Here is a 72,089-nt window from a genome sequence, read left to right as displayed (position 1 = left end):
ACCTCCTCCCTCCTCTCCTCTCCTCCTCCCTCCTTTCCTCCTCCCCATCCTCTCCTCATCCCTCCTCTCCTCCTCCTCCCTCCTTTCCTCCTCCCCATCCTCTCCTTGTCCCTCCTCCTCCTCCCTCCTCTCCTCCTTCCTCCTCTCCTCATCCCTCCTCTTCCTCTCCTCCACCTCCTCCCTCCTCTCCTCCTCCTCCTCCCTCACCTCCTCCTCCTGCTCCTCCCTCTCCTGCTCCTCCCTCCTCTGCTCCTCTCCTCCTCTCTCCACCTCCTCCCTCCTTTTCTCCTCCCCTCCTCCTCATCCCTCCACATCCTCCTCCCTCCTCCCTCCTCTCCTCTTCCCTCATCCTCCTCCCTCCTCTCCTCCCTCCTCCTCTTCCTCCTCCTCCCTTCTCTGCTTCTCCTCCCTCCTCTCCTCCCTCCTCCTCCCCCTCCTCCTCCCTCCTCTCCACCTCCTCTACTCCTCCCTCCTCCACTTCCTCCTCCTTCTCCTCCCGTCTCTCCCCTCCCTCCTTTCCTCCTCCCCTCCTCCTCATCCCTCCTCTCCTCCTCCCTCCTCTGCTCCTCCTCCCATTGATCCTCCTCCCTCTCCTCCTCCTCTCTCCTCCCTCCTCTCCTCCTCCTCCCTCCTTTCCTTCTCCCCTCCTGCTCCTCCCTCCTCTACTGTTCCTCCTCCTCTCCTCCTCCCTGCTCCTCTTCCTCCTCCTCCTCCCTCTCCTCCTCCTCCTCTCCTCATCCCTCCTCTCCTCCTCCTCCCCATCTTCTCTTCCTCCTCTTCTCCTCCTCCCTCTCTTACTCTTCCCTCCTCCCTCCTTTCCTCCTCCTCCTCCTGCATCTCCTCCTCCTCCTCGCTGTCCTCCTCCTCCTCCTCCCTCTCCTCCTCCTCCTCCTCGCTGTCCCCCTCCCTCTCCTCCTCCCTCCTCTCCTCCTCCCTCCTTTCCTCCCTCCTCCTCCTCCTCCTCCCTTCTCTCCTCCTCCTCCTCCCTCATTTCCCCCTCCACTCCTCCTCCCTCCTTTCCTCCACCCCTCCTCCTCCCCCTCTTCCTTCCTCCTCTCTTCCTCCCTCTCCTCCTCCCTGTCCTCCTCCTCCTCCCTGTCCTCCTCCTCCCTCTCCTCCCTACTCACCTCCTCCTCCTCCCTCCTCCTCCCTCCTTTCATCCTCCCCTTCCTCTCCTCCTCCCTCTTCTCCTCCTCCCTCCTCTCCTCACATTGATCCTCCTCCCTCTCCACCTCTCTCCTCCCCCTCCTCTCCTCCTCCTCCTCCCTCCCTCCTCTCCTCAACTCCCTCCTCTCCTCCTCCTCCCTCCTCTCCTCCTCACTCCTCTCCTTGTCACTCCTCCTCCTCCCTTCTCTCCTCCTCCTCCTCCTCCTCCTCTCCTCCCCTCCTCCTCTCTCCTCTCCTCTTCCCTCATCCTCCTCCCTCCTCCTCCCTCCTCCTCCCTCCTCCTCTTCCTCCTCCTCCTCCCTTCTCTCCACCTCCCTCCTCTCCTCCCTCCTCCCTCCTCTCCTCCCCTTCTCCTCCCTCCTCTCCCCCTCTCTCCTTTCCTCCCTCCTCCTCTTCCTCCTCCTCCTCCCTTCTCTCCTCCCTCCTCTCCTCCCCCTCCTCCTCCCTCCTCTCCACCTCCTCTACTCCTCCCTCCTCCACTTCCTCCTCCTTCTCCTCCCTCCTCTCCCCCTCCTCCTCTCCTCCACCTCCCTCTCCTCCTCCCTTCTCTCCTCCTTCTCCCTCCTCTCCTCCTCCTCCTCCTCTCCTCCCCTCCTCTCTCCTCTCCTCTTCCCTCGTCCTCCTCTCCTCCTCCCTCCTCTTCCTCCTCCTTCTCCCTTCTCTCCTTCACCTCCCTCCTCTCCTCTCTCCTCCCCCTCCTCCTCCCTCCTCTCCACCTCATCTACTCCTCCCTCCTCCACTTGCTCCTCCTTCTCCTCCCTCCTCTCACCCTCTCTCCTTTCCTCCCTCCTCCTCTTCCTCCTCCTCCTCCCTTCTCTCCTCCTCCCTCCTCTCCTCCCTCCTCCTCCCTCCTCCCTCCTCTCCTCCCCCTCCTCCTCACTCCCCCTCCTCCCTCACTCCTCTCCACTCCTCCTCCTTCTCCCTCCTCCTCTCCCTCCTCCTTACTCCTCCTCCCTCTCCTCCTCCCTATTCTCCTCTCCTCCCTCCTCCCTTCTTTCCTCCTCCCCATCCTCTCCTCGTCCCTCCTCTCCTCCTCCTCCCTCCTCTCCTCCTCCTCCCTCCTCTCCTCCTCCTCCCATTGATCCTCCTGCCTCTCCTCCTCTCTCCTCCACCCTCCTCTCCTCCTCCTCCTCCCTCCCTCCTCTCCTCCAACTCCCTTCTCCCCTCCTCCTCTTCCCTTTCCTCCTCCTCCTCCCTCCTCTCCTCCTCCCTCCTTTCCTGCTCCTCTCCTCCTCCTCCTCTCCTCCTCCCTCCATTGATCCTCCTCCCTCTCCTCATCCTCTCTCCTCCTCCCTCCTTTCCTCCTCCCCTCCTCCTCCCTCCTTTCCTCCTCCGATCCTGCTCCTCCCTCCTCTACTGCTCCTCCTCCTCTTCCTCCTCCTCCTCCTCCCTCCTCCCTCTCCTCCTCCTCCTCCTCCTCTCCTCATCGCTCCTCTCCTCCTCCCCCTCTCTCTCCTCTCCTCATCCTGCATCTCCTCCTCCTCCTCGCTGTCCACCTCCTCCTCCTCCCTCTCCTCATCCCTACTCTCCTCTCCTCCTCCTCCTCCCTCCCTCCTCTCCTCCAACTCCCTTCTCCCCTCCTCCTCTTCCCTATCCTCCTCCTCCCTCCTCTCCTCCTCCCTCTTCCTCCTCCCTCCTTTCCTCCTCCCCTCCTCCTCCTCCCTCCTCTACTCCTCCTCCTCTTCTCCTTCTTCCATTGATCCTCCTCCCTCTCCTCCTCTCTCCTCTTCCCTCCTCTCCTCCTCCTCCCATTGATCCTCCTCCCTCTCCTCCTCCTCTCTCCTCGTCCCTCCTCTCCTCCTCCTCCCTCCTTTCCTCCTCCCCTCCTCCTCCTCCCTCCTTTCCTCCTCCGATCCTGCTCCTCCCTCCTCTACTGCTCCTCCTCCTCTTCCTCCTCCTCCCTCCTCCTCGCTGTCCTCCTCCTCCTTCTCCTACTCCTCCCTCTCCTCCTCCCTACTCTCCTTTCCTCCTCCTCCCTCCTCTCCGGCTCCCTCTTTTCCTCCTCCCCTCCCTCTCCTCCTCCTCTCTCCTCCTCCCTCCTCTTCCTCCTCCTCCTCCTCCCTCCTCCCCTCCTCCTCCCTCCTTTCCTCCTCTGATCCTGCTCCTCCCTCCTCTACTGCTCCTCCTCCCTCTCCTCCTCCTCCCTCCTCTGCTCCTCCTCCTGCATCTCCTCCTCCTCGCTGTCCTCCTCCTCCTCCTCCCTCTCCTCCTCCCCTTCCTCTTCTCCTCCCTCCTCTCCTCCTCCTCCTCCCTCTCCTCATCCCTACTCTCCTCTCCTCCTCCTCCTCCTCCCTCCTTTCCTCCTCTTCCTCCCTCTCCTCATCCCTCCCCTCTTCCTCCCTCTCCTCCTCCTCGTTGTCCTCCTCCTCCACCTCCCACTCCTCCTCCTCCCTCCTCCTCGCCGTCCTCCTCCTCCTTCTCCTACTCCTCCCTCTCCTCCTCCCTACTCTCCTTTCCTCCTCCTCCCTCCTCTCCGGCTCCCTCTTTTCCTCCTCCCCTCCCTCTCCTCCCTCCTCTCCTCCTCCTCCTCTGTCTCCTCGTCCCTACTCTCCTCTCCTCCCTCCTCTCCGCCTCCCTCCTTTCCTCCTCCCCTTCCTCTAGTCCTCCCTCCTCTCCTCCTCCTTCTCCTCCCTCTCCTCAACCCTACTCTCCTCTCCTCCTCCTCCCTCCTCCTCCCTCCTTTCCTCCTCCCTCCTGCTCCTCCTCCTCCCTTCTCTCCTCCTCCTCCCTCCTTTCCTCCTCCCCTCCTCCTCCTCCCCTCCTCCTCCCTCCCTCTCCTCCTCCTCATTGTCCTCCTCTTCCTCCTCCCTCTTCTGCTCCTCCTCACTGTCCTCCTCCTCCCTCCTACTCCTCCCTCTCCTCCTCCCTACTCTCCTCTCCTCCTCCTCCCTCCTCTCTTCCTCCTTCTCTCCTCCTCCCTCCTCTCCTCCTCCCATTGATCCTCCTCCCTCTCCTCCTCCTCCTCCCTCCCTCCTCTCCTCCAACTCCCTTCTCCCCTCCTCCTCCTCCCTCCAATCCTCATCCCTTCTCTTCCTCTCCTCCACCTCATCTCTCCTCTCCTCTCCTCCTCCCTCTCCTGCTCCTCTTCCCTCCTCTGCTCCTCTCCTCCTCCCTCCCTTCCTCCTCCTCCCTCTCCACCCTCCTCTCCCCCTCCCTCCTCTCCTCCTCCTCCCTCTCCTCCTCCTCCCTTCTCTCTTCCTCCCTACTCTCCTCTCCTCCTCCTCCCTCTCCTCCTCCTTCCTCTGCTCCTCCTCTCCTCCTCCCTCTCCTCCTCCTCTTCCCTTCTCTCCTCCTCCTCCTCCCTCTCCTCCTCCTCCATCTCCTCCTCCCTACTCTCCTCTCCTCCTCCCTCCTTTACTCCTCCCTCCTCTCCTCCTCCTCCTCTTCCCTCTCCTCATCCCTACTCTCCTCCTCCCTCCTCTCTCCCTCCTTTCCTCCTCCCCTCCTCTCCTCCCTCCTCTTCTCCTCCCTCCTCTCCTCCTCCTCCTTCTCCTCCTCCTCCTCCTTCCTCTGCTTCTCCTCCCTCCTCTCCTCCTCCCTCCTTATCCTCCTCCTCCTCTTCCCTTCTCTCCTCCTCCCTCTCCTCCTCCCTCTCCCCTCCTCCTCCCTCTCCTCCTCCTCCCTCTCCACCCTCCTCTCCCCCTCCCTCCTCTCCTCCTCCTCCCTCTCCTCATCACTCCTCTCCTCCTCCCTCCTCTCCTCTCCTCCTCCCTCCTCTCCTCCTGTCCTTCTCTCCTTGTCCTCCTCCTCACTCTCCTTCTCCTCCCTCCTCTCCTCTTCCTACTCCCTCCTCTCCTCCTCCTCCCTCCTCTCCACCTCTCCTCCTCCCTCCTCTCCTGTCCTCCTCTCCTCATCCTCCCTCTCCTCCTCCCTCCTCTCCTCTTCCTCCTCCCTCCTCTCTTCCTCCCTCCGCTCCCCTTCCTCCTCCCCCTTCTTCTCCTCCTCCCTTCTCTCCTCCTTCTCATCCCTCCTCTCCTCCTCCTCCCTCCTTTCCTCCTCCTCCCTCCTCTTCCCCCCTCCTCTCCTCCTCCTCCCTTCTCTCCTCCTCCTCCTCCCTTCTCTCCTCCTGCTCTCTCCTTTCCTCCTCCTCCCTCCTCTCCTCCCTGCTCCCTCTCCTCCTCCTCCCTCTCCTCCTCCTCCTCCTGCTCCTCCCTCCTCTCCTTCTCCCTCCTCTCCTCTTCCTCCTCCCTTCTCTCCTCCTTCTCCTCCCCTCTCATCCTCCCTTCTCACCTCCTCCTCCTCCCTCCTCTTCTCCTCCTCCCTCCTCTCCTCTTCCTCCTCCCTCCTCTTTCTTCCCTTCTCTCCTCCTTCCCCTCCCTCCTCCTCCCTCTCCTCTTCCTCCTCCTCCCTTCTCTCCTCTTTCTCCCTCCTCTCCTCTTTCCTCCTCTGCTCCTCTCCTCCTCCGCCACCCTCCTCTCCTCCTCCTTCTCCTCCTCCTCCCTCCTCTCCACATCCTCCTTATCCTCCCTCCTCTCCTTCTCCTCTCCTCCTCCCTCCACCCTCCTCTCCTCTCCTCCTCCTCCTCCCTCTCCTCCTCCTCCCTCTCCTCCTCCTCCCTCTCCTCCTCTTTACTCTCCTCTCCTCCTCCTCCCTCCTCTCCTCCTCCCTCCTTTCCTCCTCTCCTTCCTCTCCTCCTCCCTCCTCTCCTCCTCCTCCTCCTCCCTCTCCTCATCCCTACTCTCCTCCTCCCTCCTCTCCTCTCTCCTTTCCTCCTCTCCTCCCTCCTCTCCTCCCCCTCCTCCCTCCTCTCCTCCTCCTCCTCCTCCTCCTTCCTCTGCTCCTCCTCCCTCCTCTCCTCCTCCCTCTCCTCGTCCTCCTCCTCTTCCCTTCTCTCCTCCTCCTCCTCCCTCTCCTCCCTGCTCTCCTCTTCCCCCTCCCTCCTCTCCTTCTCCTCCCTTCTCTCCTCCTCTTCCTCCCTCCTCTCCTCCCTGCTCCCTCTCCTCCTCCCTCTCCTCCTCCTCCTCCTGCTCCTCCCTCCTCTCCTTCTCCCTCCTCTCCTCTTCCTCCTCCCTTCTCTCCTTCTCCTCCCCTCTCATCCTCCCTTCTCACCTCCTCCTCCTCCCTCCTCTCCTCCCTCCTCTCCTCTTCCTCCTCCCTCCTCTTTCTTCCCTTCTCTCCTCCTTCTCCTCCCTCTTCTCCTCCTCCCTCTCCTCCTCCTTCTCCCTCCTCTCCTCTTTCCTCCTCTGCTCCTCTCCTCCTCCTCCACCCTCCTATTCTCCTCCCTCCTCTCCTCCTCCTCCTCCTCCACCTCCCTCCTCTCCACGTCCTCCTTATCCTCCCTCCTCTCCTCCTCTCCTCCTCCCTCCTCTCCTCTCCTCCTCCTTCTCCTCCTCCTCCTCCCTCCTCTCCTCCTCCTCCTCTCTCCTCCTCTGCTTCTCCTCTCCTCCTCCCTCCTCCTCCTCCCTCCTCCTCCTCCCTCCTCTCCTCCTCTTCCCTTCTCTCCTCCTTCTCCTCCCTCCTCTCCTCTCCTCTTCCCTACTTTCCTTCTCCTCCTCCCTCCTCTCCTCCTCCTCCCTCCTTTCCTCCTCCCCTCCTCTCTCCACTCCTCCCTCCTCTCGTCCTCCCTCTTTTCCTCCTCGTCCCTTCTCTCCTCCTCCTCCTCCCTCCTCTCCTCCTCCTCCCTTCTCTCCTCCTTCTCCTCCCTCCTCTCCTCTCCTCTTCCCTCCTTTCCTCCTCCTCCTCCCTCCTCTCCTCCTCCTCCCTCCTTTCCTCCTCCCCTCCTCCCTCCTCTCCTCCTCCCTCCTCTCCTCCTCCTCTCTCCTCTCCTCTTCCTCCTCCGTTCTCTCCTTCTTCTCCTCCCCTCTCATCCTCCCTTCTCACCTCCTCCTCCTCCCTCCTCTCCTCCCTCCTCTCCTCTTCCTCCTCCCTCCTCTTTCTTCCCTTCTCTCCTCCTTCTCCTCCCTCTTCTCCTCCTCCCTCTCCTCCCTTCTCTCCTCCTTCTGCCTCCTCTCTTCTTTCCTCCTCTCCTCCTTCTCCTCCCTGTTCTCCTCCTCCGCCCTCTCCTCCTCCAGTCCTTGCATACAAGGACCTCCCACCATGCTGCCTCTTCCTCAAGCAGGGCAGCAAGGCAATCATCAGAAAAATGAGGGCCACACTGCTCTACCCCCACCCCTGCCAGGCCTGCTCACCAGCAGCACTCTGGGGAGCCCTTCCACTGGCCATGATTGGCAGCCTTTGAAAGTCTGCAGCAACTTTTTAGAACAGGCTGCCGGGTCACCATTGGAGCCGATGGTCATTGCAGTCCCACCGCTACCTGCCAACTTCCGCTATCATCATGAGCCGAGATTCATACTGGGTGGGCCTAAACTGGCCAGCCCCGGTAAAATGACGGCGCAGACCCGATAACGGGCGGCGATCAGGTCCGCGCCCACCTGCTCAATAGGCAGAAAATTCTGACCATGATTTCCCTTTCGCAAAACCATGTTGACTTTGCCTGATTGCCCTGAATTTTTCCAAGTACCCTGCTATAATGTCTAATAATAGCTTCTAACATTTTCTCTATGACAGATGTTAAGCTAACTGGCCTGTAGTTTCCTGCTTTCTGTCTACATTTCTTCTTGAATAAAGGAGTTACATTTGCTATTTTTGAATCTAATAGAACCAAATCTAGTGAATTTCAGAAAATTAAAACCAATACATCAACTATCTCACTACATACTTCTTTCAAGCCCCCAGGATGAAGTTCATCAGAATCCAAGGTTTGTCAGCCTCAGTTCCAGCAATTTTCTCAGTACCAGGTGATTGTAATTTTCATGCCCCTTGCATATATGTTGATGAATGACCCAACTTTCTGCCTGCCCCTGCCCACCATCAGTAAGCCCTCAATGATTGCAGCAAGCAACAACAAAAAAACAAAGTTTAATTCAACACAGGCGACATCATCATGACAAAGTCACATAAACACACCACTGTGGCATTGGGTTTAAGTGCCCATCTGTGGTGAGCGCATCCCTAGTATCAGCACACAACTTGGAGGTAGGCTGCTGATATCCATGCCCTGTAGCCTTTGGTGACTGTGGCGGGCATCCTCTCGCTGCCATGGGCTTGGTTGGCCCAGGAGAAGCAGGGGGCTCTTACACTGTTCTGTGGCTGCTGTCATTGTAGGAGGTTGTGTAGAATTGCTGGCAAACTCCTGTCAACCTTGAGGGGAGCCCTGGAGTGTGTCAAATTTCAGCTCTCCAGTCATCTAGGGTGTTTTCCATGGGTTGAGGTGCACCTGGAGGGATGTCGAGGGGCACCTTTCATTTCTTACTGGCCCACTGCAGAAAAGAGCTTATGGTGACTGTGATAGCCTGCAGGTGAGTGCTAACACTAGGCACCCATTGAGGGGTATCTTGGATCTGCCTGTCCATGACAGTCACCAACCTCTCCATGGAAGAAGAAATGTATTTGCTCACCTGAGATATGGCAGAGATCATGGCCTGGCTGGAATCCTCCATTGTCTGTGGATGTCTACTCAGTGCCTCAGGCAGCTCAACCAGATTCTCTCCCATTCACCTCTGCAACTCCAGCAGGCTGAGTGTGGCTCTCATCAGAGGTCTGTCATCAGCCTGGGGCACAAGCCTGGCTTCCAGCTGTCCTCCTACTGTCAGTAGCCTCAGCTACCACAGCCATCTTCATCTGCTGAACAGTGAGGTGCTCATCAGATGTCGTCTACTTACTGAGGTGTCATCTGCGCTACTTCTTGGTCCAGGGGAAGGATGTGATGCTGCACCCTCTGAAACTTGAACACTTGCATCGTCAGAGATGGCATGAGCATTGCTGCTGGTTTTCTTCGACCCATCTTGATAACTGCAAGGGAAAGATGCACTATTAGCTCCTGTGATACTTACCCCATAATGACCGGTTGGCATGTCTGTATGTACTTCCCATGACTACACTCTTATGGGAAGTGCTTGAAGTGGGGAGTGAGATGAAATTGCCTGAAACCAATAGGCATCCAATAATGCTGAAGTAAGCTGTGACCAAGGACAATGATGGAATCGATAGCAAGATACACAATTCAGGGTGGGGAGCAAGGATAATGGCTTGGATTTTCATCCTTGAGGCAGGTAATGAGAATCTGGAACATTCCAGGCTCAGCCTGCCCACCTCAGGAAAAAGTGCCAGAAAATGCAGGATCTCTATTGTTGGGACTGGTGGATGTGGGCTGGTGTCATGCCAGCCGACCCGGGACAAAGTTTGGAGGTGGTCACAGGAGCTGTCAGATGCAGAGGCAGGCTGTTTAAGAGGTCTGCCTCAGCGCTGTGGAACTTTGTCCTAGCCCTCAACCCTGACATCCCCTCACCTTCCAAACATTCATGCCCCCCATGCCAAGCTATGACACGTCCATGCCCATTGGCCAACAATACACAGTAGAAGCAATGAAACCTGTAGTGACAGTAGGATATGTTTTAAAAAAAAACTTTCAAGAAAAGTAATTCATTCACTACTTTTTCCTATGTTGAAAAAAAAACCATTTCACTCTATCTTATGTAAGTGCCAATCATCCAGACCCTTAAAATATCACTAACGAAAATCACAAACCCTTTAAACATTTAAGGTTGTGTAAACAAGTATTGCGAAATTGACAGCAGAGATCAGAAAGTCTGAGCTGTCAATCAAACAATCTTTTCTCTAGGATGCAGTTGTTTCAACAAGCTTGATGGTTGTCTGGCCTCTCAGCCAAGCATACATATTGAAGCTTTTTGGTAATCAGCCAAGTAATCATAAGGACACAATGATAGCCTTTAGATATTATAACTGTTTAAATGGCTCGGGATTTAAATAACTTCACATCATGACATCAGAGCTCATCTGCCCTTCCTGCAGAATGGGCAGACAAGTGACAGATGGAATTTAGTATACAGAAGTGTGAACTGATACACTTAGGCAAAGGCTATATAGACTTAATGGCACAGTTCTAAAAGGTGTACAGGGACAGAGGGTCCTGGGGGTTCTGTGCATAAACCTTTGAAGATGACAAGACAAATTGAGAGCAGTTAGTTGTGCTTCACAAATAGATTATTGAGCACAAAGGCAGGGAAGTTACAATGAACCTATTGTTATGAGCCGCATGAGGATCCGTAAACTAAAAGAACCAAATTTTCAGAGCGACCACCAAAATGAACAAATGAAGAACAGGATTTCACTTCTTGTAACTTTTAAGTTAGCCCAAATCAGATTCAACATAAATTAATAGGAAAATCACAGCCAGTACGAACTGCAAATTACACAGGGAATAGCTGGTACAATAAAGATGGATCTTCCAGGCAGTCCACTCCGCCTGTATGGCACCATTTTGAGCCACACAGTTCTTCCAAGCTTGGATCTTTCTTTAGCAGAATTCCAGTCCCTTTACTCAAAATACTTAACCAATTCCCCACAGGCAGCAGCTTCCACATAAAAACTGTTTTACCGTTGCAATCTATAACACAATAGCGCACTTCTTTCCAGAAACTTCCCAACCCTCAGCTCCCATCAGTTGTCCTAGAATGGAATTATGATTGTTGCCGATTCAGGGCATTCAATCACCTGGAAGTGAAACAAACGGTGGCAGCAGCCCTAAACATGCTTTCTGACTGCTCAAGCATGCAGCTCTCTGACTTGGCTTGTAGCCCGCCTCCTCTAGCTGTACCCTTTCCTCTTTTTCTCTCTGCCACATAACCTCCATATTTTAACTTCCTCCTGTTGCTACTGCTTTCAGGTCAAGGGTCGCCAGGTAACATGGACCAGTAATAAAAACAGAAAACTGAACCGAAGGAAAGGCATATTGGACTGGAAACTTTATGCTTGCATTTCAGATCTTCATCATCTGCAGTATTTGTTTTCATTTACATGGACCAGTATTTCTCATTATCCAAAAATTATAATTGATCCATTGATCTTTTTACAAGCGATTCAAACACTTAAGCGTTATATTCAAACATTTTTAAAAACAATTACTAAATTCCCCAAACATTTTAAAGTAATCACAAACTTTCTTTACTGTTACTGCTTCTGGGTCAAAGGCTGTCACACTATGTAAAATCTTGGTTTGGCCACAACTAGAGCATTGTGTCCAGTCCAGGTCACCACAGTTTAGGAAGGATGTGACGGTCCTTGAGACGTGTAGAGGAGATTTACTGCCAGAATGGTTTCAGGGATGAGAGATTTTAGCTACAATGTTAATTTGGAGAAACTGAGGATGTTCCCCTTGGAGCCAAGGAGGGCTTTGATTGAGATGTATAAGATTATGATAGGTTCAGATAAGATAAATAAGACAAGCTGTTTTGATTAGCTGCTTTTACTTAGATTGGGGGGTCAAAGTTTAACACATGGGATGCAGGGGTGATGTGCAGAGAACTGTAATGACCTGGAATTGTCTGCCTACGAGGGTTGTGGAAGTGGTCACAATGAATGATTTCAAAAGGAAATTGGATAGGAACTTACTGGGATCAGTAAGGAGCGCATGAAGAGATAGGCAGCTAAGCTGGAGTGAGAAGGAAGCCGATTGAGTATTGAATTAGGTTCACATGGGAATTTGGTGCATTGAGGAAAGAAGTGTGCTATACATAAGAATTAGTCGAAGTTAATTAAGAAAGTAATTAAATTAAGCTAATTAAACAACGTAAAACCCATAAAGCAGCAGGGGTTTGGACAGAGAGCCCGTAAAACAATGGAGAGAGCCTGGAGTTTACAGATAAAATCTTTAAGTGATGTCACAGGAGCTCCATAAGTTGATTGGTTTGGTAGGTACAGGCCTTTCCAGACTCAATGTAGAGGAGATGATTGGTGAGTGACAGATGTTTGTCACATGATACCATACTGTATCTTTATATAAAGTTTAAGGTATGTCAGTGCAGCTCGGCCATGTGCAATGTGCATCCTGAGGGATGTGGGAAGTCGTGCAGGCACAAAGTGCCCTTGATGACTACATTTGCAGGAAGTGTCAACAGCTGCGGAAACTTGAGTTCCTGGTTGCGGAACTCGAGCGGAGGTTGGAATCACTGTGGTGCATCTACAAGGCTGAGGATTACGTGATAGCACATTTAGAGAGCTGTTAACACCGCAGCTAAGAAGTTAGAGGCGGAGATAAAATGGGTGACTGCCAGAGTATCTAAGAGAAATAGGTAGGTAGTGCAGGAATCGACTGAGGCTCTCTTGCTCTCCAACTGCTTCTCCATTTTGGATACGTGAGTGAGATGGTTCTCAAAGGACTGTAGCAAGAGCGAAGTTCCTGGCACCATGCTCAGGTGCACAGGAGGGGAGGAGGAAGAGTGGAACTGCTATAGTGGTATGGGGTTTCCATAGTTAGGGAGCAGACCGGCTTTTCTGCAGCTGTAGATGTGGCTCATGGATGGTGTGTTGCCCCCCCTGGTGCCAGGGTCAAGGAGGGCACAAAGTGGTTTCAAGACATTCTTTTGAGGCAGGGTGAACAGCCAAAGGTTGTGGTCCACATCGGGACCAATGACATTGGTAGGGAAAGGGATGAGGTCCTTAAAGTAGGTTTTAGGGAGTTAGGAAGGGAATTTAAAAAGTAGGACCTCAAAAGCAGTAATCTCAGGATTACTCCTAATGCCACATGCAAGAGAATATAAGAATAGGAAGATTGAGCAGTTCAATACATGGCTGGAGAAATGGAGTTGGAGGGAGGGCTTTAGATTTCTGAGACAATGGTACAGGTTCTGGGGTAGGTGAGATCTGTACAAGAAGGACAGGTTACACTTTAACAGGATTAGGACTAATGCTCTTAAGGGGAGATTTGCTAATACATTTGGGGAGGGTTTAAACTAGATTGGCAGAGGAATGGGAACCTGAGGGGAAATTCAGTAAAGCGGGAGGAACTGGCAGTGGGAAGTAGAAAAGTATTAACTAATAAGGAGGATATATCAGAGTAGTATCAAGGTAAATAGAATACTTGGAGAGTTTGATAGAATTAGAGTAGGCAGTAGTAAGTCATAAGATGGGGTCAGAGTAGGCAAGAAAGTAAAAAAGCCTAAATCAGCGTTCATGCGCATGTATGTAAATGCATGGAATGTGGTTAATAAGATTGGTGTACTAGAGGTGCGGGTAGTCAAATGGAATTATGATATTATTCCTACAACAGAGACCTGGCTCAAAGAAGGGCAGGACTGGGCGTTAAATATTTCTGGGTACAAGGTGTCCAGGAGAGACAGGAAAGTGAGAATGTTGGCGGGGTTGGGGGTGGTGGTGGTGGTGGTGGTGGTGGTGGTGGTGGTGGTGGTGGTGGTGGTGGTGGGGGGGGGGGGGGGGGGGGGGGGGGTGGTGATGGTTGTTGGGGAGAGGGTAGAGCATTGATTAAAGATGACATTATGGTGCTGGGGAGGGAGGATATTCCAGAGGGGTCAAGGACAGAATCTCTCTAGCTGGAAGTAAGGAATGAAAAAGGTGCAATAATAATGATATGTGTAGTCTATAGGCCACCAAAAAATCTGCAAAGAAATAAGAGAGGTGCAAGAATTATAGAGTAATTAAAATGGGGGACTTCTATTATCCAAATATAGACTGGGACATGAATAGTGCAAAGGGACAAGAGGAGCGAAAGTCCTGAAATGTGTTCAAGTTAATTTTCTGCAGCAGTGTGTTTTCAATCCAACAAGAGGGACTGCACTGTTGGACCTTGTTCTGGGGAATGCATTGAGGCAAGTGGATCAAATATCAATGGGAGAGCATTTAGGGGACAGTGACCATTGTACTGTAAGGTTTAGGTTGGCCGTGGAAAAGGACAAGGAACAATCCCGAGCAAGGATAATTAATTAATTGGGGAAAAGCCAACGTCGTTGGGATGAGAATACACCTGAGTCATGTGAGTTAGAATCAAATCTTAGCAGAAAAGATGATGGCTGAACAATGGGCCACCTTCAAAGAAATGTATTGTGGGCAATGTCAAGGTATATTCCCTTGAAGAGGAAAGGTAGGACAAATAAATCCAGAGCACCCTGGATGACGAGAGAGACAGAGTTAAAGATGAAAAGGAAGAAGTATGCGTATCGCAGATATCAGGTAGAAAATACAATGGAGAATCAGGCTGAATATGGAAGGGCCAGAGGCAAGTGAAAAGATTGATAAAAGCAAGGAGAGAATATGATAAGACACTGGCAGCTAACATAAAAGGGAGCCCCAAGGTCTTCTATAAGGACATAAATAATAAAAGGGTGGTTTAAAAAAAAGAGTAAGGCAGATCAGGGATTAAAAAGAAGACTTGCACGTGGAGGCAGGAGAAATGGCAGGAGTATAAAACAAATACTTTTCATCTGTTTTTACAAGGGAAGAAGTTACTAACCAGGCTGACGGTGAGAGAGAATGTAACTGGTACAATGGTAGAATTTACAATTGAGAAAGTGGAGATTTTAGAAAGGCTTAAAATAGAGAAAGTATCAGGACGGATGACATGCATCCAAGGGTACTGAGGGAAGTGAGAGTGGAAATTGCAGAGGCATTATTGATAAACTTCCAGTCTTCCTTAGACATAGTGGTGGTGCCAGAGGACTGGAGAATTGCGAATGTTATACCCTTCTTCAAAAAGGGGTACAAGGCCATGGCTGGCAACTGCAGATCAGTCAGTTTGACTTCAGTGTTAGGGAAACTTCTGGAAACCATTGTTCGGGATAAAATCAATAATCACTTAGACAAGTGTAGGATAATTAAGGAAAGCCAGCATGGCTTCATGTTTAACTAACTTGCTGGAGTTTTTTTTGAAGAGATAATAGAGAATATTGATAAGGGCAACACCTCTGATCTTGTGTAAATGGATTTTCAAAAGGCATTTGAGACATTACCACGCAACAGACTTATGAGCAAAATTTTAGCTCATGGAATTAAAAGGGAGAGCAGGCACTTGGCTAAGGAATTGTTTGAGTGACAGGAAACAGAAAAGTGGTTAATGGATGTTTTTCAGATTGAAGAAAGGTTTGTAGTGGAGTTCCCCAGGGATCAGTGTTGGCCCCTTGCTCTTCCGCTTATATTTTAAGACCTAGACTGTGGTGTTCAGGGCAGAATTTCAAAACTTGCTGATATTATGAAGATTGTAAACCTTGTCAGCCGTGATGAGGATAGTCTTGAACTTCAAAAGGAAATAGACATGTTGGTGGATTTGGCAGACATGTGGCAGATGAAGGTCAATGCAGAATAGTGTGAAGTGATTCATTTTGGCAGGAAAAGTATGGAGAGACAGTATAACATAAAGGGAGAAACTATAAAGGAGGTGCAGGAACAAATGGACTGTGGTAAATGTGTACATAAGTCATTGAAGATAGCAGGGTATGTTGACACAGCAGTTAATAAAGCATATAGTATCTTAGGCTTTCTTAATAGGGGCATTGAGTACAAGAATAAGGAGGTCATGTTGAACTTGAATAAGACACTAGTTAGGCTTCATCTGGAGTACTGCATCCAGTTCTGGGCGCCATACTTGAGGAATGAAGGCATTGGAGAAAAGAAGGATGAGAGGAGACTTGACAGAGGTATTCAAGATCCTGAGGGGCATGGACAGAGTAAATAGTGAGAGACTGTTCCCATTCATCAGAGCATCAAGGGCATAGATTCAAAATAATTGGCAAAAGGAGTAAATGTGATGAGGAAATTTTTTTTCACCCAGTGGGTAGTTGGAGTCTGGAATGAACTTCCTGAGAGGGTGGAGGCAGGTTCGATCGAGGTATTCAGAAAGGAATTGGATGGCTACCTGAAAAGAGAGAGTGTGCAAATTTACAGGGTTTAAGGCAGCAGAGTAGAACTTGGTAGAATGCTCTTTCAGAGAGCCAGTGCAGACTCGATGGGCCAAATGGTCTCCTTCTGCACTGTAACGATTCTGTGATTCTGCATGAAATAAACTTACAGGACTAAGGGTCAAGAGCTAGGAAATGGAACTGAATGGATTGTTCTACAGAGAGCCGGCACCGACTTAATGGACAGATTGGCTTCTTTCTTTGCCTTAATGACTCCATGACTCTGAAAAGTGATTGGCTGCAACCCGGATTATCAGCCAAAATGCACAAGAGATGGATACTGGCTATTCAGGTCACATTGGTATGACAGTGATATATCCTTTTTTTAAGGAGCAGGCAGGCAGAAGAAAATATAGATGACTACTACCTGGCCCACCAATACAGAAATACTAGCCAAGTCAGAGCTCTTTTTTTCTCACCTAGGTGCAGAACAGCAAGCAGACCTGACGAGGTTGCTCACGGCATTTAAAGGCTTGTGCAGAAACATGATGTGGTTATGGGAGAGGCCCCTCCCATTAGGCAAAATCCCTACCATCTAGGCCCAGAGAAGCTGGCCCAGGTCCGAGAGGAGATTAACTACCTGCTGGAACAACAAATAATAGAGTCTAACAACAGGAGCTGGAGCTCTCCAGTAATGCTCATGCTGGTTTGCTCCACAAGGTTCTGCATCGACTACCATAAAGTTAATGCAGTGATCCACACCCATTATATCAACGCCCATTATCATGGCTCCATTGTTCACTATCCCATTGTTTCTGATTGTTCTTTCTTGATCTATCACATCTGATTCCAATGCTCCTTACCCTTCAATCCCAATCTGCATCTTTTGATCCAACTGCCCCAATATCACCTCTCCATCACTTCTGAACCCAACATCCAAATTCCATTGCTTCCGATCCTGTTGCTCCCGTTCCTACTCTCCTGATCTCCTCACTCCTAATCCATTGCTTCTGATCCTCCTTTTCCAATTCATTGCATACAATACCATCGCTCAAAATCCTATCACTCCAAAGCACATCACTTCCAATCTCTCTCTCCCGATCTCATCACTCCTGAAAGAATCACTTACGACTGTCCTCTTCTAGTCTATTGCACCCGATCCCATCACACTGGATCAAATCCTTTCAGTTCTCATCCGCCTCTGATCAAACCACTTCTGATCCCATACTCCACATATTTACTGTCCTGAACCCATTTACCATGATCCAGCTGCACCAGGTCCTGTCTCTCCTAATTCCATTGCGCCTTATCCACCCCGATCCCATTTCTCCTGATTGTATTGCTTCTGATCCCATTTTCCTGTTTTCCTCTTGATCCCATCACTCTTAATACCATTGCTTCCAATCCCATCCCACTTGATCTCAAAGCAGCTGATTCCAAGCTGCGATCCCATTGCTTCAGATCTTTCTCTTCTGATTCATTTCATTCAATTCAATTGCACTTGATCCCACCCGTCCCAATCCTATTGCTCCAGACTCTATCTCATCCGAATCCATCACTCTCAATCTCGCCCTCGTACCCAACGTACTTGACCTCAGCATAGCCAATCCCATTACTCCTATTCCATTGTACTGGATTCCATCACTCCAGATCCTATTTCATGCTTCCTATATTCTCTTACATCGCATTCAATCCTTTCGGTCTGGATTCTGTCCCTCCAGATTGCATCTTCTGATCCTCATCTTCCGATCTAGTTCACCTGATCCCAGAGCACTAGATCTGATTTTACCTGATTTCATAGCTCCTGATCCAACCCCTGACTCCATCACTTCCTTTCTTCCTCCTTATCCCATTGCAGGAGGTGTCACCCTTGAACCGAGGGAAAGACGGCGACAATGATGACAATCCCATTGTACTCGATCCAACCGCTTCCAATCACCCTAAAAGAAGTTACATGGTAGGGCAGGGTATACAGAAAGAAATAAATGCGATGTGTAAGAAAGGGACCACAATAACTATTGGTGACTTTAATCTACACATAGATTAGGCAAATCAGGGAGCAGGCTATTTTGGATCTGGTAATGAGAAATGAGACAGGATTAATCAAAAATGTCATAGGAAAGGACCTTCTAGGCAACAGCAATCATTACATGATAGAATTCAATGTCCAGATTTTAGGGAAGAACTGTGAGTCTAATACTAGTGTTTTAAACCTAATGTAGAAATTATGGTTTTATTTAGTGTGTAATGTACCTATAAGAATAATACGTGTCAGGAAAGATCACGTGATATGTAGTAAACAATAGGAGAGTAGTGCGGGGCTACCTCAGCAGATAGAATAGAGATAAAAGTTGCAGTTGAAAGCACGTGTAGTTGCTGCTGAGTACATTGTAAATAAACTTGATGGGTAAAATTTTCCCCTTGTCGGGCAGGCATGATGGGCGAGCCCAGGAGCGGCCGTGCAATGGTCCAGCACCTGCAATCAGGCCCTGACTGCGATTTCACACTGGCTGGCCAATTAACAACCAGCCAGTGTGAAACTTGTGCTGATAACCTCAGTGCTGCCAGGGTGGGGGCAGAAGGAGTGTGAGCGCTAACGTGTGTGCATGTGTGGGGGTGCGCTCAGTGAAAGCTCCCTGAAGGCCCCGGGCTAAAGATTTTTAACCTGACAAATAAATATTTTAAAAATAAGGAAAATGTCCCCACATGTAACTCTGTCACATGAACAGGATCATGTGGAAAATTAGTTTTCAAAATTTTTATTATTTTTCAGTTACTGTTGGAAACCTCATCCCATCTGTGGATGAAGTTTCCCAAAAATGCAAAGGCCACATTCAATTTAATTAATTGATTAATGGGCTTAATAGCCCTCTTAATTGTCGGCTGTCGTGCTGACGACTCTTGCGTGCACCCACCGACCAAAATATCGCACCAGTGCGCGATGCCATCGGGATGCTTGCCTGATGTCATTGCACGCTGTTTCATGCTTAATCATGTTGGGCACGCGCCTGCAAGCCAAGCTGAAAAACCTGCCCCATGGTTCCACTCAAGAAATGTCTGCAGTTCAACTCTATCACTAACAGTACAACTCGGTCACCCTACAACAAACTGGTGATGAGGATAAAACAGGATTGAACAGAAGAAATCAAGTTATAAAAAAATTGTCACTGTACCTCACCCAGTTATTGTAAGTAGCAAGTTCAGTTAGAATTGAAGAGGTTATCCTCTCTCAAGATGCCATAGTTTGGGAGAATTGATCCTTTTGAACCAGCCACAGATGATTGGTCTCAATACATAGAACACTTCATGTTTTTTTTTTCAAGTGAACGAGATTACCGAGGAAGAGAAGAAGTGAGTGACTCTCTTGAGTGCTTGTGGGAGCAAAACCTACGGTTTGATTCGGAATTTGATGGCACCCAGTGCCCCAGATTTGAATAATTTTGTTGAATTGATGGACCTTGTAAAGGGTCACTTTCAACCCAAGTCACGATGCAGAAATTCAGGTTTAATTTGCGAAATAGAGCCCCGGGTGAGACAATTGTATGCAATGTGGTAAATTTGAAGCAGCTAACGGAACATTGTGAGTTCGGTACGACTCTGAACGACATGCTCAGAGATGGTTTACTGTGTGGTTTGTAAGAGGACATTATTCAGAAAAGATTATTGTCCGAAGTGAATCTGAATTTCAAGAAGCTGCTAGAGATTGTACTGGTCATTGAAAGCGCTGTAAGAAATTCACAAGCAATACAGGGTGCACAAAATGACGCCGTGCTCCACATTGGGTAGGAAACCTCAAGCAAAAGTGGCATGATAAAGCTGAGAAGTGGGAAACAGCCCCCCTCTAGCCAAAGAATAAAGAAAAATAACTTAGCAGCGAAATCGAAGAATAATTTTATCGAGGTGGAGAAAATCAGCCTTTTAGTGATTGGTAGTTTAAAAAAATTAAATACTACTATTGTCACAGAAATGGAGTTTTAATGAGGCAGTGTAAGGAAAGATTCGAGCAGGCTTGTAAACAAAAGAAGAACCCCAATGAAATCTACAATGTAGAAGAGCCTGAAACAACAAATTCTGACATTTACTCATTGTTTACTCAAAGTTGGAAAGACAGAACCAATATTTGTCACAGTGAAAGTAAATGGCAAATCTGTTAAAATGGAAATAGACACGGGAGCTTCACCTACTGTAACTGGGGAACATACAGATATTTGAATAATGGTAAACATCAATTAAGTGTAGAGCAACCAGCTGCTAAGATAAAAACATATACGGGTGAAGATATTCAAGTAAAAGGCATAAACGGAGTCATTGTCCATTATGGAAACCAATCAGCAAAGCAACCAGTGTTGGTATTGAGACACAGAGGACCTAGTCTTCTAGGGCTAAATGGCTAAGGGGAATCAACCCTGATTGATCACTGAAATTCCAAAAGGAAGCTGGAAGCATTCCTGTTTTGAAAAAGGATGTGTAAGGACTCAACAACCTGAAGAAATGCAGACTGTCTTAAGCCAAAACCTGGAAGAACAGCAGAAGAAACTTAAAGAGACCCTGTTTGATGACAGAGTTCAAGACAAGATGAGCAACCTTCACAGGGAAAAAGAAAACCTGTTGAAAGACCTTCACACATTACAAGATGCCCTCAAATCAAAGTTTGTACCACTGGAAAAATATGAAGAGAAACAGAAAGAATTCAGCATTTCTCTGAATAAACTGAAGAATAAGTTGGCAGAGAAGACATAATAATGTTCAATTTTCCAGGAAGCAGCAAACAAGTACAAAAAAGAGACAGAAGAGTTGAAGGGTCAGCTAAATGAAGCCAAAGAGGCTTTGGAAGCAAAAGCTGCAAAATTTTCCAAGAAGCAGACAGATAATGAAATTTTGGGAGACTCAGCCACTGAGCTCAAACAAGGTGAGCTTGCATCTCAGAGAAGTCTGGCCAATAGTGAAGTCAAAAAGAAGACTGAGATTAAAGTCTGCGCTAGAAAGATGAAGGCACATAGAAAGAGGCTGGACAAGTTGGGACCCAGTCCTATCTCAAGTACGAGAACAAGTGCTACATGGTTGGTCACAGGAGCCCGTATCTGATGAAATGCAACCGTACTTTAACAGAAGACATGGAATAACTAGCCAGGAAGGCATCCTGTTGTGGGGTGCGCAAGTGATAGTTCCTCCAAAGGGAAGGGAGACACTTTTAATTGAACTACACAGTGCCCGTCCAGGAATTTCCCAAATGAAGATCGTAGCACGCAGCTACCTATAGTGGCCAGTGATGGATGGCGAAACAAAGGGTTTAGTAAAGCACTGTGTGCAATGTCAGCAATTGCAAACAGTTGCCGGTGACAGCTCCATTAGACCCATGGGAATGCCCAGGTAGACTCTGGGTGTGATTACACGTTGACTACATTGGACCTTTCTTGGGAACAATGTTTCTGTTCATTGTCGATGCCCATTCAAAATGATTAGACGTATATGAGTAAAGTCACCAGTGTCGGGCGCTTCAATTGAGAAACTACATCAGAGTTTTGTCATTCATGGACTACCAGAAGTAGTTATTTCCCATAACCGCATGGCATTTATGAGTGCTGAGTTCCAATGGTTTATCAGCATCAACAGTATCACTCTTTAAAACTTCACCGTACCACCCTTCCTCAAATGGACTAGCTAAAAGGGCAGTTCAAACGTTCAAGACAGGCATGAGAAAGCTAACTGGTGATTCCTTGGCAACTAAGCTAGTTTGCTTGCTTTTTCATTACAGGACTATCCCTCACACAACAACAGGTACCACACCTGTGGAGTTATTGTTGAAATGCCATCTCAGGATGAGATTGAGCTTAATAATTCCGAATTTAGAGGGGAAGGTGGAAAGGAGTCAGGAAAGCCAGAGAACTATACATGACTGGCATAGTCACGAGAGGAAATTTACCGTGGGAGAGTCGGTATACATGAAAAACTTCGGGGAAGGACCAAAGTGGTTACCGGGTGAAATAAGTGCGGTGACTGGGCCTCTATCTTACTACGTGGAGGTGGAAGACCAGATCATTTATAAACATGTGGACCATTTAAGGAAGAGAGAGACAAGTCATCAAGATATGCTTCCACCAGTGACCATGAATGGGTCTGCATTTCCTATTGAGGATACTCAACCCAGGACTGACATGTCTGATGTTCCTGTAAGAGTTAAGGATACAGAACTGCAAGTGCCCACCAAAGCACCTGATGTTCAGGCAAAAGGAGGTAAAAGCAAAATACTGCAGATGCTGGAAATCTCAGCAAAGAATAGTTATGAAGTCATATGGACTCGACATGTTGGCTAGGATTTTCTCCTTGGCGACTTGGGGGTGGGGCCCGCTCGCGGAGGGGAAAGTGATGCGGGATGACGTCGGGAGGAATCCCCGATGTCATCCCGGGCCACTTAAATATTTAGAAAGGCGGGCGGACAGTGAAAATAGCTGTCCACCCGCCGACCTGTCAATGGCCAATTGAGGCCATTGACAGGCTGGTTAAGATAATTAAATATCTGCCCATCCAACCTTAAGGTTGGTGGGCAGGCCAGGAGCCCCAGCGGGCTCCAGATTATTCATGAAACTTTATCCACTGGCGGGATGAAGTTTCATGTCCGTTTTTTAAAAATGTAATAAACTTTAAGTGTTTATTATTAACATGTTCAATCTTGTGTGACATTGTCACATGAAGGGGACATGTTAATAATTTTAATATTGTTCTGTTTTTAGACTAATCTTCCTGAGACAGGACTTTGCCTCAGGGAGCAGTGCACTCTTTCGTGCGCAGGCATGAAAGAGCACATTTTGACAGATGGGGATGCCTGCAGCCCCCCCCGCCGCCAAAACCCGGAACAGGAAGCGCATTTTCAGTGGCAGGGGTTGGCTGTCCGCCCACCGCCGAGCCGATGGGGCCCGCTTGCCATCCGAGGGCAAAGTTGTGCCCGTTAACTCTGTCTTTCTCTCCACAGATGCTGACAGACCTGAGTTTTTCCACAATTTTTGTTTTTGTTTCTGAAAAAGAGGTTCCTGACAAAGAATCTGAAATTGTGGAGCTGCGATGTCCTTCAAGTATCTGGAAACCACCTGAAAGACAGAACTTGTAAATTCCTTACCCAGTGTAAATATTATGTTGTCTTAAAAAATGTGTACTTGTAAATATATGTATAGCCGAGTTAAAGGGGGAGGAATGTAGTAATTATGGTGTTATTTAGTGTGTAATGTACCTTTACAAATAATACTTGTTAGGAAAGATCACATGACCTGTAGTAACCAATAAGAGAGTACTGCGGGCTACCTCAGCAGACAGAGTAGAGATGGAGTTGGAGTTGAAAGCAAGCTTGTAGTTGCTGCTGAGTGTATTGTAAATAAACTTAATGTTTGCACTTAAGAAGTGTCTGCAGTTCAACTCTATTACTAATAGTACAACTTGGCCACCCTATAACACCTGAATAAGGGTAATTATATGGGTATAAGAGCACATATGGCTAAAATGAATTGGGAAACTAAGGACAGGACAGTAGTGATGCAGTGGCAGACTTTTAAGGACACATTTAATAACTCTCAGCAAAGATTTATCCCAGTAAGAAAGAAATACTCTTTGAGAAGGGTTCATCGTCCATGGCTGAGTTAAGGATAGCGTCAAATTGAAAGAAATACTGTACAAATCTGCAAAGATTAGGTAGGTCAGAAGATTGGTCAAATTTTAAGAATGAGCAAAGAATGAAAATCAGAAAATAATAAAAAGGCAGAAAGAAGAGTGTGAGAGAAAGCTAGCCAGTAATATAAAAACAGATAATAAGGGTTTGTACAATTATTTGAAAAGGAAAAGAGTAACTAAAGCTATTATTGGTCTCGAAAGCATGAACCTGGGGAGTTGGAAAATGGCAAAGGCATTAGACAGGTATTTTGTGTTGATCTTCACTGTAGAAGACTTAGGAAACTTCCCAAAGATATTTGAAAATCAAGAGGCAAATGGGAGGGAGGAACTCAAAGCAATTACCATCAGTAGGGAAAAGGTGCTTTAAGGAAGTGGCTGCTGAGATAGTAGATGCATTGGTTATAATCTTCCAAAATACCTTAGATTCTGGAAAGGTCTCAGTGGATTGGTAAATAGCTAATATAGCACCATTATTCAAGATGGAGGGAGACAGAAAGCAGGGACGCTGCATTTCCGGTCAGTGAGCAGGGGGCGGGGCCCGCTCACCGACGCGTAAAATAACGCGGGGTGACGTTGGGCATGTGCCCCGACATCACCGCGTGTCATTTAAATTTTCAGTTCAGCGGGTGCGCAGCCAATTCGGTGTGTGCCCGCCGAACTGCCAAAGGCCTATTAAGGCCATTAAAAAAGTAATTAAAATGATTAATGGACCTACTCATCCAACCTTAAGGTTGGCGGGCAGGCGAAGAACCCAGGCCTTCAGAAAAAACATGAAACCTCATCCATGGGCGGGACGAGGTTTTATGAGGGTACTAAACTTGTATAAAATGCTTAAATATAAGAAATTGACATGTCCCAGCTCATGTGATAGTGTCTGTGGAGAGAAAGACAGAGTTAACGTTTCGAGTTCATATGACTCTTCTTCAGAACTAAAGGGAAGTAGAAGTGTAGTGAACTATATACTATTTAAGTTGGGGACGGAGCAGGTGAAGCTGGACAGAAGGTCAGCGATAGGTGGAGGCAAAGGAGAGATTGCAAAAGATGTCATGAACAAAAGGTCAAAGGGGTGTTAATTTTTATTTATTTTTTTCCACTTATTTTTATTATTTTTAAAAATTTATTTCCATTTTATTCATTGTTTAATCCCCAGCTTTTAGCCCATTTTCGATTTTTTTTTCCCAGCACCATCCCCTCCCCCTACCTGACCCCCACTAGGGCCATATGTCACTTGCTCATTTTGTTCTTTCCTGGTCCCGCCATTATCACATTCTGCTTTCTACTCTTAATGTCACCATTAGCACCTCCTTTAGCCAGCACCACCACCATTAACAGCCCTTTGACCTTTTGTTTATGACATCTTTTGCAATCTCTACTTTGCCTCCACCTGGCCTTCTATCCAACTTCACCTGTTCTACCCCCTTTAAACATATGGACTCGAAACATTAACTCTGTCTTTCTCTCCACAGATGCTGTCAGACCTGCTGAGTTTTACCATTCTGGCAAATCTCTTATGCACCTTCTCAAGTGCCCTCACATCCTTCCTAAAGTGTAGTGGCCAGAACTGGAAACAGTACTCCAGTTGGGGCCTAATCAGAGTGTTACGTGAGTTCAGCATAACTTCCCTGCTTTTATACTCAATGACTCTATTTATGAAACTCAAGATCCCATTTTTTTGTTAAGCTCTCCCTCAATATGTCCTGACACTTTCAAATATCGGTGCAAATGGATCCCCAGGCCCCTCTGTTCCTGCACACGCTTTGGGAACTGTGCCTTTTAGGTCAATATTACCTCTCCCTATCCCTTCTGCCAAAAAGTATCCCCTCACACTTCTCTATATTACATTTCTTCTGCCGCTTGTCTCCCCAATGAGAAGACAGCCTCTTTGAAGCCTAGATTTTGAATAAATGCCGATATTACTGAAGATAGGTAATCTGTTCTTACTGCTGTAATTGTTCATTAAAGCTCAAGTAGTGATCATTAATCAAGTTTAACCACTTATCAATTGTGCACACTCTCCTCCAAGACCAGTTAAGATCTCCATTGGTAACATATGAATAAACAAACGTGACTAGATGTTATGGTATAGCAGGGGATATGAAATCAGATTTTAGGACTAATTATTGAACACAATGTTTTGAAACAGAAATTGAAAGACGAAGGAGGAACTAACAAAGGACAAAAAGAAGTAGCCGCCACGAAGAATTCAAACAGCAAGATAGAAGATAGGTATGTATCATTGCAAAAGAACTGATGAACTGTACTCACTGTGGTCAATGACTGAAATAAGGAGATAGGCTGGGGTTTTCCAGTCCCATAGGCGGGACGGAAAATTTGACAGACTGGCAGGACCACTAAATCCCAGCCCAAAGCTTCTCTAATGGAAAATTTAACAATTGTATGTAGTAACTTTCATTTGAGAAGTAGTAGCCTCGATTTAACACTCATTTTGGATTTATCCCATACGTTGAATGAGTCTTTTAAATGATTCAAAAGGGCCAATTTTTACATTCTGATTGCCCTGATACAAGGTGGTGGAAGTGAGAAAATCTATAGAAATCAGAAAACCTTGCTAAATATTTTGAATGGACTGGAAACAAGGGCCTGAACCTCCCATCTAAAAGTTGTTAGTAAATGCCCTGTTTGCTAACTTGCAAGCTTGTCCAGAAAAGCCTGGAAGAAGGCATCAAGTAGCTCTGCATATTAAGTCAATCTCTGATAGCTTCAGGGTGATGGTGGTGTGGTGATAATGTCCCTGGACTAGCTATCTAGAAACCCGAACCAATGTTTAGAGTACATGAGTTCGAATCCCACCATGGTTTATAAACCTGGAATATAAAGCTTAATAATGGTGGCCATGAAAATATCATCAATCGCCATAAAAACCCATTTGGTTCACTAACGCCCTTTGAGGGAGGAAATCTGCTATCCTGGTCTGGCCTATATTTGACTCCAGACCCACAGCAATGTGGTTGACTTTCAAATGGGTTCATAAGCCCATCAGTTCAATAGCAATTAGGGATGGGCAACAAATGCTGGCCTTGACAGTGATGCCCATGAAAGATTAAAGAAAAGTTGATTAAGAACCTTCAAGGACATTTTGTACAGCTGGCATTTAGATTTTCATGAGTATTCGTGCCAGTTGTTATTTGCCCTCAGTTCTATTTGTCGACAGCAAACAGTTTATCACTGTAGGGAGCTTCCAAGTTGATGTATTTGGAGGAAGAGGGGGAGGCACAGAGCAATGCATAATGTCAGCATCCCAAGATGGCCTGCTTTACCCATATTCACGCTTGTACCTGCTGAACCGTTATATTGGAAGGCTCTTCAGAATTTTCCCAATCAGTGAATGTCAAGCTTTAGCTGATATTGTATGTAAGCATGCTAGGGAGATCAGGAACCAGTATTGCCTGTGTGGGCACATTCAGCAAAATGTCACCAATCACATCGGGGCATCCTGAAATAGCCACAGGAATTATTTGTTAAGCTGCCCTTTTGGATCCTGGATCAACAGATGGGCAGAAGCCAAGCTTTGTCTGCCATCTGATGCAAGGGCATGCAGTATAATGTCTGCACACGTGCAGGGCCAACAATCGTCTGCTGAGACCTAGAACCTATCTGTTCCTTCTTGCAGACATGGTGCAGTACTGACCTATGGGATGATAAAGGGAGGAAAAACGACAATTGTCTATAGATTCATACTAACACCTTGGGTCACTTTTCCTTCACCTTGACCCCTTTTCAGTCCCTGCTAGGTCAGTCTCAGTTGTTGATGGATTGAGAAACTTTTTAAAGCTCTACAGATGTTTTTTAAAACTTCTGCCCCCTCCTTGTGATACTCCCTTTTAATAGCCCTCATCCTTTCAAATGTGACTTGTGCACATTTTCCCTCTCCTACGAGTGGACTCGTCCCCACACCAACTTATATTTGCACCTAAAATTATGAATGATGATGCAAATGAATTTTGATAAGTTTCTGGGTATAGTAGGTATTAAAGGAGCACAAACAAAATTAGAACCTGAGCTGTGCTGGGACGAATGTTCTGGTGAGTCATACAACTAGGGCAGCAGACAGGGCTTTAAACTCAATAGTGGAGGAAAGGATCAAGTTTGGGAAGATGTGATAAATTAAATAGAGAAGACAAGGCAAAAGAGCAAGGTAGGAATAGGGGAAATGATGATCAGAGCGTGGTGGGAAGGGGCAGAGTGTACAAACCTAAGAGTACTCCAGCAAATAAGGCTAGAAGTTACAAAAGAAGGAAAAAGACAGAACTGCACATAGCATTTGTAACAAAGCAGATGAATTGACAGAACAAATAGGAATAAATATAAAATGATCTGATAGCCTTTACAGAGACATGGCTGCAGGATGACAAAGACTGGGACCTGAATATTCAAGGGTACATGACATTTAGGAAGGACAGGAAGCTAGGAAAAGGTGGAGAGATAACCCTGTTAATTAAAAATGACATTAGTACAATGCGGAGAGATGCCCTTAGTTCTGGAGATCAAGTTGCAGAATTAGTTTGGTTACAGATGAGAAATAGTAGAGGTAAGAAGTCACTTGTAAGAGTGGTTCATAGGCCCCCTAACAGTAACCACGCTATAGAACGATGTATACAGGAAGAAATAATGGGAGCTTGTGAGAAAGGTACAGCGATAATCATGGATGATTTTAATCTAAGCCTAGATTGGAAAAATCAGATTAGCAAAGATAGCCTGGATGATGAGTTCATCGAGTGTTTTTGGGACAGTTTCTAAGAGCAGCATATTCTAGCTCCAGTCAGAAAGCAGGCTGTACTAGATCTGGTATTGTGCAATGAGACAGCTTTAATTAATGACCTAGGTAGCAGTGATGATAATTTCACATTCAGTTTGACGGAGTGAGGAGTGGAGCAAAGACTAATAATTTAAATTTAAATAAGGATAATTATGAGGGACTGAAGTGAACTGGGAAATTAGGTTAAGGGAGAGGTCAGTAGAGATGCAGAGGCAGATATTTAAGGAGATATTTCAGAATACTCAGAAAAGATACATTCCAGTGAGAAAGAAAAATTCTAAGGGAAGAACGAGACATCCATGGCTAACTAAAGAAGTTCATAGTGTCACAGTATCTTTATAGTCCAGAAGGAGGCCATTTGGCCCACTGAGTCTAAACTGGCTCTCTGAAAGCGCATTCTACCAAGTCCCACTCCGCTGCCTTATCCCTGTAACCTTGCACATTCTCTCTCATCAGGTGGCAATCCAATTGCCTTTTGAATATCTCGATCAAACCTGCCTCCACCATCCTTTCAGGAAGTTTGTTCCAGACTCCAAACACCCACTGGGTGAAAACAATTTCCTCACATCATATTTACTCCTTTTGCTAATTATTTTGAATCTATGCCCTCTAGTTATTGATGTTCTCTTGTGTGGGGACAATTCCTCACTGTTTACCCTGTCTGTACTCCTCAGAATCTTGAATACTATCAAGTCTTCTCTCAGCCACCTTTTCTCCAGGGAAAACAGTCCCAACTTCTCCTTTCTATCCTTATAGCTACAGTTCTTCATCCCAGGAATCATTCTTGTGAATCTCCTCTCTACTCTCCTTCACATCCTTCCTTAAGGAACTGGATGCAGTAAAGCAGGTGAGGCCCAACTAGTGTCTTATACAAATTCAACATGACCTCTTTACTCTTGTACTCAATGCCCCTGTTGGTAAAGCCTAAGATACTTTATGCTTTGTTAACTGCTCTCTCAACATGGCCTGCCATCTTCAATTACCTATGTACAGTAACACCGAGGTCCCTCAGTTCCTGCACCTCCTTTAGAGGCTCTCCCTTTATTTTATACTGTCACGCCATATCTTTCCTGCCAAAACAAATCACCTCACACTTCTCTGCATTAAACTTCATCTGCCACTCATTTGCCCAATCAACCAACATGTCTATGTCCTTTTGAAGTTCAAGACTATCCCCTTCACAGTTGTCAACATTTTCAATCTTCGTATCATCTGCAAATTTTGAAATTATGCCCTGCACACCATAGTCTAGGTCATTAATATATGTGAGGAAGAACAAGGGTCCCAACACTGACTCCTGAGAAACTCCACTACAGGCCTTCCTCCATTCTGAAAAACAACCATTTATCACTACTCTCTATTTCCTGTCACTTAGCCAATTTCTTATCCAAGTGCCTATTTTCCCTTTTATTCTATGAGCTAGGATTTTGCACATCAGTCTGTTGTGTGACTCAACTGCCTTTTGAAAATCCATACACACCACATCAAGTTAAAGATAGTATCAAATTAAAAGAAAAAAGCTTATAATTCTGCAAAGATGAGCAGAAATCGAAGATGGGGTAGAATATAAAGAACAGCAAAGAATGATTAAAAGATTAGTAAGGAGGGAGAAATTAGAGTACTGTAGAAAGCTAGCTAGTTAAAGAAAGTCTGTTCTGTTTTAACAAAGTAATAGAGTCGAGTGTGGCTGGGTACGTCAGGCAGGAGTGCAGGGTGGGTGAGCACTCAGCCATCCCCACTTTTTAGATGAGTGCCTCTTGGTTCTCCTGGAGGAGATGGCTGCCAGGAGGGACACCCTTGTCCCCAGGGATCAAAGGAGAAGGCCACTGCGCCTCACAAAGAGGGCATTGGAGGAGGTGGCAGTGCTGGTTAGCAGCCAAGATGTGATATGGTTTACATGGGTGCAGTGTCGGAAAAGGTTCAATGACCTGCTGCGCTCAGGAAGGATGAGTACTGTGTTGACGTGGGCCAGTGTTAGCGTGTGGCCAACCCCCGTGGACCTCAGGGGTGCTGGAGTCTGAGTGCCAATTGTCAATGATGCCGGAGGTGGCCAAGGGGGTGAGCCCTGGCTGCTTGGACTGAGTGCCTTGCGGTTCGAGGGCCACAACTTGGGTGCGCTCTGCAAGGTTTTCCTCAGCTGCGGTTGGCCAGGCTGCAATAGCGCTGCAGGTAGAGAGTGGAATAATCAATGCTCCTCTGCCCTTTCAGGAGAAGACAAGCCATAACCAAGCAGAGAAAGGTCATGTATAGACAGAGGTCCGCCCAACCTGATGCTGCTGACCTGGTTTGAGCAGGAAGCCCTTGAGCTAGAGAGCTCCACGTGCAACCGGGCATGGAGAGGTGGGGGTGCCAGATGAAGTTAAGAGTGCAGTGCACAGAGGTGAGTGTTTCAGATTCTGCAACTGTTCTAGTGTAGTCTCCTCATTGATGGGAGCCTCGAACCTAGAGTCCCCATTGATAATTGAAAGACAAGGGCACCATGATGTAGATCTCCATTGTCTCACCAGGGTGCCTGGCATACACAGTGACAGTGTGATGACTTCAACTAATGACATGTCCTTGTTCTCCCTTTTAGATTTGCCTGCACACTGTCGCTCCTTGGACCCTGAAGTAGCCCTGATGCCGGAGGACCACTGGGCTTCATTTGCACCTGTGTCACACCCGCTCTGAACCAGGCAGTGCAGACACCAGCACCTTACTGGGCATTAGATCAGTGGCTAGAATGTCGGTGCTCATAGGTGAGCGCACTTCACACCTGCTTGAGGTGCAGACGAAGGCAGAGAGTGCCCAGGGCTCCTGCTGTCGGAGAACTGCTGGGAACCAGGACGATGTTGAGTCGAAGGCAAATGATGAGCCTCTGGTGCCGTCCATAGGGCGGCAGTTGGTGTATGTCCCGCAGGATGTGCGGGAGGATCTGGCGGAGATCCATGTGGGTCCGCATGCCATGTCTCTATTTTGGAGGAATCCTTGCATAGCATGAATACTGTATTGACCCTCATGGCCGTGCACACTGCTATTGAGAGCCTGGTGATTCTCATGGAGCGGCAGTTCCAGGGACTGAATTAGGGTTCCTGGGGTTGTGCTTGGATCTGCAAGCCCTCACATAGGAAATGACTTCAGGTGGTCAGTGCAAGTGGGAGATGAATGAGGCACTCAGTATCCCAGCTAGGTGTCCAAATATCAATGCTGAGCAGGGAGGTCCAGAATGACCTCACATTGGTGCACGAGCTGCTTATCATTTCTGCGGGCTCCTCTCAGGGCGCTCCAGATGACGGCAGCAGCTCCTCTGCCAGTGATCATGGCATCTGATGAGGCTGTGATTACTGGGGAAATGCCAGCTGTGGCACCGGCTGCTCCCTCCCAGGCAGGTCAACCACAGGCAATACTAGCCAGAGGACAACCACCAAGGTCATCAAGGACAACTAAACAACAGAGCCAGCAGACTGTCTCCAATGCCAGTGCCAGCGAGGGGGGAGCACCTAGATGTAACCCTCGCAAACTTAAGTTAAAGACACCATGAGCACAAGAGGGACAGTTCAAGGAGGATTTTCTGTTCATTTATGTTTGGTTTAAATGTCTACTGGTGTTGACATCAACACCAGTAATGGTAATGCCATTATGCATTCAATCTGACAGTAACATTAAATTTGCTTTGGTTCTGATGGCCTTAGTATGTTTCATCTTTTTTTTTCTCATGTCGGGTACGCCTGTATGTAATGCTGGACGTGAGTGGCTCGATATGTTATTCCACAAGCATTGAGTGGACTTTGGGTGCAAATGAAAGGTAATTTCAGACATCGAGTAGGGGAGAGACCTCATCGTGAGTGAGAGAAAGCCACAGGGAGTGTGGGTATTGGCAATATGGGAATTCGGTGCATAGGGCAAGAAGTGCTCTTTACATTTTTCTTTGCTATCTAACTTCTTAAATCTTCAGAGAGTGGTCTTGCCGGACAGTAGAGGCGACAAGGGAAAGGAATCACTGCTAACTATTGGATAAGTTCGGGTAGGAACTTACTGCTTTTATCGCTTATAGTTTCAGGTGTTTTTGTGGTTTATAGTTTGTATATTCTATAGTAACAAGGATCAGGAAAAAAGGGCTCTAAAGTAATTGATTTTAAAGACAAAGCCATGGCAGGAGAGCTCAAAGCCATGGTGTGCTCCTCGTGCTCCATGTGGGAAGCCGGGAACATTTCCAGTGCCGGGGACCAGCATGTGTGCAGGAAGTGTGTCCAGCTGCAGCTCCTGGAAGCTCGGGTTTCAGAGCTAGAATGGCAGCTGGGGACACTGTGGAGCATCTGCAAGTCTGAGACCATTGCGGACAACACGTTGAGAGAGGTGGTCACATCGCAGCTGAAGGGACTTAAGGAAGAAAGGGAATGAGTGACCACCAGGTAGTCCAAGAGAAAGAGGCAGTTAGTTCAGGAGTCTGCTGGGGTCCCACTCGCAAATCGGTATTCCATTTTGGAGGCTGCTGAGGACCCTGGTTCCTCCAGTAAATGCAGACAGAGCCAAGCTTCTGGCACCACAAGCAGCATGTCTATACAGGATGGGAGGAAACGATGAAAAGCAATAGTAACAGGGGATTCTATAGTCAGGGGAACAGATAGGCGCGACTGTGGCCATCAATGTGACTCCAGGATAATATGTTGCCTCCCTGGTGCCAGGGTCCGGGATGTCACTGAACGGCAGTACGGCATCCTGAAGGGGGAGGATGATAAGGCAGAGGTCATGGTACATGTTGGTACCAATGACATAGGCAGAAAAAGGGTTGAGGTCTTTCATCAAGAACTTAGGGAGATAGGCAGTAGACTAAAAAGCAAGACCTCTCGGGTTGTCATTTCTGGATTACTCCCAGTGCCACGTGTTAGCAAGCTCAGAAATAGGAGAATAGCGCAGATGAATACGTGGCTTTAAAGTTGGTGCAGGAGGGAGGCTTTTAGATTCCTGGATCACTGGGGCCATTTTTGGGGAAGGTGGGATCTGTACAAGCGGGACGGTCTACATCTGAACCAGAGTAAGACTAACATCCTTGCAGGCGGATTTGCTAGTGCTGTTGGGAGGAGTTTAAACTAATTCGGCAGATGGAGGGGACAGAAATGTTAGCAGAATAGGGACACATCATAATACAGTAAAACATTCAAGTCAGAGGGAGGACAGCTGCATTAAATTTCAAGGAAGTAAGGCAAGGCTGGATGGCCTCTACTTTAATGCCAGGAGTATTACAGGCAAAACGGATGAGTTAAGGGTAAGGATTGACACATGGAATTGTGATATAGTAGCCATCACTGAGACGTGGTTGAGGGAGGGGCAGGATTGGCAGCTCAACATTCCGGGCTATCGAGACAGGAGGAGGTAAAAGAGGAGGAGGCATTGTGTTATTAGTTAAGGAGTCAGTCACTGCAATCAGGAGAGATGATATCTTGGCGGGGGCATTGAATGAAGCTTTGTGGGCAGAGCTTAGGAATAAAAAAAAGGGCAGCCACATTGTTAGGTTTTTATTATAGACCCCCAGATAGTCAGCGGGAAGGTGAGGAGCAAATATGTGCACAATTTGTGGAGGTGTGTAAAAGCAATAACAATAGGGTAATTATATTAGGTGATTTCAACTTTCGCAACATTAATTGGGATAGACATAGTGTTAAGAGCTTGGATGGAGTGGATTTCTTGAAATGTGTACAGTTCTTTTTAGGTCAATAGAGGATCCAACAAGGGACGACGCTGGACCTAATTCTGGGGAATGAAGCCGGACAGGGGGCTGAGGGTGTGGTGGGCGAGCATTTAGTGATAGCGACCACAAAATGATACAGTTTAAGTTTGTTATGGACAAAGAAATCGACAAGTTGCAAAAAATGTTTTGGATTGGGGGAGAGTGGATTTTAGTAAAATAAGGCAGGATCTGGCCAAGGTAGACTGGGAACAGCTACTTGTGGGGAAATTTAGAGGAGCAGTAGGGGGCGTTCAGAAAGGAAATGGGGAGGGTACAGGCTCAATGTGTTCCTTCTAGGATGATAGGAAGGAGTAACAAGCCCAGAGAACCATGGATGACCAAATATATTCAGGTTACGATGAAAAGGAAAAGAGAGGCTTTTAGCAGGTACAAGGGAAGCAAATCAGCAGAGGCATTAGTGGAGTACAGAAAGTGAAGGGTGGAGCTTAAGAAAGCAATTAGGAGAGCAAAGAGGGAATAAGAGAAAGCTCTGGTTGGTAAAAGTAGGAAAAATCGCAAGATATTCTATAAGTATATCAATGGGAAGAGGATAAGCAGGGAAAGAGTAGGTCCCATTAGGGACCAAGGGGGCAATGTATGGGTAGAGCCAGGGGACATCAGTAGAGTGTTGAACGAATACTTCTGATCCGTCTTCACCCAAGAGAATGAGGATGAAGGTATCGAACTCAGGGAGAGAGAATGCGAGATACTTGAGCAAATTGATATCAGGAGTGACAAGGTATTGGAGGCATTGGCAGGCTTAAAAGTGGACAAATCTCCAGGTCCGGATGATTTGTGTCCCAGGCTGCTGACAGAGGCAAGGGAGGGGATCGCAGGGGCTCGGACCCAAATTTTTAATTCCTCTCTGGCCACGGGGGAGGTGCCAGAGGACTGGAGAACAGCTAATGTGGTTCTGCTATTTAAAAAGGATTGTAGAGATAAGCCAGGGAATTACAGACCAGTGAGTCTCACATCAATGTTAGGGAAACTATTGGAGAAAATTCTGAAGGAGAGAATCTATCTCCACTTGGAGAGGCAAGGTTTGATCAGGGATAGTCAGCATGGCTTTGTCAGAGGGAGGTCATGCCTAACAAATTTGATTGAATTTTTTGAGGAGGTGACCAGGCGTGTAGATGAGGATAGTGCAATTGATGTAGTTTGTATGGATTTCAACAAAGCCTTTGACAAGATCCCACGTGGGAGACTTATAAAGAACGCATGGGATACAGGGTAATTTGATCAAGTGGATTCAATATTGGCTTAGTTGTAGGAGACAGAGGGTGATGACAGAAGGATGCTTTAGTGACTGGAAGCCTGTGTCCAGTGGTGCACCACAGGGATCTGCTGGGTTCCTTATTATTCGTCATTTATATAAACAACATAGATGACTATGTGGGGGTAGGATTAGTAAGTTTGTGGATGACATAAAGATTGGCCAGGTGGTTAACAGTGAGGTTGAGTGTCTTGGGCTACAGGAATTTACAGGTGCGATGGTCAAATGGGCAGATAAGTGGCAGATGGAATTTAACCCTGAAAAGTGTGAGGTGATACACTTTGGAAGGAGTAATTTGACAAGGAAATATTCAATGAACGGCATAACACTAGGAAGTTCTGAGGAACAAAGGGACCTTGGTGTGTGTGTCCATAGATCTCTGAAGGCAGAGGGGCATGTTAGTGGGATGGTGAAATAGGCATATGGGACGCTTGCCTTTATCAATCGAGGCATGGATTACAAAAGTAGGGAGGTCATGTTGTAGTTGTATAGACCTTGGTGTGAGGCCACAGCTGGAATACTGTGTGCAGTTCTGGTCGCCACAAGATAGAAAGGATGTGATTGCACTGGAAGGGGGGTGCAGAGGAGATTCACCAGGATGTTGCCTGGGATGAAACATTTAAGTTATGAAGAGAGGTTGGATAGACTTGGGTTGTTTTTGTTGGAGCAGAGAAGACTGAGGGGGCAACCCGATCGAGGTGTACAAGATTATGAGGGGAATGGACAGGGTGGATAGTGAGCAGCTGTTCCCCTTAGTTGAAGGGTCAGTCATGAGGGGACATAATTTCAAGGTGAGGGGCAGGAGGTTTAGGGGCAATGTGAGGAAAAACCTTTTTACCCAGAGGGTGGTGACGGTCTGGAATGCACTGCCTAGGAGGGTGGTGGAGGCAGTTTGCCTCATGTCCTTTAAAAAGTACCTGGATGAGCACTTGGCACGTCATAACATTCAAGGCAATGGGCCAAGTGCTGGTAAATGGGATTAGGTAGGTAGGTCAGGTGTTTCTCGCGTGTCAGTGCAGACTCGATGGGCCGAAGGGCCTCTTCTTTATTCTGTGATCTGGGATGGACAGGGTATCCCTGGCTTCAGGTGGAAGCAGATCTTTGGTAGCCTAGCTGAAGGAGCATTGGAAGAAGGCGCCCCTGGTGTCCCTGCCTCCCTGAAGGTTACCGAGGTCTGCCTCCAAGCACTCAGCATTCCCCTGAACATGCTGCTCTTCTGACTCACTATTGGATTCATCACCTGTAGCCTGTGCAGCTGCGTTAAGATCCTCTTCCTCCAGTGAGTCCCCTCTTGCCAGTGCCAGATTGTGGAGAGCGCAGCATGCAACCACTATCAGTGACATCTGCTCTGGGGTTATTGTAGTGCACCCCCTGAATGGTTCAGGCATCAGAAGCACATCTTGAGAAGACCTATGGTTTTCTCTACCACTGGCCTTGTGGAGGCATGACTCCTATTGTAACATTGCTCTGGCTCTGTTCTTGGGTGACGGAGAGACGTCATAAGCCACCTTTTAAATAGACAGCCCTTGTCACCCAACAGCCATCCACCCAGTTGGGCTGGAGCACTAAAGAGCCTCGGTACCTGGGAGTGTCTCAGGATGTATGCGTCATGGGAGCTGCCAGGGTACCTTGCACAGAGTTGCAGAATCTGCATCCTGTGATCGGTCACGCACTGTCTGGACGTTCATGGAGTGGAATCCCTTCCTGTTAACTAAGGCACCCGATTGACCCACTGGCGCATTGCTGGCCACATCTGTGCAGTCAATTGCATACTGGACACGGGGGAACCAACAATTACTGCAAAGCCTCTGGCTCGCTCAGCCTGGCTGGCCTCATCCAGAATAAAGAAGTTAGGTCAGTACCGGCCTAAATAGAACTTCTTTCACCAGCTTCACACAACTGTGGACAGCTGACTGGGAGGCTCCACAAAGATCCCCCAATGACCCCTGGAAACAGCTGGATGCCTAGAAGTTGAGGGCCACTGTGACTTTCAGAGCTGCTGGCATGGGGTGTCCACCCACACAGTCAGAGCCGATCTCAGGCCCAATCACCTGCCAGATGGATTCTCTTGAGTGGCGGAGCCTCCTTCGGCATTGCACCTCAGACATATTGAGGCAGCTGCACCACCGCCTGTAAACCATGGCAGCAGGATAGTGGCATCTTCTGTGGCCCCTTCCACCTTGGACCACCTGCTGGCCCTGTACTGCTTGTGCCTGCACCTGTCCTCCCACTGGAAGCTGCTTAGTGACACCTGGCCTCCTCTCCCTTCTCTCTTCCTCCTCAGAAGAGGTTCCACCAGCGAATACCACAACTCCCATTACCAGGGTAACAGAAGGCTGTCTGATACCTGGAAGAGTCCACATGGTCTGAATTCTCTGGGGGCCTTGGAGACACCAATAAGTTCTGAAATGAAGCCTGGGAATGCTAACAACGAAGCCCCCAAACAGAGATGAATCTGCCAAGTATCAATAAGCAACCAGCGGCAAACTATCTCCAAAACTCCTCACTCCTCACACTGGCAATGCTGCTGACCCTTTTTACCCCACCCTTGGATGAGGTTTAACAAATTGGCGGCTGCCCACCTGCTCGTTTTGCCTGTGTGATGAGCACGAAATTGGACTGGCAATGTAAAATACAGCTTCACTGCCTTTTTAATGGCCTTAACTGGCTTTGTAATTGATGGCGGGCGCAGCTTCGTTTCCCATGTGCACCCTCCAACCGAAATAGCACGAGTGCACGATAACATCGGGGCGCTCACCCGATGTCATCATGTGCTATTTTACACTTGACTGGGTCAGATGCACACCTGCCTGCTCAGCGAAAAATTCTGCCCCTAGATTCAGGAAAAGTCCCATTAGTTGGAAAACAGCGAATGTAACTCCTCTGTTCAAGAAAGAAAGGAGACAGAAAGCAGAAAATTACACGCCAGTTAGCTTAACATTTGTCATGGGGGAAAATGCTAGAATCAATTAAGAAAGAGGTTATAGTGGGGCACTTAGAATATCTCAATGCAGTCAAGCACAGTCAACATGGTTTTGTGAAAGGGAATTCATGTTTGACTAATTTATAACAAGTAACGTGGATAAAAGGGAACCTGTAGCTGTGCTCTACTTAGATTTCTAGAAGGCATTTAACAAGGCTCCACATCAAAGGTTACTGCACAAAATAAGAGCTCGTGGTGTAGGGAGTAACATGGATGGATAGGGAATTGGTTAGCTAACAGGAAGCAGAGGTGAATGGGTCTTTATCAGGTCGGCAAGATGTGAAGTGTGGAGTGCCACAAGGTTCAGTTCTGGGGCCTCAACTATTTACAATTTATATCAATGGCTTGGATGAAGGGGCTGAGTGTATAGCTGCTGAAGTCACTGAAGAAACAAAGATAGAGCCATAGAGGTCTACAGCACAGAATAAGGCCCTTCGGCCCATCGAGTCTGCTCTAGTCAAACAAGTACCTAACTATTCTAATCCCATTTTCAAGCACCAGGCCCATAGCCTTATATGCCATGGCATCGCAAGTGCACATCCAAATACTTCTTAAATCTTATGAGGGTTTCTGCCTCTACTATCCTTTCAGGCAGTGAGTTCCAGATTCCCACCACCCTCTTGGTGAAAAAGATTATTCCTCACATCCCCTCTAAACCTCCTGCCCCTTACCTTAAATCTATGCCCTCTGGTTATTGATCCCTCCACCAAGGGAAAAAGTTCCTTCCTGTCTGTCCTCATAAGTTTATACACCTCAGTCATGTCCCTCCTCAGTCTCCAAGGAAATAACCCCAGTCTATCCAATCTCTCCTCATAACTAAAACTCTCCAGCCCAGGCAACATCCTGGTAAATCTCTGCACTCTGTCTAGAGCAATCACATCCTTCCTATAATGTGGATTCCAGAACTGCACGCAATACTCTGGCTGTGGCCTAACCAACATTTTATACAGTTTCAGCATAACCTCCCTGCTCTTATATTCTATGCCTTGTCTAGTAAAGGCAAGTATTCCATATGCCTTCTTAACCACCATTATCTACCTGTACCGCTACCTTAAGGGACCGGTGGACACACACACCAAGGTCCCTCTGATCCTCGGTACTTCCCAGGGTCTTCCCATTCATTGTGTATTCCTATGCCTTGTTTGTCCTGCCCAAATGCATCATCTCACACTTATCCCAATTAAATTCCATTTACCACTGATCAGCCCATCTGATCAGCCTGTCTATATCCTCTTGTAGTCTAAGGCTATCCTCCTCACTATTTACCACCCCACCAATTTTTATGTCACCTGCGAACCTACTGATCAACTCTCCTATATTCAAGTCTAAATCATTTATATATACCACAAACAGCAAGGGATCCAACACCGATCCCTTTGGAACCCCACTGGACACAGGCATCCAGTCACAAAAACACCCCTCGACCATCACCCTCTGCTTCCTGCCGCACAGCCAATTCTGAATCCAAATTGCCTTGGATCACATGGGCTCTTACCTTCGTTATCAGTCCCCCATGTGAGATCTTATCAATAGCCTTGCTGAAGTCCAAGTAGACTACGTCAAATAAATAGATAGGAAACTAAGTTTTGAACAGGACTTAGGAGCCTGCAAAGGGACAGATAAGTGAATGGGCAAAAATTTGGCAGGTGGAGTATAATGTGGGAAAATGTGAATTTGTCCAGTTGGGCAGGAAAAATAAAAAAGCAGCATATTATTTAAATGGAAAGGGATTGCAGAAGTCTGAGATACAGAGGGATCTGGGTATCCTGGTACATGAATCAGGAAAAGTTATTATGCAGGTACAGCAAGTGATTAAGAAGGCAAATGGAATATTGTTGTTTATTTCCAGGGAAATGGAATATAAGAATGAGGGAGTTTTGCCGCAGTTGTGCAGACTGTTGGTGAGGCTACACCTGGAGTGCTGTGTACAATTTCACTCTCCTTAATTAAGAAAGGATACAAATGTGTTAGAATCAGTTCAGAGAAGGTTCACTCTATTGATACCTGGGACTGTGCGGGGGTCGGGGGGGGGGGAGTTATTTTATGAGGAAAGGTTGGACAGGCAGGGCCTGTATCCATTGAAACTTAGAAGATTGAAAGCTGATTTTATTGAAACGTGTAAGATCCTGAGGGACTTGACAGAGTGGATGCAGGAGAGACTAGAACTAGGGGACAGTTTAAAAATAAGGGATCTCCTAATTAAGACAGAGATGAGGAGAAATTCTTTCTCTCAGAGGGTTGTGAATCTTTGGAACTGTCTTCCCCAGAGAGCGGTGGAGGCTGGGTCAATGAATATTTTTAAGGCAGATGTCGATAGATGCTTCACTAACAAGGGAGTTGAAGGCTATACAGGGTAGGCGAATTGTGAAGTTGAGGCAACAGTTAGATCAGCCATAATCTTATTGAATGGCAGAGCAGGCTGAAGGGGCCAAATAGCCCACTCCTGCTCCAAATTCATATGTTCTCATGTAAGCCCCTGGTTATTAACTGATACTTGCTCCTGATGTTAGTCATAAATTTCCTTTCTTCTGTTTTATTTCAACTTTTATTCCCTTTCCACAGCCAGGGCTTAGCTTCGAATGCTTTACCTTTTCCCTTCAAAGGAATATTCCTAGATTGCATTTGAACTATCTCTTCCCTGAATGTTCTCAATTGCTCCATTACTGCTTTATTCTGCAATCGCCTTTTCCAACCTACCTGAACTAGGTCCCTTTGTAATTCACTAAAATTAGCCCTTCCCATGTTGAGCGGTTTTACCATTGATACTTTCTGGTCTCTTTCCATAATTACTCTAAACTGTATTATGTACTTGTCAATGTTAGCTTGATGATCTCCTACTGTAACATGTTCCTCTTGCCCTACTTCATTCCTAGAATCAGATCCAAAATTGCATCCCTGCCAAAATGAGATCAGCCCTGATCATAGTGAATGGCGGGGCAGGCTCAAGGGGCTGAATTGCCTACTCCTGCTCCTAGTTCTTACGTTCTTATGTGCCTTTCTTGTTGGACTGAAGACATATTCATCATAATGTACAAATTGCTCTTACATACTCTTTTTGTTACTCTTTTTGTTAAATGTCTTTAAAGTTTGCGACAAATTTACTTGTCTGTCTCCTTATTGTTTGCAGCTCTGTAAGCTCCCAGCTTGTCCATCAATGGAAGCTAAATAGATTCAGTTCTAGAACCATCTAGAGTATCCTTCTATTAGAACTGCAACTTCAGGCAGAAACTTCCAGTAGTAGCGAGGTTATCAGCAGTGGGATGGGAAGTGAACAACACTTCAGCTTGTCGATAGGATGCCTGCCAATGCAGCGGCCAGACAATTAGGTATTCAGGCGCGAGGTGTGTGGCAAACCACGTGGTGGGACAGACAGAAAGTCAACGCCCCCACCATACCTCACAGGGTCAAAGATCTGGGCACCTGGCCAGGTGTTCATTCCCTGCAAGCCAATAACATTAATCTCGCTTATTGAGAGGACGTTTGGGATTGACAACTGTTGCCACCCTCCTCTCCACCTGCCATCCTTGGGTCCCTAGAGCTGTTGCCATCCATACAAAATCTCCAAGCACAGTCAAAGAGTGGCCCCAAAGTTCAGCCACCTTTCAGGTTATCCTCTCGGCCATCTGGGAGCAGTGGAGCCCCTGTTTCCCAGGAATGGCAGCAGGAGGGCCCTCCCTCCTGTGTTGAGCACGTTTGAACAATAGGGAGCACTATACTTTGCACCAACCGCACCTCAGTCTCCATCCACCTTGCCATAGTCAACTCCATCCTTGTGGTTCATTGCAGAGAATTCTTCTTGTTGACACGGCCATGTCCATGTACACTCGCACAGTGACCCTGGAACTGGAAGCCATCACCCTGCAACCTTCCTCAATCACCTCTGACTTTCCCTTCATCGCCTTCGACCCTCACTGCACCACCCCCTGCCTTCAGTGAGCTTCAACCCACTTCCATCACCATTAACCCTCAAGCTTCCCCCCAGCACACTGGATCAGCCCACCATTACCGTCGACCTGCTATCCATTATCCTCAACCCTCTCTCTATCATCCTTCACAGAATCACAAAATTTTTACAGCGCAGAAGGAGGCCTATTCTCCCACCTTCTCCCCTTAGCTCTACACGTTGTTTCTTTTCAAATAATCATCTAATTTCCTCTTGAATGCCTCGATTGAACTTTTCTCCACCACGCTTTCGCACTAAAAAGCAAGATCCTAATTGCACAAAGTAGACATGTCCCCTACAAAAATAAGAATGGTACTGCCAAATCTAAACCCCCCCTGGATGTCTAGAGGAACACAGGGGAAGATCAAACAGAAAAAGAAAGCGTACGATAGACACAAAGAACTAAGCACTGCAGATAGCCTAGACGAATATAGGAAGTGCAGGATCGAAGTAAAAAAGGAAATCAAAGAGAGGGCATGAAAAAAGATTAGCAAGTAAAGTTAAAGATAACCCAAAGATGTTTTACCAACACATTAATGGTTTGTTAAGGAAAAAGTGGGACCTATCAGAGATGAAGATGGAAACTTGTGTGTAGATGCAGAGGCTGTGGGAAGGGTTTTGAATGAATATTTTATCTCAGTGTTTGCAAAGGAAAGGGAGGATGTAGATATAGTAGTCCAGGAGGAACACTGTGAGATATTGGACAGGATAGTCATAAAGAGAGAGGAAGTACTCGAAGTGTTGAAATCCTTAAAAGTTGATAAGTCACCAGGGCCAGATGGATTGTTTCCGAGGCAGCTGAAGGAAGTCAGGGAGGAGATAGCAGATGCTCTGAGGATGATTTTCCAATCTTCACTAGATACAGGGGAAGTACTGGAGGACTGGAGAAATGCAAACTTAGTTCCATTGTTTAAAAAGGGATCAAAATAAATGCCAAACAATTATAGGCTAGTTAGTCTTACTTCGGTGGTGAGCAAATTAGTAGAATCAATCCTGAGAGATGGGATTAACTGTCATGTGGATAGGCATGGACTAGTCAGGGATGGTCAGCATGGATTTGTTAAAGGAAGGTTTTGCTTCACAAATTTGATTGAATTCTTTGAGGAAGTGACAAGAAGGATTGATGAAGCTTGTGCAGTGGATATTGTGTATATGGATTTTAGCAAGGCCTTTGACAAGGACCCACATGGCAGATTGGTTAGGAAAGTAAAATCCCATGGGATTCAGGGTAATGTGGCAAACTGGATTAAAGGTTGGCTTTGTAACAGGAAACAAAGGGTAATGGTCAATGGTTGCTCTTGCGAATGGAAAGTTGTCTCAAGTGGTGTTCCACAAGGCTCAGTGTTGGGATCCTTGCTGTTTGTGTTATATATTAATGCTTTGGACGTGAACGTGGGGGGCACAATTGGGAAATTTGCAGATGACACAAAGATTGGCCAAGTAGTGGGTAGTATAGATGATAGCCACAATCTCCAAAATGATATAGATGGGTTGGCGGTAAAGTGGCAGATGGATTTTAACATAGAGAAGTGTGAGGTCATACATTTAGGGAAGTCAAACAGTTACAGGGATTACACAATAAATGGGAATATACAAAGAGGGTTAGATGAAGAGAGAGATCTTGGCGTACAAGTACACAGGTCCCTGAAGGCAGCAGTTCAAGTAGACAAGGTTGTAAAGAAGGCGTATGGAATGCTTTCCTTCATTGGCAGCGATATAGAATACAAAAGTAAGGAAATAATGTTGGAATTGTATAAAACACTGGTGAGGCCACAACTGGAGTATTGTGTTCTGGTCACCACATTACAGGAAGGACGTAATAGCTCTGGAGAGAGTGCAGAGGAGGTTTACAAGAATGTTGCCAGGGTTAGAAAAGTGTAGCTACGAGGAGAGGTTGGATAGGTTGGGGTTATTTTCCTTAGAACAAAGAAGGCTGAGAGGTGACTTGACTGAGGTGTACAAAATTATGAGGGGAAGAGATAGAGTGGACAGGATAAAATTGTTTCCCTTGGTGGAGAAATCTAGAACCAGAGGACATAGATTCAAGATAAGTGGCAGAAGGTTTAGGGGGGACATGAGGAAGAACTTTTTTATGCAGAGGGTAGTGGGTGTCTGGAATTTGCTGCCCAAGTTAGTGGTAGAGGCAGAAACTCTAAACTCTTTTTAAAAAGTACCTGGATCTGCACCTTAAGCATGTAAGCGGCAGGGCTATGGGCCAGGTGCAGGAAGGTGGGATTAGAAAGGGCACCTAGGTGTCCTCGGGCTGGCATGGACAAGATGGGCCGAATGGCCTCCTTCTGTGCTGTAACTTTTCTATGGTTCTAAGTGTATTCCAGACCCTAACCACCCAGTGTGTAATAAAGTTTTTTCTTATATCGCTTTTGCTTCTTTTGCCAATTACCTTTAATCTGTGCCTTCTGGTTCTTGATCCTTCCACCAACAGGAACAGTTTCTCCTTATCTACCCTGTCCAGGCCCCTCATGATTTTGAATACCTCCATCAAATTTCCTCTCAAATTTTCTCCAAGAAAAAGAGTCCCAACTTCTCCAATCTAGCTTCATAAATGAAGTTTCTCATCCCTGGAATCATTCTCGCAAACCTCTTCTGCACTCTCTCCAATGCCTTCACATCCTTCCTAAAATGTGGTGCCCAGTACTCCAGCTAACTAGTGTCTTATGCAAGCTCAAATAACCTCCTTGGTCTTGTACTCTATTCCCCTATTAATTAAGCCCAGGATACCATATTCTTTGTTAACTGTTCTCTCAGTCTGATCTACCAAATTTAATGACTTATGCATGTATGCACCCAGGTTCCTCTGGTCCTGCACCCCCTTTAGGATTGTACTCTTTATTTTAGACTGGCTCTCCATGTTCTTCCTACCAAAATGTATCACCTCACATTTCTTTGCATTGTACTTCATCTGCCACCTATTCACCCATTCTACCAACTTGTCAATGTCTTTTCGGAATTCTACACTCTCCTCACAGTTTACAATGTTTCCAAGTTTGGTATCATTCCCAAATTTTGAAATTATTCCCTTTACACCAAGGTCTAGATGTATCAGGAAAAGCAAGGGTCTCAATACCAACTGCTGGGGAACTCCACTACAAGACTTCCTCCAGCCTGAAAAACATCCATTGACCATTAATTTTTGTTTCATGTCACTCAGTCAATTTTGTAGCCACGTTGACTGTCCCTTTTATTCCATAAGCTGTAACTTTTCTCACAAGTCTGTTGTGCGGCACTGTATCAAATGCCTTTTGGAAATCCATGTACGCCACACCACATTGCCCTCATCAACCCTTTCTGTTATCTCTTCAAAAAAATCCAGCAAGCTACTTAAACATGATTTTACCTTACAAAATCCGTGCTGGATTTCAACATTGACCTCCATAACCCTTGATCTCCCCACAGTCATGCCTGACCATATTTTGATACTGACCTCCCTGTAGAGTCCAGCATCCTTTCTCTGCCCCCTCCCTCCTTCAGTCACCCATGCCCTGTTTCCCTTTGATTGCCACCACCCAATCTCAATAATCAATGCCTCCTCTCCAGCAGTTGAATAAAACTCCTCAAAGAGGAAAAAGCAGCTCCTACTCACTCTAAATCAACCAGGAAGACTGTCTCGCCTACTGCACCCCTGTGTAAGCAGTTGCAAATATATTTCTCATTTGCTGATAACTAAATTAGAAAGGTACACTTAATTATGGTGTTGGCATGCAAATATATTGAGGAGAGGTTCCCAGTGCTTGCCATCGGGAAGCTCAATGTGCCAACAATCTACTGTCAAATTAATTCCATAGTTTCATCCTGCTTACAGGAAATTATCATTTAGTCTCCCGCACAATTATTTTCTGCTTCCGGAGCTTCACAGGATGCCACCCTTCATCATTAATCAATACTTCCAGACTCTCTCCTCTTTTTCTTTCTCTATCATTCTTGACAATTGATAACCAGGAATATTAAAAGCCCATTCCTAATCCTGCTTGAGCCATGCCCCTGTTAATACCATTCCCACCTGCAACTCACCAATCTTACTAGTTATGCTATGGACATTGGCATACATACAGTATAATTTCACTTTTGTTATTTTCCTCAATCTGGTTTCTGTAATTTTTGAGGTATTTCTTCTAATGTTACTGCTGTTTTTATCTCTCTGTCCTTTTTTCTGCTATTTTCTGGTTACCCTTCCCTGCCAGGTTAGTTTAAATCTTCCCCAGTATTTCTAGTTAACCTCTCAGGGTGAACATTGACCGGCTCTGTTCAACTGCAACCTGTCCTTTCTCAAATGCCTCATCACCCATGACTAATCCCGATGTCTCAAGAATCTGAAATCCTCCCATCTGCACCACTTCTCCAGCCATGCATCCTAAATAGTCAAGTGGTTATGGTACTGGGTTTGTAAACCCAAGATCAAGAGTTCAATTCTCACAATGGCAAACTATGAAACAATGTAACTTCATCTGAAACAGATGGAAACGGGTTTGTACTAGAATGAGTTACAGCAACTTGTCTTTGGCTTGGCCTAAATAGCCAAGTGGTTATGGTACTGGGTTTGTAACCCCAAGATCAAGAGTTCAATTCTCACAATGGCAAACTATGAAACAATGTAACTTCATCTGAAACAGATGGAAACGGGTTTGTACTAGAATGAGTTACAGCAACTTGTCTTTGGCTTGGCCTAAATAGCCAAGTGGTTATGGTATTGGGTTTGTAACCCCCAGATCAAGTGTTCAAATCTCACAATGGCAAACTATGGAACAATGTGACTTCATCTGAAACAGATGGAAACAGGTTTGTACTCGAAAGAGTATCAAGAGTTCAAATCTCACGATGGCAAACTATGAAATAATGTAACTTTATCTGAATAGGAATAGATGGAAATGTGTTTGTACTCCAAAGAGTTACTTTTAATATCTTCCTGGATTTAACTGAAATTTAGTTTAAATTCTAAAGTCCCCAGCCTTAAGCAGGGTTTTAACGAGCTCTCCACTGGGTGAGCAGTTGGGCTTAGTTAATTAAAGAAGCAGCTGAAACTGGTTCCTCTGTGACTGGGTCGGCTTGCCTTTGTCTTAGGAGCGGATGAAGCCAGCCAACTTAGTGTGATTTAGCACTTAAGTGCAACTTAGAAAAGAATGTTGGGAGCTGAGTGACTAAGGGAGTTAGAGGAGGAAGGGAAAGAGGTGCTCTTTGCTTTTGGCATTTGATAACACAAGAGGAGTGGCAGCCTTAAAGAGCGAGGGGAACCAAGTCTGAGACCAGAGCAGGACCGGACACCAGTGTGAGAGGAGTGGTGGCGGCCTTGGTAAATAGGACCTGGTGAGTATTTCTACTGTACAGTCTTTAAAGTAAAAATTGGTCTTGGATGAAGTATTCTTTAGAGGATAAGAAGTAAGGTTCCTAGAATATATTTAATATTCTTAAACCAGAGGAAGTGAAAGTAAGGGGAGTAATTTAAGGGCAAGTCGTGGCAGGGCAGCTCGGCCATGTGGAATGCTTTTCCTGTGAGATGTGGGAAATCAGGAACTCTTCCAGGGCAACCACATGTACAGGAAGTGTCTCCAGCTGCAACTACTCGAAATCTGTGTTTCGGAACTGGAGCTGTGGTTGGAGTCACTGTGGAGCATCCATAAGACTGAAATCTTCATGGACAGCACATAGTGAGTTGGTCACACCGCAAGTGGCAGAAAGTAAATGGGTGACTGCCAGACAGGGTAAAAGCACTAGGCAGGTAGTGCAGGAGTCCACTGGGTCCATCTCCCCCTCTAACAGATTTTCCATTTTGGATATTGCTGGGGGAGATGGTGTAGGAGGAAGCGATTTAGATTCCTGAGACATTGGGATTCTGGGGAAGATGGGACCTGTACAAGCTGAATGGGTTGCACCCCAACAAGATTGGGATCAATATCCTTGTAAGGGTATTCGCTAGTGCTCTGGGGGAGGGTTTAAATTAAAGTGGCTGGAGGATGGGAACCTGAGCCAGAGATGCAAGAGCCAAGTCCGTGGCACCACAAGTGGCGGAAGGGGGGAGAAAAAAGAGTGGGAGAGTAATAGTGTTAGGGGATTCAATCATAAGGGGAACAGATGGATGTTTCTACGGCTGCAGATGTGACACTAGGATGGTATATTGCCTCCCTGGTGCCAGGGTCAAGGATGTCACTGAGCGGCTGCAGGACATTCTGAAGGGGGAGAGTGAACAGCCAGAGATCATTGTCCATATGGGTGACAATGACATAGGTACAAAAGAGGGATGAGGTCCTGAAAGCAGAATATAGAATATAACATAGAATAGAAAATTAAAAAATCAGGATCTCAAAGGTAATACGCTCAGGATTACTCTCCGTGCCACATGCTAGCAAGATCAGAAATAGGAGAATAGACCAGGTGAATGTGATGTGTGGCTGGAGAGATGGTGTAGGCGGGAGGGATTTAAATTCCTGAGGCATTGGGATTCTGGGGAAGATGGGACCTGTACAAGCTGAATGGGTTGTACCCTAGCAAGACTGGGATCAATATCCTTGTAAGGGTATTCGCTAGTGCTTTGGGGGAGGGTTTAAATTAGAGTGGCTGGAGGATGGGAACCTGAGCCGGAGATGCAAGGGAGGAAAACAAAGATAGAAATGAAAGACAGAAAAGTGGAAGGCAGAGGAAACAAGGGCCAGCAGCAAATACGACCATAGTGCAAAAGAAGATGTGCAAAAATATTAAAAAGACAAGTCTAAAGGCACTGTATCTGAATGTACGGAACATTCGCAATAAAGTAGATGAATTAATATCTGTTAATAAATGTTAACAGGTACGATATGATTGCGATTATGGAGACATGGCTGCAGAGTGACCGAGGCTGTGAACTAAATATCCAAGAGTATTCGATATTTAGGAAAGACAGGCAAATAGGAAAAGGAGATGGGGTGGCATTGTTAGTTAAGGATGAAATCAGTGCAATAGTGAGAAAAGATATTGGTTCAGAAAATCTAGATGTAGAATCAGTCTCAGTTGAGCCAAGAAGCAACAACTGATGGAGAACATTGATGGGAGTTGTCTATAGGCCTCCAAACAGTAGTGGTAAAGTAGGGGATGGCACTAAACAGAAAATTAGAAATGCAAGTAACAAAGGTGCTACAGTAATCATGGGTTACTTTAATCTACAAATAGACTGAGTAAACCAAATTAGCAATAACACTGTGGCAGATGAATTCCTGGAGTACGTACAAGACAGTTTCTTATACCAGTACATTGAGGAGCCAACTAGGGAACAGGCTATCCTAGATTTGGCATTATTCAATGAGAAGGGGTTAATTAATAATCTTGTGTGGGATCCTTTAGGGAACAATGGCTATAACATGTTAGAATTCTTCACTGGGACGGAAAGCAAAGTCGTTCAATCCAAAACTATGGCCCTGTTAGGGGAAAATTAAAAATGCTAAAAGAGAACACTAAGAATTTACTGAAGAACACTTAAAATCTCCAGGCAGACATGGCTGCTAAGCATTTTAAGAGTTGACGATTACCAGATGAACATTGCACAGCTTTGAGAGTCAGACTAGAGACACAACACATAGGGAAGGGGCAAGTGGTTTTAGCTTAGATATGGGAAGACATACAATGGACAAAGAGGGGGCTTTGATGAAACACAAACAGTCTTGAGCTATGAGAACCAAAGTCTTTGCATATGTGTTTTAATTTTGATTGGATAAAATAATTTTGTATACATCCTTTAGAATAATTGGTTAGCAAAATCACATGTTTACGTACTCAGTGCATAAGAACGGTGTGTCAGTTACCAATTGGATGTATTCAAATGTACTCAAATGTATTATGATAAGAAAAAGTACAAAAGTAATGAAATGTAATCAGTCTGGGAGCTGGGTCTTCATTCTTAGGAATGATTGTGGCTCCCTTGCATATGCTTGAATAAAATCAGTTAAAGGAAGCCTGAGTGGTTGCTGTGTGATCGGGGATTATAACTTCTCTTCTTCAACTGGCCTATGCGGTAGTTGCAGGATTGGAGGGGGGACCTTCTTCAGCCCTAAATCTAAACAAAGAAAACTACGAAGGTACGAGTGGTGAGTTGGCTATGTTAGATTGGGGAACTTCATCAAAAGGCATGACAGTCGATAGATAATGGTTAATAGTAAAGGAACAAATGTATATATTCCTTTCTAGCGCAAAATCACAATAGAAAAAGTGGCCAACTATGGCTAACAAAAGAAATTAAGGATAATATTAGATCCAAAGAGGAATCATATAAAATTTCTAGAAAAAGTAGCAAGCCTGAGGATTGGGAGCAGTTTAGAATTCAGGAAAGGAGGATAAGAGATTGATTAAGAAGGGAAAAATAGAATATGAGAGCAAGCTTGCAGACTGTAAAACCATAGAACCATGGAAATTTTACGGTGCAGAAAGAGACCATTCAGCTCATCTGGTGCTGGCCAGAAAAAGAAACTAGCAGCTCATTTTAATCCTACTTTCCAGCACCTGGTCTGTAGCCTTGCAGGTTACAGCACTTCAGATGCAGATCCAAGTACCTTTTTAAATGAGTTGAGCATTTCAGTCTCAACCATCGATTTAGGCAGTGAATTCCAGATGTCCATCACCCTTCTAGATGAAAAACCTTTTCCTCATGCCCCCTCTAATCCTTCTGCCAATCACCTTAAATCTGTGCCCCCTGGTAATTGACCCCTCAGCTCGGGGAAACAAGTCTTTACTGTCTACACTATCTAGGCCTTTCATAAAAGCTTCTGTAGGTGGGTAAAAAGAAAAAAAAGATTAGTGAAGACAAATGAAGTTCGCCTACAGTCCAAAACAGGATAATTTATAATAGAGAACAAGGAAATGGCAGAGCAATTAAAGAACTACTTTAGTTCTGACTTCACAGAGGAAGGCATAAATAACTTAACAGAAATGCTAAGGAACCAAGGTTCTAGTAAGAAGGAGGAATTGAAGGAAATTAGTATCACTAACAAAATTGCACTGGAGAAAATAATGAGACTGGAAGCTGATAAATCCCCAGGGCTTGATACTCTACATCCCAGGGTACTAAAGGAGGTGGCCATGGAAATAGTGGATGCATTGGTTATCAACTTTCAAACTTCTGTAGTTTCTGGAACAGTCCCGGATTGGAGGATGGCAAATGTAACCCCACTACTTAAAAAAGGAGGGAGGGAGAAAACAGGGAATTACAGACTGGTTTGCCAAACATCAGTGGTAGGGAAAATGCTAGAGCCTATTATAAAAGATGTGATAACAGGACACTTAGAAAATATCATTGGGATTAGACAAAGTCAACATAGATTTTGAAAGGGAAATCATGTTTGACAAACCTACTGGAGTTTTTTGAAGATGTAACTAGCAGAATAGATAAGGGAGAACTACTGCATGTGGTGTATTTTGATTTTTAGAAAGCTTTTGATAAAGTCCCACGTAAGAGGTTAGTGTGCAAAATGAAAGCACATGGGATTAGGTTTAATATTGGCATGGATTGAGAATTGGTTAACAGACAGGAAACAGAGAGTAGGAATACATGAGTCTTCTTCAGAGTGGCAGGGAAGTGGGGTACCATAGGGATCAGTGCTTGGGCCCCAGCTATTCACAATGTATATCAATGATTTGGATGAGCGAACCATATGTAATATTTCCAAGTTTGTTGACGACACAAAACTAGGTGGGAATGTGAGTGGTGAGGATGATGTTAAGAGGCTTCAAGGCAATTTAGGCAAGTTGAGTGAGTGGGCAAATACATGACAGATGCAGTATAATGTGGATGTGTGAAATTAACTACTTTGTCAGGAAAAACAGAATGGCAGAGTATCATGTAAGTGGTGATAGATTGGGAAATGTTGATGTACAAAGGGACTTGGGTGCTCTTGTACATCAGTCACTGAAAGCAAGCATGCAGGTGCAGCAAGCAGTTAGGAAAGCAAATGGTTTGTTGGCCTTCATTGCAAGAGGATTTGAGTACAGGGGCAAGGATGTCTTACTGCAGCTGTACAGGACCTTGGTGAGACCACACCTAGAGTATTGTGTGCAGTTTTGGCCTCCTTACCGAAGAAACTATATGCTTGCCATAGAGGCAGTGCACCAGAGGTTCACCACACTGATTCCTGGGATGGTAGGATTGTCATCAGAGGAGAGATTGGGTTGACTAGGCTTGCATTCACAGGAGTTCAGAAGAATGAGAGAGGATCTTATTGCAACATATAAAATTCTGAGTGGGACAGCCTGCATGCAGGGATGATGTTTCCTGTGGCTGGGGGTCTCTAGAACAATCTGAAATTATGGGGTAGGCCATTTAGGACTGAGGTGAGGAGAAATTTCTTCACTAATAGGGTAGCAAACCTGTGGAATTCTGTACCACAGAAGGCTGTGGAGGCCAAGTCACTGAATATATTTAAGAAGGAAAGGGATTTCTGGACTCTAAAGATGCCAAGGGGTATGGGGAGAGAACGGGAGTATGGCGTTGAGATAGAGGATCAGCCAAGATCATATTGAATGTTGGAGCAGGCTCAAAGGGCTGAATGACCTACTCCTGCTCCTATTTTATTTGTTTCTATGTTTCCTGTCTCTATACTCATTGGCACTGGGAGTAATCCTGAGATTATAATCCTGAGGTGCTGTTTTTTAGCCAATTGTCTAGTTCCTGAAAGCCTACCAGAAGGACCTTATTAGTTTTTCTACATGGACCACAACTTATGGCTGTTCTTTTCCTTTTGCAGAATGTCCCCCATTCAGTGATGCTTTTTACTTTGGCACCCAGATAGGCACAGTATCAATTTGGAATCAGTTTACAGAAACATCTATGGGCACAGATGAATGCACCTGACCCTCTTAGGATGCTTTTACTCCAATGACTTCTTCATTTTTGGCACATGCTGAATCTTCTCTCTGTTTATCAAGTTCATAGTTCCCACCTCTGCGACTCTTTGGGGAGATTCAGGTGGTTCTGGAGCGGGCGCGTAGCCTGTGCTCAGCTGTGCGCCGCCATTTTGCGTGGGTGGGCCAATTAAGACCCACCCAACATGATGTGCATCCGGAAGCTACCTGTGTGGGCTGGGGGAGGAGGGAGAGTTGGGGCCTGCACTCTTTCGTGCATGTGAAATTGAAAAACTTGAAAAAAAGAATTAAGAAAATAATTTATTACATTTATAAACCCTTCATGAAACCTCATGCTGCCTGTGGATGAGGTTCCACGAAAAATGCGAAGTCCGCCTGGGCTCTTCACCTGCCCGTCAACCTTAGGGTTGGACGGGCAGCCCTGTTAATTATTTAAATTGGTATTTAAATAGCCTTAATAGGCCTTTGACAGTTCAGCTGGTGCGCAGCCAACTCGACGTCCGACGTCACTGTGCGTCATTTTACACATCGGTGAGCGAGGCCCACCCCCACACGCCAAACATAAGATTCAGGCCTTTGTTTCTGCACAATCAGGCCCTGTGAACTCTGGCTTTTTAACCATTTCTGACAGTCAGACTACACTGACTGTTCAGAGGCACTACAGCCGACTGGTTAGTTTGGAGACTGTGTGATTAGTGTTTGCACCGTTCTAATTGGAATGTTGAAGTGATACGGCATTTAACAAAGAGATAAAAACAAAAAACTGCGGATGCTGGAAATCCAAAACAAAAACAGAATTACTTGGAAAAACACAGCAGATCTGGCAGCATCGGCGGAGAAGAAAAGAGTTGACGTTTTGAGCCCTCCTGACCCTTCAACAGAACTAGGTGAATCCAAGGAAATATAGGTGAAATATAAGCTGGTTTAAGGTGTGTGTGTGTGTGGTGGGGTGGGGGGTGTGGGGCGTTGGGGGAGAGAAGTGGAGGGGGGTGGTGTGGTTGTAGGGACAAGCAAGCAGTGATAGAAGCAGATCATCAAAAGATATCACAGACAAAAGAACACATAGGTGTTGAAGTTGGTGATATTATCTAAACAAATGTGCTAATTAAAAATGGATGGTAGGGCACTCAAGGTATAGCTCTAGTGGGGGTGGGGGGAGCATAAAAGATTTAAAAATATTTAAAAATGATGGAAATAGGTGGGAAAAGAAAAATCTGTATAATTTATTGAAAAAGCAAAAGGAAGGGGGAAGAAACAGAAAGGGGGTGGATGGAGGAGGGGGTTCAAGACCTAAAGTTGTTGAATTCAGTATTCAGTCCGGAAGGCTGTAAAGTGCCTAGTCGGAAGATGAGGTGCTGTTCCTCCACTTTGCGTTGGGCTTCACTGGAACAATGAAGCAAGCCAAGGACAGATATGTGGGCAAGAGAGCAGGGTGGAGTGTTAAAATGGCAAGCGACAGGGAGGTTTGGGTCATTCTTGCGGACAAACCGCAGGTGTTCTGCAAAGCGATCGCCTAGTTTACGTTTGGTCTCTCCAATGTAGAGGAGACCGCATTGGGAGCAACGAATACAGTAGACTGAGTTAGGAGAAATGCAAGTGAAATGCTGCTTCACTTGAAAGGGGTTTTTGGGCCCTTGGATGGTGAGGAGAGAGGAAGTGAAGGGGCAGATGTTACATCTTTTGCGTGGGCATGGGAAGGTGCCATAGGTGGGGGTTGAGGAGTAGGGGTTGATGGAGGAGTGGTCCAGGGTGTCCCGGTGGGAATGATCCCTGTGGAATGCCAACAGGGGAGGTGAAGGGAAGATGTGTTTGGTGGTGGCATCACGCTGCAGTTGGCGGAAATGGCGGAGGATGATCCTTTGAATGTGGAGGCTGGTGGGGTGATAAGTGAGGACAAGGGGAACCCTATCATGTTTCTGGGAGGGAGGAGAAGGTGTGAGGGCGGATGCGCAGGAGATGGGCCGGACACAGTTGAGGGCCCTGTCAACGACCGTGTTTGGAAAACCTCGGTTAAGGAAGAAGGAGGACATGTCAGAGGAACGGTTTTTGAAGGTAACATCATCGGAACAAATGCGATGGAGCCGAAGGAACTGAGAGAATGGGATGGAGTCCTTACAGGAAGCGGGGTGTGAGGAGCTGTAGTCCAGGTAGCTGTGGGAGTCGGTAGTCTCGTAATGGATAACGGTGGACAGTCTATCACCAGTGATTGAGACAGAGAGGTCAAGGAAGGGAAGGGAAGTGTCAGAGATGGACCACGTGAAAATGATGGAGGGGTGGAGATTGGAAGCAAAATTAATACATTTTTCCAAGTCCTGATGAGAGCATGAAGCAGCACCGAAGTAATCATCGATGTACCGGAGAAAGAGTTGTGGAAGGGGTCCAGAGTAGGACTGGAACAAGGAATGTTCCACATACCCCATAAAGAGACAGGCATAGCTGGGGCCCATGCGGGTGCCCATAGCCACACCTTTTATTTGGAGGAAGTGAGAGGAGTTGAAGGAGAAATTGTTCAGTGTGAGAACAAGTTCAGCCAGACGGAGGAGAGTAGTGGTGGATGGGGATTGTTCGGGCCTCTGTTTGTGGAAGAAGCTAAGGGCCCTCAGACCATCCTGGTGGGGGATGGAGATGTAGAGGGATTGGACGTCTATGGTGAAGAGGAAGCGGTTGGGGCCAGGGAACTGGAAATTGTTGATGTGACATAAGGTGTCAGAGGAATCACGGATGTAGGTGGGAAGGGACTGGACAAGGGGAGAGAGAAGGGAGTCAAGATAACGAGAAATGAGTTCTGTGGGGCAGGAGCAAGCTGACACGCTCGGTCTACTGGGACAGTTCTGTTTGTGGATTTTGGGTAGGAGGTAGAAGCGGGCCGTCCGAGGTTGGGCGACTATCAGGCTGGAAGCTGTGGGAGGAAGATCCCCAGAGGAGATGAGGTCAGTGACAGTCCTGGAAACAATGGCTTGATGTTCAGTGGTGGGGTGATGGTCCAGGGAGAGGTAGCAGGAAGTGTCTGCGAGTTGATGCTTAGCCTCCGCGAGGTAGAGGTCAGTGCGCCAGACAACAACAGCAGCACCCTTATCAGCGGGCTTAATGACAATGTCGGGGTTGGACCTGAGAGAACGGAGTGCAGTAAGTTCAGAGAGAGAGAGATTAGAATGGGTGAGAGGAGCAGAGAAATTCAGACAACTAATGTCGCACCGACAGTTCTCAATGAAAAGATCAAGAGAAGGTAAGAATCCAGAGGGAGGGGTCCAGGTGGAGGGAGAATATTGGAGGTGGGTAAAAGGATTCGTTGAACGGGGAGAGGACTCCTGCCCAAAGACGTGAGCCCGGAGACGAAGACGGCGGAAGAGTAGTTCAGCATCGTGCCGAGCCAGAAATTCATTGAGGTGAGGGCGTAAGGGTATGAAACTAAGTCCTTTGCTGAGCACTGAACGTTCAACATCGGAGAAGGGAAGGTCAGGGGGTATAGTGAATACACGGCTGGGGCTGGGATTGGAAGATGAGGTGGGGACGGAGGACAGGCAGGGGTGGAGGGTCTTAGATGGGTGGTTGGTGTCGATGAGTTGTTGGAGCTTACGTTCCTTAGCACTTGAGAGAAAGAGAAAAAGTTTCTTGTTGAGGCGTCGGATGAGACGAATAAAATGAAACTGGGGGCACGCGCAGCTTTGAAAAAGGGTACGGCGGTGCTGCTGGAGGGAGAGGTCGCGTGTGTTCATATGGTGGCGCATGGCACTGAGTGTGGATCTCAGAATGTGATGGGAACAGCAGTCCGAGAAAAGTTTTATGTCCCGGAGATACCTGTAAGATACCTCACTTTTCACCCCATCAGCCTCCGCATTCAATGGATCATCCTCCGCCATTTCCGCCAACTCCAGCATGATGCCACCACCAAACACCCTGTCGGCATTCCGTAGGGATCGTTCCCTCCGGGACACCCTGGTCCACTCCTCCATCACCCCCTACTCCTCAACCCCCACCTATGGCACCTCCCCATGCCCACGCAAAAGATGTAACACCTGCCCCTTCGCTTCCTTTCTCCTCACCATCCAAGGACCCAAACACTCCTTTCAAGTGAAGCAGCATTTCACTTGCATTTCCCCCAACTTAGTCTACTGTATTCGTTGCTCCCAATGTACATTGGAGAGACCAAACGTAAACTGGGCGACCGCTTTGCAGAACACCTGCAGTCTGTCCGCAAGAATGACCCAAACCTCCCTGTCATTTGCCATTTTAACACTCCACCCTAATCTCTTGCCCACATGTCTGTCCTTGGCTTGCTGCATTGTTCCAGTGAAGCCCAACGCAAAGTGGAGGAACAGCACCTCATCTTCTGACTAGGCACTTTACAGCCTTCCGGACTGAATATTGAATTCAACAACTTTAGGTCTTGAACTCCCTCCTCCATCCCCACCCCCTTTCTATTTCTTCCCCCTTCCTTTTGTTTTTCCCAATAAATTATATAGATTTTTCTTTTCCCACCTATTTCCATCATTTTTAAATATTTTTAAATCTTTTATGCTCTCCCCACCATCCATTCTTAATTAGCACATTCGTTTAGATAATATCACCAACCTCTGTGTTCTCTTGTCTGTGACATCTTTTGATGATCTGCTTCTATCACTGCTTGCTTGTCCCTACAACCACACCACCCCCCCTCCACTTCTCTCCCCCAACCCAACTCCCCCACCCACAAATACACACACCTTAAACCAGCTTATATTTCACCCCTTCCTTGGATTCACCTAGTTCTCTTGAAGGGTCATGAGGACTCGAAACGTCAACTCTTTTCTTCTCTGCCAATGCTGCCAGACCTGCTGAGTTTTTCCAGGTAATTCTGTTTTTGTTTCAGCATTTAACAAAGATATGTGAAGGCCCTTAATCATTTAACTGGTGAGAATTGGTTTGAGTTAGTTTCCATGCTATGTGAGGTTAGCAAAGTTCATAGCTCCTTTTGTTCTGAAACATGCAGTGTGAAACTTGCAACTAAAGTTATTACAATGAATTATTTAAAGTTTTATATTATTAAAGGTAACATGCAAAACTGAATCAAAGGTTTAGGATTAATTAACAGAGAAACATAACTGATATAAAATCAAACTAATTCCTCTTAGCTAACGTGTTAGTTAATGTGTCGGATTAAGAGTGAAGTAAAACTAATTCTAATCAGTGACTCCAGCCCCCCTTTTATCTTTAGCTTGAACAACTCATGGCACTTCCTGCACACGTGGTTATCTAGGATGCATGAAGTGTCTTGTAGATTTCACACAGAGTAGGACATGCATATAACAAAGATAAAAACAAAAAAACTGTGGATGCTGGAAATCCAAAACAAAAACAAAAACAGAATTACCTGGAAAAACTCAGCAGGTCTGGCAGCATCGGCAGAGAAGAAAAGAGTTGACGTTTCGAGTCCTCATGACCTTTCGACAGAACTTGAATTCGAGTCCAAGAAAGAGTTGAAATATAAGCTGGTTTAAGGTGTGTGTGTGTGGGGGGCGGAGAGAGAGAGAGAGAGAGGTGGAGGGGTGGGGGGTGTGGTTGTAGGGACAAACAAGCAGTGATAGAAGCAGATCATCAAAAGATGTCAACAACAATGGTACAGAAGAACACATAGGTGTTAAAGTTAAAGTTGGTGATATTATCTAAACGAATGTGCTAATTAAGAATGGATGGTAGGGCACTCAAGGTATAGCTCTAGTGGGGGTGTTTTTTTTAAAATAATGGAAATAGGTGGGAAAAGGAAAATCTTTATAATTTATTGGAAAAAAAAGGAAGGGGGAAACAGAAAGGGGTTGGGGATGGGGGAGGGAGCTCACGACCTAAAGTTGTTGAATTCAATATTCAGTCCGGAAGGCTTTACAGTCGGAAGATGAGGTGTTGTTCCTCCAGTTTGCGTTGGGCTTCACTGGAACAATGCAGCAAGCCAAGGACAGACATGTGGGCAAGAGAGCAGGGTGGAGTGTTAAAATGGCAAGCGACAGGGAGGTTTGGGTCATTCTTGCGGACAGACCGCAGATGTTCTGCAAAGCGGTCGCCCAGTTTACGTTTGGTCTCTCCAATGTAGAGGAGACCACATTGGGAGCAACGAATGCAGTAGACTAAGTTGGGGGAAATGCAAGTGAAATGCTGCTTCACTTGAAAGGAGTGTTTGGGTCCTTGGACGGTGAGGAGAGAGGAAGTGAAGGGGCAGGTGTTGCATCTTTTGCATGGGCATAGGGTGGTGCCATAGGAGGGGGTTGAGGAGTGGACCAGGGTGTCCCGGAGGGAGCGATCCCTACGGAATGCCGATGGGGGGGTGAAGGGAAGATATGTTTGGTGGTGGCATCATGTTGGAGTTGGCGGAAATGGCGGAGGATGATCCTTTGAATGCGGAGGCTGGTGGGGTGATAAGTGAGGACAAGGGACACCCTATCATGTTTCTGGGAGGGAGGAGAAGGCATGAGGGCGGATGCGTGGGAGATGGGCCGGACACGGTTGAGGGCCCTGTCAACGACTGTGGGTGGAAAACTTCGGTTAAGGAAGAAGGAGGACATGTCAGAGGAACTGTTTTTGAAGGTAGCATCATCAACACCCCATGCCCACGCAAAAGATGCAACACCTGCCCCTTCACTTCCTCTCTCCTCACCGTCCAAGGACCCAAACACTCCTTTCAAGTGAAGCAGCATTTCACTTGCATTTCCCCCAACTTAGTCTACTGTATTCGTTGCTCCCAATGTACATTGGAGAGACCAAACGTAAACTGGGCGACCGCTTTGCAGAACACCTGCGGTCTGTCCGCAAGAATGACCCAAACCTCCCTGTCACTTGCCATTTTAACACTCCACCCTGATCTCTTGCCCACATGTCTGTCCTTGGCTTGCTGCATTGTTCCAGTGAAGCCCAACGCAAAGTGGAGGAACAGCACCTCATCTTCCGACTAGGCACTTTACAGCCTTCCGGACTGAATATTGAATTCAACAACTTTAGGTCTTGAACTCCCTCCTCCATCCCCACCCCCTTTCTATTTCTTCCCCCTTCCTTTTGTTTTTCCCAATAAATTATATAGATTTTTCTTTTCCCACCTATTTCCATCATTTTTAAATATTTTTAAATCTTTTATGTTCTCCCCACCATCCATTCTTAATTAGCACATTCGTTTAGATAATATCACCAACCTCTGTGTTCTCTTGTCTGTGACATCTTTTGATGATCTGCTTCTATCACTGCTTGCTTGTCCCTACAACCACACCACCCCCCTCCACTTCTCTCCCCCAACCCAACTCCCCCACCCACAAATACACACACCTTAAACCAGCTTATATTTCACCCCTTCCTTGGATTCACCTAGTTCTCTTGAAGGGTCATGAGGACTCGAAACGTCAACTCTTTTCTTCTCTGCCAATGCTGCCAGACCTGCTGAGTTTTTCCAGGTAATTCTGTTTTTGTTTCAGCATTTAACAAAGATATGTGAAGGCCCTTAATCATTTAACTGGTGAGAATTGGTTTGAGTTAGTTTCCATGCTATGTGAGGTTAGCAAAGTTCATAGCTCCTTTTGTTCTGAAACATGCAGTGTGAAACTTGCAACTAAAGTTATTACAATGAATTATTTAAAGTTTTATATTATTAAAGGTAACATGCACAACTGAATCAAAGGTTTAGGATTAATTAACAGAGAAACATAACTGATATAAAATCAAACTAATTCCTCTTAGCTAACGTGTTAGTTAATGTGTCGGATTAAGAGTGAAGTAAAACTAATTCTAATCAGTGACTCCAGCCCCCCTTTTATCTTTAGCTTGAACAACTCATGGCACTTCCTGCACACGTGGTTATCTAGGATGCATGAAGTGTCTTGTAGATTTCACACAGAGTAGGACATGCATATAACAAAGATAAAAACAAAAAAACTGCGGATGCTGGAAATCCAAAACAAAAACAAAAACAGAATTACCTGGAAAAACTCAGCAGGTCTGGCAGCATCGGCAGAGAAGAAAAGAGTTGACGTTTCGAGTCCTCATGACCTTTCGACAGAACTTGAATTCGAGTCCAAGAAAGAGTTGAAATATAAGCTGGTTTAAGGTGTGTGTGTGGGGGGCGGAGAGAGAGAGAGAGGGGTGGAGGGGTGGGGGGTGTGGTTGTAGGGACAAACAAGCAGTGATAGAAGCAGATCATCAAAAGATGTCAACAACAATGGTACAGAAGAACACATAGGTGTTAAAGTTAAAGTTGGTGATATTATCTAAACGAATATGCTAATTAAGAATGGATGGTAGGGCACTCAAGGTATAGCTCTAGTGGGGGTGTTTTTTTTTAAATAATGGAAATAGGTGGGAAAAGGAAAATCTTTATAATTTATTGGAAAAAAAAGGAAGGGGAAACCAGAAAGGGGTTGGGGATGGGGGAGGGAGCTCACGACCTAAAGTTGTTGAATTCAATATTCAGTCCGGAAGGCTTTACAGTCGGAAGATGAGGTGTTGTTCCTCCAGTTTGCGTTGGGCTTCACTGGAACAATGCAGCAAGCCAAGGACAGACATGTGGGCAAGAGAGCAGGGTGGAGTGTTAAAATGGCAAGCGACAGGGAGGTTTGGGTCATTCTTGCGGACAGACCGCAGGTGTTCTGCAAAGCGGTCGCCCAGTTTACGTTTGGTCTCTCCAATGTAGAGGAGATCACATTGGGAGCAACGAATGCAGTAGACTAAGTTGGGGGAAATGCAAGTGAAATGCTGCTTCACTTGAAAGGAGTGTTTGGGTCCTTGGACGGTGAGGAGAGAGGAAGTGAAGGGGCAGGTGTTGCATCTTTTGCGTGGGCATGGGGTGTTGATGATGCTACCTTCAAAAACAGTTCCTCTGACATGTCCTCCTTCTTCCTTAACCGAGGTTTTCCACCCACGGTCGTTGACAGGGCCCTCAACCGTGTCCGGCCCATCTCCCACGCATCCGCCCTCATGCCTTCTCCTCCCTCCCAGAAACATGATAGGGTGTCCCTTGTCCTCACTTATCACCCCACCAGCCTCCGCATTCAAAGGATCATCCTCCGCCATTTCCGCCAACTCCAACATGATGCCACCACCAAATATATCTTCCCTTCACCCCCCCTATCGGCATTCCGTAGGGATCGCTCCCTCCGGGACACCCTGGTCCACTCCTCAACCCCCTCCTATGGCACCACGCTATGCCCATGCAAAAGATGCAACACCTGCCCCTTCACTTCCTATCTCCTCACCGTCCAAGGACCCAAACACTCCTTTCAAGTGAAGCAGCATTTCACTTGCATTTCCCCCAACTTAGTCTACTGCATTCGTTGCTCCCAATGTGGTCTCCTCTACATTGGAGAGACCAAACGTAAACTGGGCGACCGCTTTGCAGAACACCTGCGGTCTGTCCGCAAGAATGACCCAAACCTCCCTGTCGCTTGCCATTTTAACACTCCACCTTGCTCTCTTGCCCACATGTCTGTCCTTGGCTTGCTGCATTGTTCCAGTGAAGCCCAACACAAACTGGAGGAACAACACCTCATCTTCCGACTAGGCACTTTACAGCCTTCCGGACTGAATATTGAATTCAACAACTTTAGGTCGTGAGCTCCCTCCCCCATCCCCACCCCCTTTCTGTTTCCCCCTTCCTTTTTTTTCCAATAAATTATAAAGATTTTCCTTTTCCTACCTATTTCCATTATTTTTAAAAAAAAACACCCCCACTAGAGCTATACCTTGAGTGCCCTACCATCCATTCTTAATTAGCACATTCGTTTAGATAATATCACCAACTTTAACTTTAACACCTATGTGTTCTTCTGTACCATTGTTGTTGACATCTTTTGATGATCTGCTTCTATCACTGCTTGTTTGTCCCTACAACCACACCCCCCCACTCCCTCCACCTCTCTCTCTCTCTCCGCCCCCCACACACACACCTTAAACCAGCTTATATTTCAACTCTTTCTTGGACTCGAACTTAAGTTCTGTCGAAGGGTCATGAGGACTCGAAACGTCAACTCTTTTCTTCTCCGCCGATGCTGCCAGACCTGCTGAATTTTTCCAGGTAATTCTGTTTTTGTTTTTGTTATGCGTATAACAAATCCCACTGATCTCCATTCACCCCTGAATTTCTTTAAATATATTCATTGGCCAGCATTTATTGCCCATCCCTAATTGCCCTTTTTTAAGGGTCAACCATGTTGCTTTGGATCTGCAGTCACATGTAGGCCAGACCAGTTAAGGATGGCAGATATCATTAGTGAACTGGATGATTTTGCATGACCATGGTTTCATGATCAACACAGAATCACACATAATCACAGAATCACAGTGCAGAAGAAGTCCTTTGGCCCATTGAATCTGCATCGACACGTGAGAAACACCTGACCTAACTACCTAATCCATTTACCAGCACTTGGCCCATAGCCTTGAATGATATGATGTGCCAAGTGCTCATCCAGGTACTTTTTAAAGGAAGTGAGGCAACCCGCCTCCACTACCCTCCCAGGCAGTGCATTCCAGATCGTCACCACCCTCTGGGTAAAAAAGCTTTTCCTCACATCTCCCTAAACCTCCTGCCCCTCACCTTGAACTTATGCCCCCTTGTGACAGACCCTTCAACGAAGGGGAACAGCTGCTCACTATCCACCCAGTCCATGCCCCTCATAATCTTGTACACCTCCATCAGGTCGCCCCTCAGTCTTCTCTGCTCCAATGAAAACAACCCATTAGACTTTTAATTCCCGATTTTTTATTGAATTCAAATTCCACCATCTGCCATGGTGGGATTCGAACATAGGTCCCCAGATTATGACAATACCACTACACCACATGTAGATCCTGACCAGTAATACGCTTAACACTGATGTTTAACAATCTAACACCCAACAGAAAATCTCAGTAAAGAGGATTTTAGTTAAAAACCACATCCACAGAGTTTTGGGGAAATAGCTGCACTATCTTTTGTGCGATAAAGTGATTGCTGCTTTCACTCCTGAATGAATTGGCTCCAATTTTAAGAGTTTGCTCCATTGTTCTTTGCACTATCAAATCCTTTTATCATTTTAAGTATTTCAATTAGACCACCCTTCAACCATTAGATTCGAGAAGTACAAGTCAAATTTATGTAACCGGTCTTCATAAATGTAGCCCTTTAATCCCCAGTATCATTCTGCACCCCCTCCAACGCCAATGTATCCTTCCTAAGGTGTGGTATGCAGAGCTGAATGCAATATTCCAGATGATGCCTGGTCAAGTTCTGTATAACTGAAACACAACTTTCCTCTCTTTAAGTACAGATCCCAAGACAAAGGTCAACATCCCATTTTTGATTACTTTATGTACCCTTCCACTAATCTTTAGTGATCTGTGGCCCTGGGCACCAAAATTATCTTTGATCTTCCACATTTTGCCATTTCTCATCATTGACAAAATGTTCTGATTTGTCATCCTTGGATCCAAAGTGGATGATCTCACACTTCCACATTGATCCCAGTCTGCCTCGGTTAGCCCTCTCATTTAATCTGACCTCAATTACAATCAGTTAGATCTCACTGATAATGAATTGATGTTTGGAATTCATAATTAACTTGTTTGTATACTGAATTTTAATTGCAAATGAGAGGGAAGAATCTAATTTCAGAATTAAGGTCTGTGCAAGCTGATGAACACCCAGATTGTTGAATCATATAAAGCAAGTAAAACAATGTGCAATTTGAATGTGACTTCTTTCAGTGACTGACTAATAAATCAGATGTTTTCTGCCAACAGCATTGCTGATGTTTACAGTTTTGTTGGTAGTTCAACAGATGAACCCACAATAACACTGGGGGTAAGTTTTCACATCTCTAATAGTTCACATATTGTCATGTATTCTTCAAAGGAGAACTGTAGTGAAAGGGCATGAAATGATATAATGCTACAGTCCATAGCATGTAAAAAATTATCTTATATCTGGTACAAATATATACACCACAAAGAGAATCAACATCCCTCCTTTCACCTCCACCTTCCATTGTATTAAGTCCTCAGATTCACACCTACGCATACCACTAACAGCAACAAGTAGGGAGTTCACAGGTTTCTCAATTCAAACAGTCCAGAGGGCAAGTCATCCACCCTTCTGTTTTTTCCATCTTCCTCCAAGGCATTACTTATGGTAAGAGAAGTTACTGTTTTACTTTTTGTAGAAAGGCTTGCCTCAGATGTAGTACTTATTTAGGTGAATATCTTACAGGACAAAACATTTATTTCTTCCTCTATATAGATTCAACAATTTGGGCCTCACAACACGGAGCCATTGAAATAACTGGTTAAAATCCTACCAGGCAGGATCTAAAAGGAATAAATGTGATGCCACAACCAAACACATCTTCCCCGCCCCTCCAATTTCAACATTCCAGAGGACTGTTCACTTGTGACACACTGGTCCACTCCTCAGTCACCTACAACAACCCTTCCCTTTCCAGTGCCACCTTTCTTCGCAAGTGCAGGAGATGCAACACCTGCCCATTTACCTCCTTCCTTCTCACCATCCAAAGTCTCAAACACTCCTTCCAAGTGAAACGGCAATTTATGTGTACTACTTCCCGTTTAATACACTGTATTAGCTGCTCACTATGTAGTCTCCTCTAAATTGGGAAGACCAAACACAAACTGGGGGCTGAATAATGTGCTCCAAAAACTCTGTCCCTGTGGCGATGTAATATCCATTGCAGTGATGTCAAGTCATGTTCCCTATGTCATTACACCTGAAAGCTATGGTATAGTTGGCAGGCGGCTCTCGGAATTAGGAGCCCACCCACTATGTTCAAATTGTCAATTAATGGGTGCTTGATCTCATTCGCAGTCCAACTGACTGCAGTAATACATGCTGAATACAATAATACATTCAGAGTGTGGGAAACTAGTTTTTTCCATGGTTGCATGTCAGGGCAATTTTAGAGGTTGCAGTTGGGTTCAGCAGCCCAGTTTGCTGAAAGTTGCGTGTGTAGTTATCCTTGGAAGCTGCGTATTCAAGTGACATTTATAGTTGTTTTAGTTCTGATAGTTGCCTGCAGAATTGGGCACTTAGCGCCCCATCTGTACTTCAGTCTGTGTGCTGTGATGAACATGGGGATAGCGGTCTCTGTGGGAGGAGAAGAGGAGGAGATTGGGAAGGATAGAAAGAAGGCCAGATAGTCAGGGGCAGTATGCACTGAAGGTGCATGAGAGTGTCCGACCTGCACAGGCCCAAAGAATTGCTGAGGCCAGAATGGAACAAAGCCTTATCCTCGGCGTCGAGTATGTAGAGTAAGAATGTCAAACATCTGAGACACAGTGCCAGAGGAGACTCAGACTCTCAAAATCACATTAACCTCTCTATGCAAGATGCTGGCTAAGGCCATCGCTTCCACCTGCATGGGGTTGGGGGGGGTCAACACCAGTTGGCATGAAGGTTACTGTGGCACTAAATTTTTTTTTACAACTGGAATCCTTTCGGTCTGCGTTTGGAGACCACAGCGGAATAACACAGCCTGCTGCCCACCACTGCATAAAGGTCTTCATCAATGCAATGTTCTGAAGTTTATTACATTCGCCATGGACTGCCACAGACAATTTGAACAATCCAGAAGGTTTGTGGCATTGGCAGGTTTCCCCAACGTTCAAAGAGTAATAGACTACAGGCACGTCGCCATAGTGGCTCCAGCTGGCCAACCCTGCACGGGAAGGGCTATCAACCTGTAAATATATGTAAGAATAGGACTACCATTGGAGAATTATGTGGGCCTGCGCTCGGTACCTGGGCAACAACCACGACTCCTACATACTCAGCAACTCCCAGGAGCCGGATATGTTTACTGAACTTGATACCCTGGATGGATGGCTGCTGGGTGACGAGCTACCCTTTGAAGAAATGGCTCTTGATGCCAGTGAGGGTTCCTAGGACAAACACATAGAGGAGGAACAATGACAGATTGGCACAACCAGAGCCATCGTAAAGCAGTCAGTTGGGGTCTTTAAAGATGAGGTTTAAAGGCCTGGATACATCAGGAGGAACACTGCAGTACACTCCATCCAGAGTGTCACTGATTGTTGATTTGTACAATTGCTCTGCACAATCTAGCACTTCAAATAGAAAATGCCTTGGAGGGCAGGGCACAATTTCAAAGTTTGCAAATGATACAAAACTTGGAAGCATTGTCAGCTGTAAGGCACCATGGTGCAGGAAACTATTCAAGTGGGAGGAGCAAAAAGGAATGCAATGGTAGAAGGGAATAGTATAGTCAGAGGGATTGACACCATTATCTGTGTTGCCTGCTGGGTGTCAGGGTTCAGGACATATGCTCGGATCTGGAGAGGAAATTGCAGTAGGAGAGGGAAAACTCAGTCGTCGTGATCCATGTAGGTACCAACGACATAGGCAGGACAAAGAAGGAGGTTCTGCATAGTCAGTATGAGGACCTAAGCACCAGATGAGGAAGCAGAACCTCAAAAGTCATAATCTCTGGATAATTACCTGAGCCATGTGCAAATTGGCATAGAACAAATCAGATTAGGGAGATGAATGCGTGACTGAAAGACTGATGTGGGAGAAGTGGGTTCTGGTTCATGAGGCACTGGCACCAGTACTCGGGAAAATGGGATCTGTAATGTTGGGACGGTCTACACCCAAACTGTGCTGAGACTGGTGTTCTTGTGAGCCGCATAACTAGGGAAGTACAGAGGAGTTTAAACTAAATAGTGAGGGGAAAAGGATCCAATTTGGGAAGATGTGGTAAACCAAAGAGTAAAGACAAGGCAAGAGAGAAAAGTACTAAAATGGGAAATGAAAAGCAGACAGTGACAGGCAGGGACAGAGAGTACAAATCTAACAGTAAGTCAACAGATGAAACTAGAGGTTATAAAAAGAATAAAAGGATAAACTAAAAGTTCTATATCTGAACGCATGTAGCATTTGAAACAAAACAGATAAACTGAGAGTGCACATAAAAATAAATAATTGCGATTTAATAGCGATTACAGAGACATAGCTGCAGGAGGACATGGGTTGAGACCTGAATATTGGAAAGTACAGGATATTTAGGAAGGGCAAGAAGTGAGGAAAAGGTGGAGGGGTGGCTCTGTTAGTTAATGATAGTATTAGCACAATAGAGAGGGATGACCTAAGTTCAGGAAACCAGGACGTGGAAATGGTTTGGGTAGAGATGAGAAATGGTAAAGTCAAGAAGTAACTTGTGGGATTTGTTAACAGGCTCCCTAAAAGTAACCACATGGTAGGGTTGAGAATAAAGAAGAAATAGTTAGAGCTTCTTAAAAAGGCATGGTAATAATCATGGGAGATTTTAATTTACACATAGACTGGAAAAGTCAGATGGGCATAGATAGCCTAGATGAGGAGTACATTGAATGTTTTCAAGATAGTTTCTTGGAGCAGGATGTCCTGGAGCCAACCAGAGAGCAGCCCACACTAGAATTGGCATTGTGCAACGATATCGGAGTAATTAATGATCTCATAGTGAAGGTGCCCCTAGGTAGCAGTAACCATGGGCAGAATTTTCTGCCTGTTGGGTGGGCGGAGCAGGAGTGGCTGTGGGAAGGCGCGGACCTGATTGGCACCCGCGATTGGGGCCGCGCTGCCATTTTGCGCTGGCAGGCCAATTAAGGCTCGCCCAGCGCAATTCTGACTCGCGTGGAGAGTGGGAGTGTGCAGGCAGCGGCAAGCGTGCACAGACCGCTGAGTCCAATGGCAACCCGGCAGTCTGTTTAAAGGAAGGGCTGGCAGCCTCCTGTAGGCTGCTCACAATGGCCACTTCCAGGTCACACCGCAGGGTGTCAGCTGGAGGGAAGGGCAGAGAAGCAGGGCAGGCTGCAGGCTAATGCGCCTCTTGCTTTTCTGATGACTGCCTTGCTGCCCTCCTCGGGGAGGTGGCAGCATTGCGAGAGGTGTTGGTCCCCCAGGATGGGAGGAGGAGGCCCCCCCCCCACATGACCAAACATGCCTGGGAGGAGGTGGTGAACTCCCATAACGTGGTGCAGCGCACCTGGATCTGGTGTCATAAACACTTCAATGATTTGTTGCGCTCTGGAAGGGTGGGTACCATTTTGGCATTGGGCATTTAACCCAGCAGGTAGCCTTAGCCTTTGAGGGTGCCGCTGCCCAAGTCTTACTGTTGTGACTGCATTGAATCATGTTGGGCACTTTTCCTATGCTGGGCGGGCAAGCAGATAGTGCTCATGTTTACATCAGCCTGAGTGGTTCATGAGGAGATGAGTTCTCCCCTGCACCATGTGTTGCTCTTAGTCGCACATGACTAGTCTGGGGGCAACCTGCAGGAGATGAAGCTAGGCGCACGCTCAGGACTCCAACACATGTCCTATTCACGGCGATGAGATTGTAGAAGGGAAGCCTCAAGGACTCGTGGCCAAGAGTCATCTGCTGCCCTCGACGCTGCACGTAGCTGTGCCTCCTTGCTATGGTAGCTAAGACCATGTGTTTCCTAAAGTGATGTACACAGAATGTGTCCAAGGTGGCCGTTGGAGGGGGTTGGAAGCAGGTGTACTATCTTAGTGTGACTGATCAGCAGTAGTGGGGAGAAGAGGCACTGGAGGCCTGATATGGGCCACTGTGGTTGGGGTGCGGCGTGCGTGTGCAGAGCCCATGTGCAAATTGCCTCAATTATCTCAAATTGTCTTCTCTGTTTTTCAGGAGAAGAGTGCTCACAATGCGTCTGAGCATTCGAGGACTGGAGGTGGTCATGCCCAGCTGCTGATGTTAAGCCGCTTTGAACAGGAGGCCTTGGAGCTTGAGATACCAGGTCAACTGGTGTCGGTGTGGCTGAGGTGGAACAGCCTGGTTTTTGAGGCCAACAGTGAAATCCGCTATGTCCTCCCAACATCCATAGCACTGATGATTGTTTGATTTGTTATTGTTGCAACATTGCTCGGTCACAGAGTGACAGATTCAGAGACGTGGGTCACAGATAAAGGTCCTTTGGCCCTTCGAAGATGCACGTAGCAAACAACTTCCAAAGTCTCCTTATCCCATTTCCCAGCACCATGCCCATGTCCTTGTATGCCATGGCATCGCAACTGCACATCCAAAAACTTATTACATGTTAGGAGGATTTCTGGGTTCACCACCCTTTCAGGCAGTGCGTTCCACATTCCCAACACACCCTGTGTGCGAAAGTTGCTCATCACATCACCTGTCAACCTCCTGCCCCTTGAATCTTAAATCTTTGCCACCTGGTTACTCATCCCTCCGCCAAGACAAGAAGTTCCTTTCTGTCGACTCTATATATGCCCCTCATAATATTATAAACCTCAATAATGTCTCCCCTCAATCTCCTCTGCTCCAGGGGAAATAACCACAGTCTCCTCATAAGTCGAACTCTCCAGTCTAGCCAGCATCCTGGTCAGCGATCTCTGCACTCTCTCCACTCCAGTCACATCCCTCCCGTGAAGCGCATTTCACAACTGCACGCAGGATTATAGCTGTGGCCTAGGCAGCGTTTTCTGCACTTGGCAACATGACCTCCCTGTTCCTATATTCTATTCCTCGGCTAATAAAGGAAAGTATGGCATTTACCTTCTTAAACGCCTCAGGTACCTGTCCCGCTACCTTAACGGGCCTGTCGACATGCACAGCAAGGTCCCTCCGATCCTCCTTACTTATTCCCGTGCCTTGTTTGTCCTGCCCAAGTGCATTACCTCACACTTACCCACATAACATTCCATTTGGCATTCCTTAGACCATCTGACCAGCCCGTCTATATCCACCTTCTGAGGGGAGAGCCCTCGTCACCCAGCAGCCATCCATCAAGCTGAGCTAGAACACTGAAGAGTCCCGCACCTGGGAGTGTCTGAGGATGTAGACGTCGTGGGAGCTGCCTGGGTTCCTTGCACAGACTTGTAGAATCAGTATCCTGTGATCACACACTATCTGCACGTTCATTGAGTGGAAGCCCTTCCTGTTGACGAAGGCACTGGGCTCACCTGTTGGCACCTTGATGGCCAAATGTGTGCTGTCTATTGCACCCTGCACCCAGGGAAAGCCAGCAATGGCCATGAAGCCTCTGGCTTACTGTGTCTGACTTGACTAGTCCCAGTGGAAGTGGATGAATGTCAATGCACACCTGAACAGAGCGTGTGTGACCTGCTTGACACAATTGTGGACAGCTGCTTGGGAGACAGTGCAAGGATCACCCACCGAGCCCTGGAAGGAACCAGAGGCATAGAAGTTGAGGGCAACTGTGACCTTCAGAGCCACTGGCATGTGGTGTCCAGCCACACAGTTGGGAGAGATCTCAGGGCCAATCATCTGACAGATGTAGTTGACTGTCTCCCTTGACAGTGGAGACTGCTTCGGCACTGCACCTCAGTCATATTGAGGTAGTTGCTTCACCGCCTGTATAGCCTGACAACAGGATAGTGGCATCTTCCACCTTGGACTACCTCTTGGCCATGCGCCCCTTGTGCATGTGCCGGTACCCCAAAGCTGACTCCCCTGGAGGCTGATTGTGCACTCCTGACCTCCTCCTCATTCTAGCCCTCCCTTCCTCCTCAGAGGAGCTGCCTCCAATGGACATGTCAGAACCCATACCCAGGATAAAGGGAGGCCTCTGGAAAGCTGCAGACCCGATAACGATTACTGACTGCAGAGTGCTGACCTGAAGGTTCAAAATACACAGAAACTGCTGGAGTTTGTTCAGAACTGCTACAGATCACACAGGCAAGTTTAAAAACACTTTTTACAATAAAGATTCTCAGACAAATTGACGACGCCACTGAGCCCTCTTATCCCGCCCGTGGATGAGTTTCATTGAAAAGTCTCTTACCCGCCTGCCCATTGCGCCCGTGCGCCGATCCGAAGATCACACAGGCACTTGAAAATCGCCGTCAATTGACGATTTAAGGGCCTTAACTAGCCCGTTAATTAATGGCGGACGCATGTCAAACTTCATTGCGTGCCCGCCCATTGAAATAACATGATGGCGTGCAGTGATGTCGGGACGCTCGCCTGACGTCACCGCACGTCAGTTTAATCGCTGACCTGTGAGGCCCGCCCCCCCTGCACATCATGCAGAAAATTCTGGCCCATAACATGATTGTATTTTACATTCTTGTTTGAGCGAGAGAGGAGCCTGAGACTAAGTTTTGAAAG

This window comes from Carcharodon carcharias, chromosome 14 (assembly GCF_017639515.1).
Source record: "Carcharodon carcharias isolate sCarCar2 chromosome 14, sCarCar2.pri, whole genome shotgun sequence".
NCBI lineage: Eukaryota > Metazoa > Chordata > Chondrichthyes > Lamniformes > Lamnidae > Carcharodon > Carcharodon carcharias.
The sequence above is the reverse complement of the archived record's forward strand: the minus strand, read 5'-3'. Positions refer to the sequence as shown.